Source organism: Populus euphratica, unplaced genomic scaffold (assembly GCF_000495115.2).
Source record: "Populus euphratica unplaced genomic scaffold, PopEup_1.0 scaffold102.1, whole genome shotgun sequence".
NCBI lineage: Eukaryota > Viridiplantae > Streptophyta > Magnoliopsida > Malpighiales > Salicaceae > Populus > Populus euphratica.
In genome coordinates, this window is record NW_011499957.1 from 265,614 (window position 1) to 329,955 (window position 64,342).

Genomic DNA, 64,342 nt, shown 5'->3' on the forward strand with positions numbered 1-64,342 from the left:
TATGGATATAAAATCCTATTTACACATGACTCCATTCAAGTAAATAAAAATAATTTTTTATAAAGTTGGATATGATTATCATCCTTAATTACTTTATTATATTGTACTAGTAAATTAGATTGCATTACACATACACACATTATTATATATATTAATAGAGAGTGGATGATGTGTTGTCCACTATCTAATATTAAAAAAAAAAAAGACCTAGCACGCAAGCCCAACCTCTTTTTATAGGTCATGTGTGGACTTACATGTCTGACTTATTTGATTTATTTTTTTTTTAATTTTTTTGATTCATGCATTTTCAATCCTTAAGTTTTATTTTAAATAAATTTTTTTCTTTGTTATTTGAATGCCTCTTTTTTGTTATTTCAGTCTCACATGTTTAATTTGTTTTTTAAAAATTACTATTCAATAAACAAATATGGCGACATGCTTGGTTGTTGTGTAATTGAATGAAAAACAATATGAATAAAAGTCATTAAATCTGGTGGGGTATATGACCTGAGCCACGAGTTTTCCAGATTCACCTATGTCCACTCCAATATAATTGAATGATTTTTATTCATCGACATTGAATTTATTAAGAATTAGGCTCAATAATTTGTATCGCACGTGACATCATGGTGAACTTATAAAAACAAAAGCTTTTTTGATAATAAGATAAAAATGAAAAAAGTAGTTGTTACCTCGTATTATAGTCACTAAAAAAATCTTATTGGTTTGTAGAGTTCTAAAGTAAAGAACTAGTTATGCTAAAAGAAAAGCAATATCACCTTAAATTATCTCATTTAAGGTAAGTTGCATTCCTACTTTTGTTTTATATTATTAATAATGTATTATGCCTATTCTACCGGTAGTCTTATCATTGGATGATAATGGATCTACAATTATAAATTTAATTGTGGATGGATATATGGGCTCAAGCTTAACCATTCTAAGAACTGGTTTATCTTTGTTACTCCTATTTATTATCTTTTGATAATACTTTATGAATTGACATGTCTATAACTGGTGACTCTTGATTATAACTTGTGATCAACAGTCTATCAAATCATGCTAATAAATAATCAATAAGTTCATGTTAGGCTTATTAAACCTTGCCCAAATATTAGGAATGGTCCATGAATAATATATTATTAAAGTTCATTTATAATATTTCATATTGACAAGTGAGCATGTAGGAACCAAGAACAAATCCGTGAGGTTGGTAAAGTTCAAAGCGGACAATATATAGCTGGTTGGTTCAAGTTGTTGCATCATCTATCCTATAATATCCAAGATTCACTCGTAATATTTATTAAATGAATAATGATTGTATGTCACAATCCTATCTAAGTAATGACCATCATGGTTTCATCTACTTGGAATAAAATCTAGTGATATGAAGGTCTTTTATGGACTAAGATTTGAAAAATGACCACTTCAAGATTTACATGTCTTTAAGGCGTGTTATTTAACAATCATCTTTTTCTAATTAAATCTCTTGTTGGTCGCCTTTTATTAGTGTTTATATATATTGATTATATGACTCGTGTACATTCACAATAAGTGAACAATCATGTATCCATCCACTCATGTAAACTAATCAAAGAAATAAATACTTTTAATTGTTTGGTGAATATTGAACTTAGACATTTTTAAGACTTATTTTTATTTTAAAATCAAAAGATCGTTACCCCTCTTGATATTTTAGGATACTGGTCCACATTGTGTCAATTTTAACCTAAATACTAACAATGAATAAAAAGGTATTTTTCATATAATTTGTGAGAAAAGAAGGATATGTTTTTAAAAGGTTTGGAATATCGATCTAATACACCTTTTAATGTAAGTCGAACCCTTAAAAAAATTTAAAAATAAGTTATAAAAGCCAATGCAAATGTATGGATGAGTTTTGATTTTTTATCATTTCAAATAAAAAAACCATGTGAATATATATTTTTAAATGTATCAAAGTTCTTACACAAATAAAAACATGTAGCAATACTAAGAATAATAATGAAATGGCAAAGAACATAAAAGAAAACAATAAGAAAAATTCAAGGATTCAACCAAATACATGTAAACACAAATGTCAATCTAATAAAAAAAATTCTCAATTCTAAAGTCTCATCCCAAAAACACATTAAAATAAATAATAGAACAAGATGCAAGATTAAAGACTTGGCTAACATCATTCAAACATAAATGTTAATTCAATAAACATTGTATAATCTTAAAACCTCATTACCAAATACATCAAAATCATCAATAAATAAAGATAATTATTTAAGAGGTATTTAGGATTCAAAATAGATCTTTTAGGGGTGGTTAAGGAGGGCAAAAAAACTTTAATAGTAGAGAATTACTATGGAATCAAGAGATGTAGTGTTGCATGTGACAACCACACTTTAAGAGTGGATTATCACGTTTGGTGCATCATTCTATGCACCAACAATATTTGATCGATGTTTGGAGGGACTTGTAATGTGTGCCACTATGTGTCACTTCTTGTGCAACGATGTAGATCACCGTTAACCAATAAGGGAGACTTGACACCTTGAATGTCTAGTGATTAAGGTTCCCTTATTGTTATCTCAATTTTCTCTATTTAAATGCTCACAAAAAAGTTATTGGGTTATAAAAACTTGTATAGTTGAGTAGTGCTCATCAAAGGGTGAAGAATGACGATGATCTTACCTTGTTTGGAGGTCAAAAGTGAGTAAAATCAAATAGAGAAGTTTCAGGGTTATTTTTCTCTTCTTTAATTAGTGTTGATGCATGGGTTGTTGTTTTAAGATGATTGAGGGTTTTATAAGAAGGATTCAAGATAAAGATAACGGTGATGTTCTCTTTGAAAATGGAGATTGGAAATGAGACAAGTTAAGGGAGAGTTTTGGCTTTAAAAAGAGAAAGATGAGGTTAGGGGTTTTCTTTTTGAAGAGTGCTTTTCTAGGGTTTGTTTCTCCATATTTAAGTTTATATTCTCTAAACAACTTTATGATGGCTAGGGTTTTGATAGAAAAGATAATGAATAGTGTTTTATGGTTAAAGGCTTAGTAGAAGAAATGATGAATAATGTTTTTTTTTTAATTTGGTAAGCCCTCTTTTCTCTACAACTCATTCATTTATTTATAGCTCATAAATTGTGTTATTTTTTTAGTTACTTGGTCCGTAAGTAACTAAATCTCACTTTGATCTCTCATTATTTTATGTTTTAACCAATATAGTTTTTGTCATTTTCTTTTATTAATTACTTAAGTTTCCAAGCAACTCATTTTATCTCGATCTCTCATTTTTCTTGTTTTGCACTTTAAAACTTTGTCCACTTTGCTTACTATTTTGATTTTTGATTTTTTGATTTTGGTTTTAGTTTTTCTCAAGAAACACTGTTAATGTCAATTTGATGGGAAAAATAATTAAGAAATACAAAATGGACACGAATGCATTAAAATTATATTTTTTTAATGTGATTTTTTTTAAAGACATCAACAAGAGAAAAGTAATTGAAAATTACAAAAAGGATGTGCGGATGGCCACAATGTGTTGAAAACACTTTTTTAGTTGTTTTGATTTTTTATTTTTAAAAAATATTTTGAAAAAAAAAGGATCAAAACTTGAGTTATGACGATTTGTTTTGGTTTATTTTTTATAAGACAATCACGGTCTTATGATATGGGTTGAGAGTTTAACTAGTTAGCTTGTGTTGACATTAGTCAATATAGTATGTTGTTATCTTAATATTTTTTTAAAAAATATATATATGTTACCATCTTAATTTTTTAAAAAGATATCATCTGCTATGTATTAGGTTTTTAATTCAAAATCAATGTTTTTCTCCTAAAAAACATGTTAACAATGCCCAAACTTTTGTTTTTAATATTAAAAAGTTTCTATGGATTTTGGTTTGTATTCAATATTATATCTACAAAACATGTTTCTACTTATAATATTTACATCATTTCTACAACTGTAAATGATAATTTTTTTCTTCTACTTTTGATCACATTCTGTAATATGCTTAGTTGGATAAGATAAAACTTGTAGTATCATGTGTGTAGTTTGTATTACAAAATACAATTGTACATATAATATAAGTATTGTTAATATTTTATTATAGAGATATAATATTTTCAAATACTTTTTGTATAAAATTCATTAAATATTTTTTTATATCTATAAACCCTAAAATTAATTTTTTTAACACAAAAAAACTCAAATGGGTTAAAGAAGAAAGGTTATGGGAGGTTTTTTATGTGAAAATTTTGTTCTGGGATTAGACATATACGAAATAATTTTGACATTAGACAAAAAAATTATATATAATGAGAGTGCTTTCGTGGTGGAGTTAGGTGGATAGGCATTCAACTAATAAAAAATGTAAATATTAATAAGAATTAATTAATTAATTAATTAATTAACTATAAACTACCATAGGAGAGTGTTTTATTGTACCTTTTTATATAGAGTATTATTTATAGGAATAATATTTTTTTTTTATAATTAATATTTTATAATTTTATTTTTTAATATTAGATTTTTTTCTATTTAGTTATCACACTCTCATGACACAAATCCTAAGCTTGATAAGATAACCTAATTTGACAGGTTAACCCAGTTGACTTATATTTTTTTTTAATTAGTTTTTTGTCTTCTAGTTTTATCATTTAATATTGATTTAATTAAAAATTAAACTTCATGATTTATTTTATTTACTTTTCATTAGATTATCTTGATCTCATGATATGAAAATAATCTATTTTTTTATGTCTTTTATTTATTTATTTTTAATTTTATCATTCAACAGTAGGTTGGTAGAATTGAGTTTTATAATCTATTTTGATTTACTTTTTATGAGAATATCTTAGTCTTAAAATCAAAGTCACAAGTTTTGACATTTTAACCCTGATTAAATCATGTTTGTTTTTTTGTTTTCTTTCTAAGAGGTTATATTGGTTTCATTACCTAGCTCACGAGTCCTTCAACATTCAACTTGCTTTTTATTAGGTTATCTTTGTCTTATAACCCTGGCTGCGGGTTAATCAAATTGAGTTATTTTTTTAAATTGATTTTTTCCTCAATTTCATCAAATAATATTGTGTTTAGCTGGGAATTAGGTTTCATAATTTATTTATTTTTGTTTTTCATTAGATTATCTTAGTCTAATGATTAGGTAATGGCGCTTAACAGTTAACTCGGGTTACCTTGACTTATTTTTTATGTCATTTTTTTAATTAAGATTTTTACAAATTTTATTATTCAACATTATGTCTGATAGGAACAATTGAGAATCAAACTTTATAATTTATTTTAACTTTGTCTCTATAGGGTTATCCTAGTCTCAAGACTAAAATCGTGAATTTGACAGGTTAACATGGGTTAAATCAAGTTTTTTTTTGTTTTTTTTATAAGATTATCTCAGTCAAAAGACTCAAGTTATGAGTTTGGTGGATTGACTCAGGTAATTTTTTTTTTAATCTTGTCCTTCAATATTGGGTTGATTAGGGATTGAAATTTATAATTTGTTTTGATTTGCTTTTCATTGGGTTATCTCAGTCTTATGATCAGGGGTGCAAGTTTGACATGTTAACCCGGGTTGTTATAGGTCCTTTTTTAATGATTTTGTTTTCAATTTCATCCTTCAATATTGGGTTAATTGAGAATTAGGTTTAATAATTTATTTTAATTTGTTTTCTATAGCATTATCATAGTCTCATAACCTAGGTCATAAAGGTTGTCCAAGATCAATATAATATGTTGTTATTTTAATATTAAGAAAAGATATCATCTTGAAATTTTGTTTAGTCAACATTTGCTTTCATGGGTTATATGAGTTGTTTTTTTATCAGTAAAGTCAACCGGGTTATATTGGATAAACCCTCATATGATTTAAATTTTTTTTCTGCTAGGAAAAAAATTAGCAATATTTGATTTTTTTTATATTTAAGAAAAAATTGACTTGATCTACAACGTAACGCGGGTCAATTATCTAGTTGTGAACTAACTCTAAAGGAGAAATTATTGTTTGTTTTTTTTATAAAGTACTATTAATTAGAACAATATTTTTTTAATTTTTTAATTTAACATTAGATTTATTGAAAACTGAACTTCATAATTTATTTTAATTTGTTTTCTATAAGGTTATCATAATCTTAGAATTCGAGTCACAAGTTTTTTGGGTTAACCTTGTTGACTCAAGTTTTTTCTAGTCCTTTTTTGTAACTGTTTTTTTTTCCAATATTATCCTTCACCATTTGAGTTGATTGGAAATTAAGCTTCATAAAGCTTACTTTTTATAAGATTATCCTAGTCTTATTGCCTAAGTTAAGAGTTTGTCAGGTTAAACCGAGTTGACTTAGTTTTATTTTTATTTTTTATCGATGTTTTTTTCAATTTAATCATTTAATATTGGATTGATTAGGAATTGAATTTCATAATTTATTTTAATTTATTTTCTATTAAGTTATCTTTTTCTCATGATCAAGGCTTGATAAGTTAAACTAAGTTGACTTAAGTTTTCTTATCCTTTTTGTAATTGATTTTTTTTTAATTTTATTCTTTAACATGGAATTAATTAAAAATTGAGCTTCAATATGTTGTTTAATTTACTTTCTATAAAATTATCACGGTCTCATGACACGAATCATATATTTTATATGTTAATTTGGGTTGACCTGAGTTGATCTAATATATTATTGTTTTAATATTTTTTTAAGAAAAATACAGTCTTGAAGTTGTTTTTAAATCAAATTATTTTTTTATTGCCTAGAATGCAATTAATTCCCTGAATTTAAAATATGGAATTTAATTAAATACAAATAAACTCAATCAAACAATTTAATTGCTTTGATATAAAGAATCTGGTTAATTAGGTGGATATAAATTAGGAACACCAAACGTTATTGGACTGACTTTTATCGCAAGCATCACTTGATGATTTATATTATTCTGCTTGCAGACGGCAACTGTAAGGTAGAAAATATTGGCAAAAATAAATAAAGAAAATAGAAAGAAGAATATATTTATTCTTTCTACTTTGCGTCAGTTTTTGGGTATTGGCTGTCCAAGGAATCTGTCTGCAACACAAGGCCTTGGACGGATGGATTCGTTTTTCTTAAAAAATCAAACGTAAAGGGGCCGACGTCATGCGTATCTTAATAATTTTTTTAAGATAATAATAACGTTGTTTTATTTTTTATCAGCCGACACATCAATTTGAGTTTTAAATCGGAATTATTTTTTAAAATTATCTTAAAATAACCCTAGATAATGATGATTCAAAGTGATGGGAAAGACCAATAACATATGTATATGATTGGGAAATAAATTAGCATTTTATTATATTATTTTTTAATTTAATTTATTTTTCAATTTAATTCTTTATTATTATTATTTTCATTAGTTTTTAGTTATAATAGATTTGGCCATTATTGGTTCAATTGCTATTTAACAAATTAGCTTAAGACTTTGGTTTTTTTCTTCTGTGCTTTTTTAATAAAATTTTTCTTTAATTTTATTTTTTAAAATTAAGTTACTAGACCTTAAGCTAATTTATTATTGTTTTTATTTTTTGTTCTATGAGCTATTCTAATTTCATATCACATAGATTAATTAAGTTAACTTAAATAAAGTTATTATCGCCTAAATTTTTTGTTTTTTATATTTGACTTGTTGCAGCAAAAAAAAATCTAATGATTTATTGGACATGATTACAACTCCCTATTTTAATTTCAATTAGGATATGTTATTTGAACTACATTGATTGTACTCAAAATTTATATATGGTATTATTTGATATGTATCATAATTATTAAAATAGCCTAACATAATGGATTAATATAGAAAATACTGATCCTGACCAATGATATTTTTCAAGATGAAATAAAAATGATATTTATACACTTTTTTAATATAATTTTTTATCTCAGATTTATATAATGTAACCTCTAATTAATTATTAATTTTTTTAATGTTTTAATTTTATCCCAGTTTTTGTTAATTAAATTTTTATAGTTTGATGCCTTTTGCAGATTAGTCTTTAACTGTGAATTTTATCGGTTTAACCTTTAATTAACCTCAAAACTTTAATTCTTTTATAATTTGACACATGATTTCAATTAATTAACTTGATAAAAATAAAATTTGATCTCTTAAAATTCTAAAATTCTCAATTAAGTCCAAATTAGGCCCCCAAACTTAATTTTTAGCAATTAAGTCCCAAATAAAATTAACTTGACTCTTTTAAAGTATAATTAAGTCCTTATACTTAATTAAATCCTTCAATTGGACCCAGATTAATTCTTAAACATAATTAAAATTTAATTTGGCCCATGATTAAATCAAAATGATCTATTAAAAATTTGATTATGTCCTTGAACTTGATTTTTATGTAAATTCATTTAATAATCATTCAATTTGACTTTGAATTTGCATTGTTTTCTATTTTTTAACATAATATGGTACAATTAAACCTTTAAATTTCCTCCAAAATTGTTGTTTAATTCCCCGACCTATTTTCCTCGCATTATGAGTCTTTATTTCATTTTTTATTTTTATTTTAAAAAATAAATTTTAAAGAATAACTTAGAATTAGATTATGACATTAACAATATCTAAACTTTTGTTTTTAATGGGAAAAAGTTTTTTGATGGATTTTGGTTTGTATTCAATATCATATCTACAAAAACATGTTTCTATTTATAATATTTACATAATTTCTACAATTATAAATGATTATTTTTTTCTTCAATAGAAAAAATTGTTTCAACAACTATTTTAAGAAAAATCCTTTTCATTCTTCTACTTTTGGTCACATTTTGTAATATGATTAGTTAGATAAGAAAAAACTTGTAGTATCATGTGTGTACTTTGTATTACAACATACAATTATACACATAATATAAGTATTGTTAATATTTTATTGTAGAGATATAATATTTTAAAATACCTTTTGTATAAAATTTATTAAATATTTTTTATATCAATAAACCCCAAAATATTATTTTTTTTTCACACAAAAAAAACTCAAATGGGTTAAAGAAGATAGGTGATGGGAGGTTTTTTATGTGAAGATTTTGTTTTGGGATTAGATAGATACAAAACAATTTTGACATTAGACAATATATATATATATATATATATAATGATGGCGTTCCGGTAATTATCCTTTAAACCTACGAATTTAAAGTTTAAATGGGCTGGTGGAGTTAGGCGGATAGCCATTCAACCAATGGAAATATTAATAAGAAATGTAAATATTCATAAGAATTAATTAATTAACTATAAACTAAAAGAGGAGGGGGTTATACTGTACCTTTCTACATATAGCATTATTTATTATAATAATATTTTGTTTTATTTTTTATTTAATTTTTTTGTTTAATTTTATTTTTTAATATTAGATTTTTTTCTATTTATTTATCACACTCTTATGACACGGATCTCAAACTTGACAAGTTAATCCGGTTTGGTAGGTTAACCCCATTAACTCAGATTTTTTTAATTAGTTTTTTTTTTCTAGTTTCATCCTTTAATATTGATTTGATTGAGAATTAAACTTCATGATTTGTTTTGTTTACTTTTCATTAGATTATTCTGACCTCGTAACATGATAATAATGCTGAATGAATTAACCTGGGTTAACTAGAGTTGTTTTTTATGTTTTTTATTTAATTATTTTATTTAATTTTATTATTCAACATTATGTCGGTTAGAATTAAGTTTTATAATCTATTTTAATTTACTTTTTATGAGAATATCTTAATCTTAAGATCAAGATCACGAGTTTCAAAATTTTAACCCTTGTTAAATTAGGTTGTTTTTTTTTTTCTTTCTAAGATGTTATATTAGTTTCATTACTTGGGTCATGAGTCCTTCAACATTGAACTTGCTTTTTATTAGATTGTCTCTGTCTCGTGACCCGGGTTGCGATTTAACCTAATTGATTCATTTTTTAATTGATTTTTTCCTTAATTTCCTCAATTAGTATCATGTTTATTCGGGAATTAGGCTTCATGATTTGTTTTTATTTTTTTATTAGATTATTATGATTTCATGACTTGGTAATAGTACTTAACGGTTAACTCAGGTCACCTTGAATTATTTTTTATGTCAATTTTTTAATTAAGATTTTTACAAATTTCATTGTTCAACATTAGATGTGATAGAGATGATTGAGAATCAAGCTTTATAATTTTTTTCTCACTCTTTCTCTATAGTGTTATCCTAAGCTCAAGACTAAAGTTGTGTATTTGACAGGTTAACCTAGGTTAAATCAAAATTATTTTTTTTATTTTTTCTATAAGGTTATCTCGGTCTGATGACCCGAGTCATGAATTTGGTGGATTAACTCAGATTGTTTTTTTATGTTTTTTTCATTGATTTTTTTAATCTTGTCCTTCATTATTGGGTTGGTTAGGGATTGACATTTATAATTTGTTTTGATTTGCTTTTCATGTGATTTTCTCGGTCTTATGATCAAGGTTGCAAGTTTGATATATTAGTCCAGGTTTTTTTTAGGATCCTTTTTTAATTTATTTTTTTTCAATTTCATCATTTAATATTGGATTAATTGGGAATTAGGCTTAATAATTTATTTTGATTTGCTTTCTATAACATTATTATAGTCTCATAACTCGGGTCATAAATTTGACATCTTAACCCGGATTGTTCATGATCAATCCAATATGTTATTATTTTAATATTAAAAAAAAGATATCGTTTTTAAATTTTATTTAGTCAAAATTTGCTTTCACGGGTTATATAAGTTGTTTTTTGACCAGTATATTCAACTGGGTCATATTAGGTAAACCCTTACATGGTTTTTTTTTTCTACTAAGAAAAAAAACATTAACAATATTTGAATTTTTTTTATGTTCAAGAAAAAATTGGCTTGATCCACAACGTAGCACAGGTTAATCATCTAATTATGAACTAATTATGAAAGAGAAATTATTGTTACTTGGGTTAATCATCTAATTATGAAAGAGAAATTATTGTTACTTTTTTCATAAAGTATGTTAATTAGAATATTTTCTTTTTAATTTTATCATTTAACATTAGATTTATTAGAAATTAAACTTCATAATTTATTTTAGTTTTTTTTCTATGAGGTTATCTTAATCTCATGACTCGAGTCATAAGTTTTGATATTAACATGGTTGACGTAATTTTTTTTCGATCCTTTTTTATAAATTTTTTTTCAATATTATCCTTCATTATTTGAATTAATTGAAAATTAAGCTTCATAATTTGTTTCAACTTACTTTTTATAAGATTATTTTGGTCTCATTACCTAAGTTAAGGGTTTGTTAGATAAAATCTAGTTAACTCAAGTTTTTTTATTAATTTTTTTAATTTTGTTATTAAATATTGGATTCATTAGAAATCAAACTACATAATTTATTTTGATTTGCTTTCCATTGAGTTATTTTTATCTTGTGATTAAGGCTTGACAAATTAACTCACGTTTTCTTATCATTTTTGTAAGTAATTAACATTGGGTTGATTAATAATTGAGTTTCAATATATTGTTTGATTTACTTTTAATGAAGTTATCACAGTTTAATGACACGAATTATATATTTTACATATTAACTTTAGCTTATCTTAGTGGATCTAATATATTATTATTTTAATTTATTTTTTAAAAAATGTTGTTTTGAAATTGTTTCTAGTCAAACTATTTTTTATTATTATCTAGGATACTTTTGAACATGCTATTTATTTGAGTTGTTCTTATTTATGGTAAATATATTTTTGTTGTATTTTGTAATTAATTGCCTGAATTTAAAATATTGAATTTAATCATATACAAATAAACTCAATCAAACAATTTAATTGCTTTGATCTAAATAATTTGGTTAATTAAGTGGATATAAATTAGGAATATCACACGTCATTGGAATATCAAACGTCATTGGACTGACTTTTATCGCAAGCATCACTCGATGATTTATATGATTCTTCTTCCATATAGTAATTGTCAGATAGAAAATATTGACAAAAATAAATAAAGAAAATAGAAAAGAAGAATCTATTTATTAACAATATTTTAAAAGATGTGGGGAAAGTATTATAGCTTTTTTAATTTTTATTTTTTTGTTTTGTTTTTTTACATGTTTTTTTTTTATTTTCTCATGATTGACTTTTTTTAAAAAAAATATTTATATATTTTTTTAAAATTATTTTTTTTGATTTTATTTATTAACAATATTTTAAAAGGTGTGGGAAAGTATTATAACTTTTTTAATTTTTATTTTTTTTTTACATGTTTTTTTGTTTTCTCATGATTGACTTTTTAAAAAAAAACATATTTGTATATTTTTTTAAAATTATTTTTTTTGATTTTTTTTAATATTGAATTGATTGAGAATTTAACTTTGTCATTAGAAAAAAAAATATAAATTACTACAATATTTTTTCTACAGAATTTTTTTATGATTTTTTTTTAAAATGGTCATTTTTGTTTTTTCATATTGAACTGGTTGAGAATTTAACTTTGTAGTTTTTTTATTGATTGAGAATTTAATTTTGTCATTAGAAAAAAAAAATTACTACAATATTTTTTCTATATAATTTTTTTATGATTTTTTTAAAATGATCATTTTTGTTTTTTTTTGTTTTTTCATATTGAACTGGTTGAGAATTTAACTTTGTAGTTTTTTTATAAAAAATACTACAAATTATTATAGTAGTTCTCTCATATGATTTTTGTTTTTGTACAATATTTCTCCATATTTTTTAAATTATCTTCGTTGAATTTATTTTTATAATATTGATTTGATTGAGAATTTAGCTTTAACTTTCACTACATGTTTTTTTATTTATTTTGCTTTTTTGTTTTTTCCTCAAAATTGTCTTTTTTTCCGTGTTTTTTTTAGATTATTTTTTCAATTTTAATTTTTTAATATGGAGCTGGTTGAGAATTTAGCTTTGTAAATAATATTGATTTAATTGAGAATTTAGCTTTAGCTTTCACTACATGTTTTTTTTTTATTTTGCTTTTTTGTTTTTTCCTCAAAATTGTCTTTTTTTCTGTGTTTTTTTTTTAGAATTATTTTTTTAATTTTAATTTTTTAATATAGAGCTGGTTGAGAATTTAGCTTTATAGTTTTTTCTTTAAATCACTGTTGAGTGCTATAGTGTTTTTCTATATGATTTTTTTTTCAGAATTATCTTGTCGAATTTATTTTTTTATACTAAGCTGATTGAAAATTTAACTTTATAATTTTTTCTTTATAACACTATTGATTGTCAAGGAGTTCCCCTACATAATTTTTTTTGTTATATTTTTTTTAAAATATTATCTTTACTATTAAACTGGTTAAAAATTATAATTATAATTTTTTTCATAAAACACTATAAATTTCTCCATAAAATATTCGAATTTATTGTTTTATACTAAATTGATTGAAAATTTAACTTTATAGTTTTTTCTTTATAACACTATTGATTGTCAAGGAGTTCCCCTACGTAATTTTTTTTTGTTATATTTTTTTTTAAATATTATCTTTACTATTAAACTGGTTAAAAATTATAACTATAATTTTTTTTATAAAACACTATAAATTTCTCCATAAAATATTTTTATATTTTTTTTATAAATCTATAATAACATACAATTATACTACAAGCTCACGACACCACGCAGCCATGTCACCTAGTTGTTTCTACATGGCGTCAGTTTTTGGGTAGAATTCACGGGTGGTATTGCTTGTCCAAGGAATCTGTCTACAACACATGACCTTAGATGGATTCGTTTTTCTTCAAGAATCAAAAGTAAAGGGGCCGACGTCATGGGTACATTCAGATGGCTGTCCAAAGCATTGTTATTGCACTTTATTCATGGGTTTATCCAGGATAATGTCTGGATTATAATTCTAGCTAATTTGTTGTTGTTTTAACCTTTTATTCTATAAGCTATTCTAATCTCATATCACATAGATTGGTTAAGTTAACTAAAATCAAGTTGTTATTGTCTGGATTTTTTTAATTTTTTTTTTTTACATTTGACTTGTTGCCAACAAAAAAAAAATCTAGTGTTCCACTGGACACAATTACAACTTCCTATTTCAATTTCAATGACGTATATTATTTGAACTACATTTACTGGACTCAGAATTTATATATAGTATTGTTTGATATGCATCATAAATATTAAAATAGCCTAACACAATGGGTTAATAAAAAAAAATAAAGATCTAAAACCTACTAAGAAAATTTTTCAAGTTGAAATAAAAAAGATATTGATTTGTTCCGACTAATCCGTAATCTAATTTACCTAACCAAACTTGAAAAAAAAAATTATAAAAATAATGTTTAATAAAAATGATTGACCCAATTGAACCAATCACCCACAAGTTAATCTAGACATTTTTATAAGTTAGTTCTCGAATCAAGTATGACAGCTATAATATATATATATATATATGGTATTTTAATATGTGTGTGTGTGTTTTGCATTTACACTCTTGGATGTCACGCATGGGTGAGGAGCCATTTTGAATAGCCAAACCACAAGGAAAAGTCGCCAACTTTAGATCCAGCTGTAATCGCACACTTGCATGTAGGTTAAGCTACACAGTGATTTTTAGGAAATTATTTATACTAGTATTGCTCTTGTTCAACCATATTTAACTTTTGAGTTTTCATGAAAACTGATGCATTATGCTAAATAAATGAGTGCAATATTATATTTTTGTTAATAAATGGCACCAGTCCTATCTAAAAAAGAAAATGAAGTTGGAGTCGAAACTGCATCATAGATTAATATTGCTTCTTAGCTAGTACAGGGCAATGTCTGTTTCGCACCAGCATCCTTTCCCACAAGGCAGAGAGCAGCGGTCATTTCACAGTTTTGGTGGTGATGTTCTTGTTCGTTTGGCATCGATACCTCCCCCAAAAACTACATATAGAAATTCCCATAAAGATACCCCAGAGATTTAAACATATCATGGGAATAAGAGCGAGGGATCGAATTCGCAACCAACAAAGCCATCTCCATTGCAAGATAATGGGAAACCTAATTAATTAATTTTGCTTCGAATTATTGTGAATAATTGATGTAATACTGTATGATAATTGCTGAACCATGACCATTAATTTGGTAGCTTACATGGTCAAATTCATGCTTAGTTGATGTAGTATAATGGGAAAAAAACTAGGGTTTCATAAATTTTAAAATTACAGCTAAACTATAGATAATTCTGATTTAATAAACTCTAAATATCATTAAATTTATTGAAAAACAAGCTATACAATCCTATTTATACATGTTTTAGAGCTAAATCATCATGCTTATAGATTAATGAATTCTAAATATCATTAAATTCATTCAAAAATGATCTCGAACTTGCCAACTTTATAAAGAATTTGAGCAAAACTTTAGCTGGAGTTGAAAATTTTAATTAGTTCTCATGAGGTCGAGAACTACTGTTTACTATATATTATAATAAATTTATGTTATAGAATATAGTGATCATGGCCCGCTAATATGCTACAGTCAATTTGATTTTAAGTTAGCGGAACTTAATTGGCATATATATTCTAGCAAATATAATGTGACCCTCGGAATAATTCTTAACCTTTACTCAAGTCAAAAGAGATAAAGATAATAATAATAAAAAAAACATTTCTTCCTAAAAAGATAAAACTTCATTAGTTCTAAAACTGTCTCATTTTTATTTTTATTTTTAAAACTAAATAATTTTTTTTTATATTTGTCTTTTTATGTCTGGTAACATTAACCAAATATAAATGAGATTTTTTTTTTATTTCAATATAAACATAGCATCCAAATAATTTTTAAATACTATATATTTAATCAAGTCTCAAATATATTATTCACATCATTAATTATTGTGAATTAATTGATTATTATCAACCCAGTCAGTTTATAATTCGGGCCTTGTGCTGAGTAGACTTTCGAATCAGGTGTGATAATATTTCGTGTATCCATCTTCTGCTATAAATATTATACCCACTCTACAACTTCTTCTGCATCATCAACCAGATATTTCTTTCTAGGATATAAACCAAAGATGGGTTCTTACAAACTATAGTTCATATTCATTTCTTGCATCCGTTTACATCAGTTACAGTTAGACATACCAATTTTTTCCACTAGTTCTGTTTGCCAAATTTGGGTTTAATTTGAAGAGTGTATCATGTGGAACAAGATACAGAAGTCCAATCGGAAATTACCCTGCCCTGAAGCAGACAGTCTCCATCATCAGAATATTCAACCTGAGACGGAGACAGTTCATGGTGAAAAACTGGCTCTGCAGTGGGTGGGCTGCGATGCTTGTGTAGATAATAACGGGTGCATGTGTGATCACAGCACCCAAGATTTAAAGAGTGTTGTAAATGAAGCAGATGTTGAGGATCATACCGAGGCTAATAGTTCCTTCGCGCATTCTGTCCTCAACATGATTGGAATGCTCATAGGTAAGACTTTCAAATTTCTTGATTCCATCTTCTTAATATATATGAAGGTGCAGGAAGTTAGGGTTTTTTTTTTTTTCCTTGTCACAGGGCTTGGGCAGTTATCTTCTCCATATGCTTTAGAAAGTGGAGGATGGGCTTCTGCATTCTTGCTGGTTGGAATAGGTGTAATATGTGCGTATACATCCCATCTGCTTGTAAAATGCCTTGAAAAGAGTCCCAGATCAAGGAGCTATGTTGATATTGGACAGCATGCATTTGGCTCCAGAGGAAGACTTTTGGCTTCGACCTTCATTGATGTGGAGATTTTCATGACCCTAGTTTCCTATACCATATCACTGCATGACAACCTTATAACAGTATTTGCAGGGACACAACTTAGGCTTCCAATATGGACCAAATTATCTACATCTCAGTTACTAACCATGATCGGGGTGCTGATAGCACTTCCTAGCCTGTGGCTGACAGATCTCTCTTCCATATCTTTCCTTTCATCCGGCGGCATTCTCATGTCCATTGTCATTTTCACTTCCGTGGCATACATTGCCATCTTCCAAGTTGTGAAAGCTAATCATAGTATACCTGTTCTCCACCTCCATAAGATTCCTGCCGTATCTGGCCTTTACATCTTCAGTTATGCTGGCCACATCGTGTTTCCCAACTTGTATAAATCCATGAAGGATCCATCTAAGTTTACCAAGGTATCATTGATCACTTCCAATTAATTGTTTTCTCCTCAGCTCAAACTACAGTACTTGATTTGCTCCTTTTCTTCTTCTTCCGAATAAAGCTTCATGAATATTACGTTTTCTATGATGTGATATGTTGGAGAATATTTTGCTCACCCATAATTTCCACTTCCAGGTGTCTATAGTGAGCTTCGCTTCGGTGATAGCACTTTACACATCATTAGCATTCACGGGAGCCAAATTATTCGGCCCTGAAGTAAGCTCTCAAATAACCCTAAGCATGCCTCGACATCTTATCATTACAAAGATTGCACTATGGGCAACCGCGATAACACCCATGACCAAATATGCCCTTCAGTTTGCGCCCTTCTCCGTCCAGATGGAACACAGCCTTCCTGGTTCTTTTAGCTCCAGGACCAAGAGGATCATACGAGGCGCTGTGGGCTCATTCCTTCTACTAATAATACTAACTATAGCACTTTCCGTTCCATATTTTGAGCATGTGCTCAGCCTTACAGGCTCCCTTGTGAGTTTCAGCATTTGCATAGTTTTCCCCTGTGCCTTCTATATCAAGATTTCATCGGCTCAATTATCTAAGTTTTCCCTGATCCTAAATGCGACCCTTATTGCATTTGGGCTACTTCTTGGGGTCGCTGGGACTATATCCTCTTCAAAGTCGATCTTTACAAGTCTAAAAAGAGATCACTCTGCCCGAAAAAAATAAGTTTATGATCCAGAGATCGATTATCCACAATCCTGAACTCTTTTCCACTCCAGCTATCTACCTGATTGATACGCAAAAATAACTGGGCTGCTGCTGCTGCATACAAGGCGATATATGTAGTTGAAGCGGGCTAGCTGATGCTCCCACAATAAATTTTCTTACATTGTAAGACATGGAAAGAGTTTTTGGGTTTATGCAATTGCAGTGACAACTTGCACAAATCGATTCTCTTGTTGTAAATTTACTTATAAATCATAAAACAAGGTTGCTTTATATTAGCCAGAAAAGGTATCACTATCACTGAAAAAAAAGTGTGGTTTAAAATAGTACTCTTCTGCTGCATGGGCTCTCCCAAGAGGAGAAGCCCGGCTCCACGAGGAGGAGCCCCTCTTCTTCTGCTTTCTTGTATGGTTATTTTTTATTTATTTATTTATTTATTTTTAATAAGTCTAGACAACTTAGCCAAACTTAATTCTTTCTTATAAGTTTTTTTAGGATAGTACTTTAATATTTTATATTAATTTAATACTTATTTTTTTAATAAAATACAATTCAAAATATCACACATATATAATTATAAATACTTCATAAATCCTTCAAAAACAAGGTTCATAATCTCTTCATGCTTAACATTTTTAATATATATATTTTTATAGTCTATCTTTCTAAAATATCATTACAATTTTTTTCTCTATAAAGTTATTAACTTTACCATCAAAGAGTTCTCATATCCATTAAAATGGACTTTTTATAGGTACCAATTACTAAACATCATCTACTACTACCATAGTTATCAATCACCTTAATTTAATAGACATCATCTACTACCAACCACCTAAACTTTTCATATCAAGCCACCATGTAAGCCCTATCTAAAATATTTTGAGATATTAAAAATTAAACCCGGAGATAAAAAGAGTTAGGCTAGTTTTAAGGAAACTTAGATTAAATTAAATAAAAAGGGTGAAATTAAAAGTGATAAAGGAGTGCATAACATAAATTTTTAGAAGAGAAAATAAATGGGGACAAAAACAAAACAATAGAACCATGAGGGGTCAATGTGTAACTATGAAAAGTTAGAGCTATAAATGCTCTATTTCTTCCTCCTCAAAATTGATAGCATATAGAGAAAATAGGGGGAAGGAAATTTTCAATTCATTTCACCTAATTTAGAGAAAAATCACAAAAATTAGCAAGGTTTATATGAGATTAAGGTTACCTAGCAGGGGAAACTTCATCCAAGGAAGAAATTAGCTAAATTAAGTAAAAGAGTTATGAAAGTTAAAGAGATAAAGGGGTTGGCCAAGAGGAATAATAAAGAGGAGTTGAAAATTTTAAATAGGTTAGGAATTAAAACACACTTTATCATTAGGTAGGAGGCCTTGGACTTTAATATGCAAGCCTAATTGAATTTGATCACTAATTGATGCTTTAATCATAAATATTATGTTAGGGTTTTTAAGTGGATTTTAGGGATATTGAGGAATTGATGTGAAATGATGGAATTGAGTTAGTGTAGAGTTAAAATAATCTAAAATCATGAATAATTAGGGAAAAATTTGAAGTGTTGGGTTATATAGGGTGTCACCACCTTATGCTTGGGAAAAGAGAGTTTGGTTAATTTAATGAGCTTGTTGATTTTAAAAAAATTGATATGTGTTAATGTATAAATAAAAGCTTATAATAGATTTTATCTAAATTATTCCATTGTTAGTGTGAATTGGGTTGGTTGGTTTTATAAGGTTTTATTTAGTGATGTTATATGATGCAAAACATGGCAATGGTTGTTTTAAGTTGTGAGAAGTTAAATAGATATATTTGGTTGTTTATTTAACCATTAGATAAAAACTAGATAGTTTTGTTTCTTTAATTACAGAGAAAATTAAAACATGAAAATGTATGATTTATAATGGGTTCCTTCATAAAAAATATAGCTAGTGATGTTAGCTTTCTAATAAGATTGACATCGCTTTATTTAGAATGCTAAAACTCTAGATATGGACAAACAATTTGAGGTGAGGTTAAATTAGGATTGTATTAGACAACTTTAGTGAGTTATAAAATTGGTAGTCTAGGTGCGTAAAAAGAAAAATTGGATTTTCTTTTTTTTAGTAAAAATATAGTGTTGCATCTTAGATTTTTTATGCAAATAAACCACATTTGAAAATGAACTTTATGACATCAATTATGATTTAAATAAAGAATAATATTCTTGAATGATTAAATTAAGTTGGTTAGAAATTGATTAATTAATTTCTACTCTATTTATATATTGTTCTTAATATAAGACCAAATCGGTGGAGGTTGTCCAGATGAAGTGCATGTATGCATGAATGTGTGGGGATTATAAAAGTTTCTTTTTAATTTTTAAGTAAACTAATAAAAAGGGATTAAGTGAGAAATTGAAATGAAAATGTCTTAAGCTTGTAACGACATCTCATTCATGCTAGGAGTGATCCTTATTCTATCTTATATTTTATTATCTAGACTAGAAATATTATGTGTTTACTTTGAAATTATTTTGAATCATGAATAACTTGTAATGTAATGATTAAACTTTAATTTTATTTTGGAGATGTATGAATTTAATATACACATACATAAGTTTTCTTTTAATGCAAATTAATGTTTTGCATTATCGTATGGAAAGTTGTGATATAGAGATCTATGATGATGTCATAATTTATTTTTGGGTTATTTCCAAAATTCATCTTATTTCTTTTCAAAATAAAAATAAATAAATATTAAAAAATATAATAAAAATAATAACAAGAAGGTTGGTGTTTTAGCAAAAGCAAAAAAAATCAAGCTATAATTTTAGACAAAATCAGAAACTTGATTGTACTGTATTTTATCCAAAAAGAAAGAGACAATACAGATTAAAGGTCAAATAAAATGATTATTGCAAGAATCTACTTAAAAATTAATCCTAAGAACATAATTAGATTTTTAATTAATAGGCCAATTTGATTTAATCATGGGTCAATTTAAATTTAAATTTTGTTTAGGAATTAATTTAGGTCCAATTGAAGGATTTAATTAGATTAAGGACTTAATTATACTTTAAATAAGTCAAATTAATTTTATTAGGGCTTAATTGATAAACAAAATTAAGTTTAGAAGCCTAAATTTAGGATTAATTGAGAAGATTGGAATTTTAGGAGATCAAAATTAATTTTTACCAAGTTAATTGATTGAAATCAAGGGCAAAATCATAAGAAAATCAAAGTTTTTAGATCAATTAAAAATTAAATTGAAGAAATTTATAACCAATGAATATTTTGCAAAAGGCATCGATCTCTATGAACCCAATTGGTTGCATTTAAGGATGAAATTAAAGAAATAAATTATTAAAAAATCATACCTAAAAACATATATAAGTTATTAAGTCAATTGATATTTCATAGCAAAACATGAAGAATCATAACGTGAAGAATCAAACTAGTTTATAGTAGTTTTCTTGAGATAATTTAAATATACAAAGTTAACTCTTAAAAAATCATTAAAAAAAATTTAGTTGATATATAAAATAATTCAAAATATCCATAAATATTGAAAAACTCTTACAATTAAAGCTATTAAAGCTATAAATTGATTTAAAAACATACCTAAAAAAGTATTTATGTTATTAAGTCATAAAGTCAACCTTAATCAATTATTTTTATTTTTAAATTTTTAATATTAATCCAGTTTAAATTAGATATAATTAAGTCAATAAAATTTTATTAATTCAATATATTATAGTGTTCAACTAAAATCCTAGCTAAAATTCAAGTTCTAAATATGTAAATGAATGGGACGACATCTTTCATTCTTGTTCTTGATTTTGTTATTTTACTATTTTTTTAAAAATAAAATAATGTAAAAGCCTTTATAACCTGTTAGTTTTCTAAGGGTAGTAATGCCATTTAACTGTTCAAAAAAGGTAATAGACTATTTTAACCCCGCGCAATTGTATAATGAGAAATAGATTCCGTTAAAAGGACTATTTTCCCCTTGAATATAGGCTTTTTGTTTTTCGGAATACAGAGCAAAGATATTTTTCCATTGATTTTAGATAAAGCTTAAAGCGTTAAGAGCAGGGGTGAGTAAAAAAAATGCTTTCTATTCTAATCCCAGCGGCCGTCTCCTTCTCCCTCTCCTTGCTTCTCTCTGTATCCTGTGAAATCTTGTTGCGACACCGGTCCTCTCCATCCGAAGGCTTGTTGTAAGTAACACTGCTTTCCCTATCCACATTTCTCAACGAATCTCTACTGCCATGTCGCAGATCCCTGCTATTTCGAGACATTCTTTCACCATCAGAGTCATTATCAACCATGTCATGGTGTCTTTTTCTTGTCGAAAGAGCCTTGTATTCTGTAAGGCTATGAGAACGCGATCGCTCCCTAACTAGTAGATCTCGCGACATTGATCTACTCCTAGCGTGAATCGGTTGCTTTGATTGTTGTTGGAGAGAAAAATTGTGGCAGGTTCGGTTTTTTTTAAAAAAAAAATTATCAAATAACCGAACCGAATATAGGAGGTTTGAACCGGTTTTAATTTTTAATTTTAGGTTTTATTTAAAAAAAAATCAATTTAATTATGTTTTAAAATAGAAGTGAATCGAAATGAAAATAATCATCCTCGACTGAGAGCAAGGTGAGGGTTTTTAGCTTCCAAGCTTGGGAGCGCGTGGACATGGCTATACGACGAACATGCAACGGTAAGAACATTTATACGAAATAAAACAACCATTACATTTTATTCACTTATGCACCAATTCATCCATTTTATTCACTTTCATTTTATTTCATGTCGTTCTCCCGTCACTAAAATTCCTTTTGAAGAAAGAGATATAATTGAGTTTTATTTCAATTTATACAAATCAAAGACATTCATTTTATGTATTATATTCATAGTTATTAGATACAGTTTAAGGCTCGGGTTTTGATCGGTTAGATTTCCTCAACATCAGCGTTTTAACCTGAATTTATCATAAAATAACATGACTTCTATTTTTTAACATGTTTTAGATAAAAAAAAAAATAGTTATATAAAAAAACTAGAACAGTATTTTGATATAAAAATTAAAAAAAATATTAAAATTTAGCACAGTTAAATCTCATCTAAATTTGATCAAATTTACTGTTAAATCTCATCTAAATTTTACAAATTAACTCATGAAGTTTTTTTAATTTAACCAAATTTACTTCATAAATAAGTGGAAAACAAATCTTCAAAGCTAAACTCTAGATCAATCCAACTACTTTGGTTGAGTTTAAAAATTATAATCATATTCGGCATCTAAGTGTCCGACAAGTCTTATCAAATGCTACATATTTTATTAACAAAAAAAAAACTAAAAAAGAATAGGTTTTTATTAATCCACGTATAATTAACAGTATTGTTTTTTTTTTTAATTTAAATTTTATCTTTCAACATTAAATTTATTGATAATTTTTTCATTAAATTTGTTGATAATTTTTTCATATGATTGTTTTCTCCTTCCTCTATTTCTCATTTACATAATTTTTTTCAATATAATTTTTATAAAATTATTTCAAATTTATAATTTAAATTACAGATTTAATAAGTTAATTTGGCTAACTGAAATTTTTATCTTTTTCTTTTAATTGATTTTTTTTAATTTCATCATTTAATATTGGGTTGATTGAAAATTAGACTTTGTGATTTGTTTTGATTTATTTTCTAAAAAATAATATTCATCTCATGACTCGAATAACGAGTTTAGTAAGTTAACCCATGTTAACTTGATTTTTTTTTGTCAATTTCATCTTTCATTGGGTTGAACTAAAATTGAGTTCATAATTTATTTTAATTTACTTTCCATTAAGTTATTATGATCTCATAACATAGATTTCAAGTTTGATAGATTAACTCGGGTTGACTTGAGTAATTTTTTAATTTTTTTAATAAATATTTTTTTATTTTATTTTTGAACATCAAGTTTATTGAAATTTAAATTTTGTAAACAAAAAATTACTTGCTTTCTATAGGGATTATCATGATCTCATTATTGTTGGCCTTTGAGTCACATGTTAATATTTATATATTTTGATAACAATAATTAAATGAAAATGGACTAATGATATGTTTGGTTGAAATTATGTTCTAACATATTTATATAAAGATCATCAACAAACATGAAGGATTAAATGAAGAAATAAAACAACAAGTCCAAGATATAAAGTAAGTGGATTCATTTTAGTGCTAATTTTGTAAATTTTTATATCTTACTTGATAGCATAAATTAAAATAAATTCACATACTTTACATTGCATACATTATAGGATTGATATTTATTTATTTGGTTCAAGATTCACTAGTTTTAAAACTGTTAAATTTAGATTATGAGTTGAATCAATCAATCACTTGACCATATCAAGTGAATCAATTGACTGCTTCTTCATCAGGAACAAACACCTAGAAATTTACCGAAACTGATCAACAAATTGTCCTAAACAATATGAATTGGTTGACCATTTCATCTATTAGAGGAACGATAATGGCTATAAGATAACTAATTTTTGCTATATGTATAATTGAAGAATTAAGTACAAAAATTAAATATATATCATATACAAGCTATTTTTTAAAAAAAAAACACAATTTTAAATCATCAATTATAAATTATATTTATATTTGTGCATTAAAACCATCATATTTTTTCACAAGAGTATAAATTCTCCATTGACTACACTTAAACATATTCATATGTTTTAAGTGTTATTTAATGAGCTATAGATATATAAGTTTCAATTATATTATTTACACTTTAAGGTAATATTCCTACATTTCAAATAATTATAATCATTCAAGAGTTTAGGTGAAAAACTCTTGATCATTATCAGGTATATCATCAAGGTGAAAATTTTTGAAGATAATATTTCTTCAAGTGGTGAAAAAGGTATTGGTGAGGATTCATTTTTGAGGAGTGGATATGAACTTGTCGGACCACATTAAAAATCGAGTTTGCAATTTCTATAATATATTTTTTACTTTAAATGCTTTAATTTTATTGTTGGTTAATTATGTTTAATTGAGTTAAATGTAATGTTTTTTATTATTAGTGGAAGACTTAATCTACCTCTCTTAGATGTTATTGTTGTCTTAACCTTAAAAACAATAATAACTTGGTATGTTAATTAGCAAATTAACTTGGATTAATCTGAATCGATATGATATGTTATTGTTTTAATTTTTATTAAAAAAATTATTTTAAATCTTTATATTAATTCAAACTATATTTTTATTGATTATCCAAATTAATTTTGAACATATTAAAAAAATAAGTCATTTCAAATCAATTATTATTATATTTTTTAAAAAAAAGTCTATAACAACTACTTAGATATTGAATCTTACCCGCGACAATGAAATAATCTAATTATTATAGAACAACTGTAGTTAGAGTTTGTTTGACTGTGTGGTTCTGATTACTTTTCAAATAATTTTTCGTGTTAAAATATATGTTAGTAATTTTTTATTTTTTAAAAATTATTTTTTATACTAGTATATTAAAATAATTTAAAATATTAAAAATATATTTTTAAAAATTTAAAAATATTTTTAAAAATATTTTTAAAAATATTAAATAAACATTCCCTTTGCTAGCCATGAATCCAAAGAATAAAAAGAAAGTAAAGAAAAGGTCACATCAACATTCTCCTTTTTACCCCAGTGAGCTAGGTAGGGTTAGCCAGGCAGGGATCCAGAATTTGAGACTTTTTTTTTTTTTGTACGTGATTCTGCACACATGGCTTGTCTGGATTTTACTCCCAAACGTGGTAGAATAGGGGCATGTGATTGGGATTTGAGAGGAAAAAAGGAGGAGGCTTATCAGCTCCAAGAAAAGATATATTTTTGGGCAGGCGGGCTTTGAAAATGGTTCTGACGACGGCCATGTGAAGGAAGTTGTTTGATAGGGAAATTAAAGCATAAATGGTCAAGTCCCCACTCAACTGTCAGTGCTTGCTTTTCAATATTTGCCTTCTTTTTCATTCGTGAAGATTGCATGTGACTCTCTCTCTCTTTCGATAATGCTTCTCCTCGCATCACAGCCACAGGAGACCTTCTAGTTGCTTTAAATCCTAGCTAATCCCTCTTTTTAACTCGCATTGCTGGTCTACATATACTAATCAACAAGCTCTATCGCCCAGTCTGTTATCCTCACTAAACGGACGTCCCCCATGAAGATGCAGAAGCAACAAGCTTTCACCTTCCTTCTCCTTACAGTATCTCTCACATTTCCCTCTCTGATCCACTGTACGTGATCTTCTCTCGTTTTCTCTCTTTCACACGCACATTTGCACATAATGCTGATGTTTATTAGAAGCAAATCATTGTTAAATGAGGAGAAATTGACTTCGAGATTTGCAGGTTCGGGGGCCAACTGTGCAACCAATGCTCCAAGTGTCCAGCAGACTCAAGTGGGGAATGGTAATCCTCCAAGATTTATGGTTGAAGTGCAAAACAACTGCCCTATGTGCCCAGTTATCAACATCCACTTGAAATGTGGAAGCTTTCCTCAAGCTCTCGTCAACCCTAGGTTGCTCAAAGTGGTAGCCCCAGATGACTGTGTCGTAAATGGAGGCTTGCCACTCTCACCCCTGCAAGGATTTTCCTTCAATTACTCTCATCAGAAGTATCTCATGCACCCATCTTCTTGGTCCTTCCAGTGCGAGTAAACATATCTACGTGCCTCCCATGTATCCTCCTTAGCCTCTAATGCACTAGCTAGTGGACCGTGTGTTTCAATAATTTAACCCATGTTCTTCCCTTTGCATTTTCATTTTGTATTCTCTTCTTAGCACTGTATCTCCTTCTTGTATCAAATCTCTAATCTGCAGATAATGCTTTCGTATTATGAGTCACTTAGATGCCTTAAGTAGGATTTGGAAGTATGTTTGTGAAACTCTAATCTTAATTATAATCAAATAAATACATCACCCACAAGCGTATAGTAAAAAGCTCCAATAAATTCTACATATGATGTGTTTTTTTAGTTAATAATTCAGTTTTCAGGTTTTTTCATCTAAATAAGACCATGTCTTATTATATTAGTTTCTTGTTTAAACACAAAACATTTAATTTGTCTGCAAAGAACTTTTTTTTTTAATTAAATGAGATGGTTATATTTTTAGTAATTTAATTCAAATTAATATCCTCGAAATTGATTTAACCACTGGAATAGGGAGGAAAGACTAACTGTTGCAGGGAGCATCAGGAGTTGGAAAGGATCATTGGACAGGGATTCCAAGTGCATTATGTTTGGACCTCGCCGTATTTTTAATCATTCTCATCAAGTCCCAGCTCCTCTTGTTCTTCACAAAGCTTGGCTAGAATTTACAATCTGATGCTTCAAAAATTAATTTTGAATAATTCTCTATTAGGGCTGATAAATAAAAATTGTAATGATAGCTTTGATTATGATAGAGATGTCTTTTTATTATTTATATGTTATGATAGCTTTGATTCACCAAGGAAACAACACGCAGTAAAGATTGATGCAAGTTACATTTTAATTGTTTTCTAATTTTAAGATTAATAAAAATAATTAATTTGCATCTATTAATTGACGTCCATTTTGGTTTTTTATGTTATATAATTAATTAGTTAGAATTAAAAAATAAAAACAAATCCATCACCAAACTATTGGGGTAATATCAATTCTACACCTACACTGTTTTCATATCTATTTTGATTTCTCAAATTATTACTTCTTATATTAAAACAATACAATTATCATAAAAAAAGAAATAGAAACGCAAAAAAAAAAAAAAACTAAAATTCTTCTTTTTTATTTATATAAAGTACATATTTTAATCTTAATACACATAGAGTTTATATATATAGGTTAAGTTAAAAATATTATTTTACAAGTACAATTAGAATGAGAAAATAAATAGGATGCTTAAAAAAACATTATTATTTAAAAAGAAATTCTTAAAAAAAAAATCAACAATTGAGATGAATTCGGATTTTTTATTAGGTTAAGTCCTTTTATTTTTATTTTTATTTTTATTTTTATTTTTAAATAAACCCCCCCTAACGGAGCCGGTTGCAAGTCAATGTCAGTCCATGTTTCATAACAGTGGATTTTTTGTCCTAACAAAAGGCAGAAGCCAGCTCCAATAAACGAAGAACAGGATAGCACAAATAATAATGAACATTTTCCATGCATGCTTTAATGATCTACGTGTATATATAAACACCATTGCTCAATTGTCAAACGAAGGAAAAGGAGAGAAGATAAGTACTATCCAAGGACGATGTTGGCTAAAAGAAACAAGAAAAGAGAGCAACGCCAAGGGACCCCTCTTCCAAGAATCATGCCACTTGAGCACAAGCTCACACAACTACAACACAGTCATTCAGAGACCAGCCATTTCCGGACAAACAGGAGTAAAGTTGTATCCTACACACACACACACACACACAGAGTACATTCCATAGATTATCAATCAACTATGCTGATCTCTGACTTGGTAAACCTAATCCACCTTTCCTGCTGCTATTCCTAAGTGAGGCGAGCATTTTATGAGGGTGGCATCCTCCTCGAACAGTGATGATGCTTAGGATCTTCAAACTCCGTAGTCGATATTTCTGGATAAGGTTGAACACACATCAGAGAGGCCATTGGACATTTGGATACCACCACATTTGTAATGTGAATGCAAGGAAGAGGGCTGAAAGGAAAAACATAAGAAAAGCTTACCTCCTCCTTGTGGGATTCTTCCCCTTCTTTAAGTACTATTTTCCAAGCCATGTTGGGTAAATGCATGCAGATTTCTATGCTTCATTTCCGATCCCTTGTCTCCACTCTGTTACCCGCATTTACATGTTCTCAATTTTCACAGGTCAAAATGGACGAGTGTCTTCGAAATCCCATCAGATTCAATCAGGCTTCTGTGTAGGCTTATGAGGTGGTGCTTTAAGCTAGACAACGACAAAGGAACCTCAAACCAGTAGGTGCATATTGTCAGACTTGTGTAATATAAGGGGACAAATTAAATATAATCTTATAATTGCATTTACTAGAAGACCTAAGCCATGTAAAATATCTCTGGGACTAGCTGTAAGCTTTGTGGGTTTCCCCTGTTCACAATGGGAATAAAATATTACGCCAAGTGAATGTCCAGTGAAAAAAAAAATTATATTCCACCATTCATCAATAAATCTAATGATTTCTTTTTTAATATCTGATTTTCTATATCTTCATTTTGACCATTGCTATTCTGTATTGGTTGTGGCATTTCAGCAAACTGAACTGAGCACTAGTGTACTTAGCAACAAAAACAATATAGCCCGTCCACATGCAAACAACAAGCATAACTAACAGAGTGATAGCCTACTAAATGTACAGTTCAAGTTCGTTCATCCTGCACTTTGATGCTTGAAAAGCCTGAAATCAACAACAATTTCAGCGTAAATGGATCAGGATGCAACTAAATTCTAACTGCATTTATGATTTTTACCCAGCAATCTTCAGCGATAAGTCAAAACAATGGTAGCATTAATTCTCAGAACTTTCAAAAACTTCAGACCAAAACATGACATGCAAGATCTTCAGCTTTTGGCTTGAGCTCAGCCAGTTCCAAGTGTTGAGGATTAACATGTAAATATCAAGCAAATTATAAACAATGATTCTTTCCATTCAAGCGATTTGATTAGTATTGATTGGTTCCTTCCTGAAACACTGATTTTTCAGTTTATATAGCATTAACATTAAACAAGGACCTTGTCATTCAGGCTCAACTAAATTGGTCAAATCAAACATGTAAAGAATGTGATTCTCACCTTAACACGTCTGTAATTTAGAACAACTAGAAGCAGCAACATTACAGCTATAATTTAGCATGCCTAAACGAAGGAAATTAACAAAACAAAGAGCCAGAGAAGGGGATCAAACTAGGATATAGGAATAATTAGCATTCGGTTGAAATTCTAAATCCAAACTGATTGATACAACGCAGTTATTTCAACATGAAGTTTTAAAGGTGCAGATCCTTTTTTATTAAAATCTATAGTAATGTATTCCAGTTTATGCTAAAATTACATATCACTTCATGTCAAGTTAGTATGCCAGTCCCATCAATCTAATCTTAGCATTTCTTGAAAACTTATTGTATATCTAGGGCGGGTACAACAGGAACTTGATCCCCACAATAAAAGCAGAGACCGTAAGTTTTTCTTGATGATAATATGGGCATGTCTAAATAACACAAAGATAGACCACAAGTCATCGAATCATATTCTAATATAAACAACCACTTGCATAAGAAAGAAATGTAAAACAGCAGTTGTGGCCTATCTTTGTGTTATTTGAAAGTATAAATGGTTGTTTATTTGAAAGTGCCTATCTTTGTGTTATTCTAATATAAACAACCATGATCTGATTCTCAAGATCATACAAGACTAGCTTATTTGAAAGTAATAAATATGCACAAGAAAATATAGTAAGAGAAAGGAATTCGAAGAATTTTACAAATGATCTAGTTTCTACTGATGGATAATCTCAGCAGTTGTCCCCTTGCACTGAATATTGATCTGTCCTCGCTGTCAAATATGATTCTAAAAACTTCATATAAATATCACTTAAGACAACTATGATTGATAATACTCAGTCCATCCAAAGGCCTCATTTTCAAGATCATACAAGACTTAACTTCTTTAAAAATACTAAATTAGACATAAAAATAAAGTAGAGCAAGGATTAGGAGAACTTCGGAAATTATTAAAGTTTTAGCTGGTGAATGATTACAGTCGCAGTCCCTTTCTACTGAATAGTGATCCCTCACACTGCCAAATATGATTTCTATTTCATGATAGTTTACAATCATAAGTGATACAAAACATCCACTTTACATGGTCAACAAGCCTCCGCATCCCTCTTCCTGATAGAGGAGAGTCAAGAATCTCTGTATGGTGCTCGTGCCAAATATGATTTCTATTTCATGGTAGTTTACAATCATAAGAAAGTGATACCAAACATCCACTTTACATGGTCAACAAGCCTCCGCATCCCTCTTCCTGATAGAGGAGTCAAGAATCTATGTATGGTGCCCGTGAGGCTTAAGCATTTCTTATTTTAAGGATTGAAGCAGTCAAAGAAAAAGTACGTATTTTGTTTATACCTTCCAAAATTGTCACGTTCCTTCTATCCCTCGATTGCAGGCCACTGTTCTGCCATCCAGTGCACCACATACCTTCCTGTAAAAGTCCAAACATGTAAATGATCATTTATGCATGTGAAGATTTTGGTAACAAACACAAATCAGAAATTCACCAAGGAATAAATAAAGCATTGTGCCCTACAAGATATGCATCTGAGAAGAAAGGCAAGGCATCAATGAAGGATTGGCCATCAAAGAATTGACTTTCTAGACATATTACAATGCTTGATATTATGGACCAATGTATACACGGGTTGTATTATAATTATACTTATACAAGGCCCTATACCTATACTCCTTTAGTGTGTATTAGGGTATTGTACACGTGACTATGGTATTGTAAACATGATCTAGCAACCCTAAACACACCCACACACGTGCACACACACATATAATTGTTTAACTGAAGCCACATATCATTATCCGCTAACAATCTTCTTCCCTGTGCTTGTTTGCTTAATTTTAACTATGAGCAACCTCTACAAGACAAAGGGCTTCACCAAAGAAGTTGTCTAACCAAAGATCTAACAAATTAGGCCTTGGATTAAGCCAAACAATTGACATGGGTTCTCGCTATAATCATAAGAAGTTGGAAAACAGCAATGAATGATCCAGAGAAGCATTGATGTACCCATTCACACACATACAAGAAAAATCCAACCAGCCAGTATTTTGCACATTCCAGTCACCTAAAATCACCATTTTCACCTACAAAATCATGTCCACAACATGCAAATATTACTTTTCAACTTGATTTAATTTTAAATCAAGTCCATTACATATAACACTGGATGATTCAGATTTGAGGCCTGCAGTCTGCTAAGGTACCATGTGGAGATGAGAAGCTATTCTAAAAGAAAAGGAATAAAAGATGTGCTAGAGAACTGCACAACCAAAGCAGTATGAATTTTTGCAGTGAAATACTTACAAAGGAGAACAGATACTCGTGTGGATAAACTTTCAAGATAACTGATTTTTCAAAATGGAAAGTGACATTAGGAAATCAATCATCCACGCTGCAAATGAAAACAAGACATGTATAAGCAACCGAATTCTGTGCTTCAATATTGTCCGAACAAAGTATAAAGCTACCATAAAACAATAGTCAATTTCCCAGAATCGTTATTAAAGAAATTAACAAGCTGAGAAACAAACTCCAGTCCCTTGCTAGACATATTATGACTGACAGAATCTGAAACAGAGTGGCGTGTTCAATCTAAAGATCATTAAAGGAAGCTCAAACTGAATGGAATGAAAAGGAATGAATCAAATCTGTGCACTTTTACCAGCACACTCTTATACAGTAAGCGTTGCTTTTCTCAAATTTACTGCCGCAAGCCACGCAGAAGTAGTCATTGGATTAGCTTTCCTGTCTTTCTTCAACATTAATCTTCAAGATGATACAAAACGAGCCCCAAAGGTTCATCAGAGTAGTGACACCTTACAAGACACTCAACACAGAAACAAAGCTAAAAAGTAGAGAGTTAAGAACATAAACACAATTGCTATACCCTCTTTCCAATATAAAAGGAAAGCATGTATATGCATGAGATATCTATTACCATTTTTTAATATGATATTTATTAATGAATTAGCCCCATACTGATGTTTGATGCACATGAAACAAATCAGATGCAGAAGATTTAAAATATATTATCTGACATCAATACAATTTAAAAATACAATTTAAAAGATAACCATAGATTTTTCAAATTTATATCTGAAGTTAATGTTTGACTACTCTTTGTATATCCAACCTAGGTGTATTTTTCTAGTGATGAGATGCCAAACTTATGCAGAGTTTAGACAATGTGTTTTTCTAGGGTATAAAAAAGGGTGAAAGGTTTCAAACTATAGGATCTGTAGGCAAATAAAGTGGTGATCAATAAAAATGTGGTTTTATGAAAAAGTCATGCTATAGCATACTAACAAAAAAAGATTCAAGTACCAGATAATTGCAACAATAATAACCATGAGGTGTAAGTGAATCTAAATACTCATATTAAGAAAGAAAGAAATCATTGAGAATTCAAAGAATGCTAGTTCAAAAGATCAGTAACATGACAATATAGCTTTGGGCATGCCTAAACGCACTATCAAGCCACCCATTAGGTATGGATTTGAAGATTTGGTCTCTCATGTACTTGTTACTCCTAGTTTTCAAGAGACATTACACGATCAAGATAAAAATATATGGATGAGTGCTATGAAAGAAGAAATAGAGTCTCTATATTCTAGAGAGAAAGAGGACAATAAAATGCAAATGAGTTTATAAAAAAAAAAGGCAATATATGAAAAAAAAGGGTGAGAAGTTCGAGGCTTATCTAGGACCAAAGCATTCCTCGCATAAAAAAAGGGTTGACTATAATGAGATATTTTCCCATATAATTACTTCATTAGAGCAGTGTTAAGCTTGATGGCATATTTTGATATGCAGTTAGAGCATATGGATGTTAAGACAGCTTTTTCCATGGTGATTTGGAGGAGCAAATTTACATTGTACAATCAAAAAGGTATAGTCAACCTGAAGAGGAACTCTTGGTCTGTAAATCAAGGAAATCACTTTATAGATTGAAACAATCTCCAAAGCAATGGTACAAGTGATTTGACTCTAACCTAATCAGGATTGTCTATAAAAAATATGAATATAACTATTGTGTTTGCATAAAGAGCCTTAATGGTGATTCTTTCATATTTTTTATGAGTGAGGTCAACAAGTTAAAGATTTTGTTGAGTAGAGAATTTAACATGAAAGATTTGGGTGCGGTGCTACTAAGAATAATTTTGGAAAAGAGATTCACAGAGATAAAACTACTAGGCGATAGCGGTTATCTCAATGTAGTTATGTTAAGAACGTGTTGACAAGATTCAACATGTATAATGCAAAACTAGCGAGTACACATTAGCAAATCATTTCAAATTATCTATTGCACATTGCCTCAAGATAGATGATGAAGAGAAAGACATGTCAAAGGTCTCTTATGCTAGTGCAGTAGGGTATTTAATGTATGTTATGGTTTGTATAAGACTAGATTTAGCACACTCAATCAGTGTGGTGAGCAAGTTTCTATCAAATTCAAAATGACATAATTGGACAAATGGATCTTCAAATGCTTAAAAGGTATTACAAACTATGGTATTATGTTTAGTAGACAATAGGGTAATCCTTCAATTATGGGAAATGTAGATGCAGACTATGCATGGGACTTTGATCATAGAAGGTTTACCACAAGTTATGTATTTACTCTTGTAAAGTGGCCTATTTGTTGAAAGTCTATGGTTCAGTCTCTAATTGCACTATCTATCACTAAGTTAGAATATTGGCAATGGCTAGTGGTTAAGATTGCCAAGAAAGTCTTGTAGCTTACAGGTTTGGTTAAAGAGTTGAGTATTCAACAGAATTAAATTTAATTACATTATGATAGAGTGTCATTTACTTAATAAATAATCCAGCACATGGATGTGAGGTTTTATAGGATCAGGGATTTGGTTTCTTCTAATGAACTATTGCTTAAAAAAATTCACTTTTGAGAATACACATTGATAAAACTTGTTACCATAAATAAATTCAGGCATTACTTTAAATTAATTAATGCCTCCGTCTGCTAAATGGAAGACGTCCCAACTTATTGTTCCAGGTGGAGTTTTCCTTAATTTTCTCTTAAAGGTTGAATACCCACCAATATGAAGATTGTTGTAGTTTATGGCTTATAGGCAAATATCAGAGTGAAGCAGAGTGGAACAACAACATTTGTCTCTCTAGGATTTATGTCTTGTTTAGTTGTAAGAGACAATTAATAGGTTGGAGGGTTACGGTAAAGGGGTATTAGAAAAAATTATTGGGCAGGTAGGTTTTTTTGGAAGGTTTAGGATCTACTATAAATCCATATCATGTAACCCTATTTTGATTTTGTGAAAAAATAAAAGCTCCCGGCTCCAATGAATGTATTCATATTGTCAAACCACATTAAATCTTATGTTTTTTATAGTTTTTCTACTATTGCAATATTCATCAATAATTGCTGCAAGTTTTTCATAAAAAAACTGTTAATTAATGAATAAATAAAACCTTCACTGAAAAAGACTGCACGAGCAGTTAAAGCAACGATCTGGAAAGCAAACCATATAAAATATAATGAAGTGAGCATTTCATGCTTATATTAATCAATTAATTTAATTTAATTCAAAAACAAAACAAAAAAAATTAAAGGATAAATTTAACAAAAAAAAAGGACTAAAAGATCCGAGATAACCCCAATCATTTTCAAAATCTGTGATAGATCTTATAAAAAACAAATAAAAAATAACGGAACCCAATCTCCAATTGAATAAATGTTGAAAGATGAGATTGAAAAACATGAGCTTAGAAAAAGGGGGGGGAAGCAAACTTGGGTGAACCTCTTATACCCGAGTTAATCTTTCAAACTTGCACTCGTGAAATTATAGACTTTGGTTCAATCAAAATATTCAATTCTCAACCAATTTAATATTAAAGGATGAAATAAAAAAATTAAAATAATAAAGATTAAATCTGATAGAAAAAAAAGTTGAATGAGAATAAAATCGTAAAAAACTCAATTTTTGAATTATTTCAAATTAAAAAAACAAGGACCACATGTACTAGTATTATAAAACTCATTTTGTTTATATCTATAAGAATGCAAGAGCACATGAACTAGTATGATCTAATCCGGCCAACAAAACCTAACAATCTAAATGCAGACACAATGTTTACCTCTTTTTTGGTGATGATGACCGAATTTAGACCAATTAAACCATATGTAATTTGGTTTGATCACAAATCACACTCCTAGATGAAATCACCAAAAAAATTTCTTTTTTTTTAGATTAACGTGGGTGTCCAGGCCAGCTTGCGCGCACTTTAACTAATCTCACAGACCCTGAAATTAAAAACAATGTAAGCCTCTAATGGCCCTAAAATCTGAGAACTCGAACTGGTGAATTTTAGAGAGCAAACTAAGAACATGACCAGTTGAGTTCCACCCCTCAAAATTAATCACCAAATTTTCTTGCTTATGATGGTTATGGGAATTAACTTCTCTCCTAGAAACCACACTACATTGAAGTCTTTCTCACATGCTCCCAATGAAACAAAACCATAACTATATACAAGTTATTCCTATAAAAGGACTAGCAGTTAGCATATTTTAACCAAAAAGCTTATCCACCAATTCCTTTATTCTCTATCTAAAAAAAATGTAAGACAATCCAAAAAAATTATGACTTTCACAAGCAACCTATTGTTTTAAACAATGACATGGTGACATGAGTCTAGACCAAATCATAAAAAAATCCAACTAAGATCCAAGACACACCTAGTAGTGGGAAATTTAACAATGTCTTTCCTTCAAGACTAATTGCATTGTCTTTAGATTTAGATCATCAAAAACATTCTTAAACAACATTGGGGAAAGAAAATCATTGCAAATTACTTGTAGTAATTGAATCAACTACTTCAAATATCTAGTTAAAGCTCAAAAGATTCGAACAAATATTGCATAAAATTGTAGAACAAAACTTGAAGCGATTTTCACTCATTATAATCTTTCAAGCCAATTTGGAATGATTCCCAACCAATAACACTGATACTAGGAAAATATTTTCTAATGGAACCTCATTCACTTTTGACAAAGCTATCTCAAAAACAATCCAATGTCAGGAGACTGCCTTCATAATTTTTATGATCTCACCTTCAAATTATTTTCCTTGTATGCCCTAGGAGACAGCCTTAACATCTTACATGCTTAGGCTCATTTAAATATCCAAAGACCTTAAAACCTTTCAAGCCTTTTCAACTCTCATCCTTCGATGAATCAACAACACAATATTCTTTCTTTGGAATTTGATCCACAAGCAAAATTTTTGGCTTTCCATTATGTGCCAAGTTAAAACTCAATCCTTCTCTTCTATTCTTTTGAGCTGCACCTTTTTCATTCTCACTTAGTTTCAATTTCTTTATGCTTTGATTGCCACAAAAAAATATAATAGCCTTGGCATACAATACATTTAGTGATGACTTCAGTAATTGCAATCCAATTTACTTTTTCATTTAATAAATCAGTAATCTTTTCCTTATCAATAGTATCCACTCCTCCAAAACTATTAATGATTGGAAAAACAAATGCTCTCGTATGCACCATTTTGGTTAATTATGAAAAAAAGATTATTAATCCAATGCTCCTATTAATCATTTTGGTTGAAACCACGAGGATGGAATATAAGAAATGCCGAGGAGATTGGCTAATTTGAAGTTAAGATACCATTTTATAACCCATTTATTCAATGAATGAGTAGCTATATCAACTCAATCCTCATTAAAAATAGCCTACCAATATATGGATTTAATGCTAACAAGCTGCTATTCTCTTTTATGCATATGTAATTCACATAGAAAACTAAATAATCCAAAGCTCTCTTTGACTAATTTATCACCAAAACATGAATCCCTAAGGTCTAGTTTTTCACCTTTATGGGTATATAAAACAAATTCAATGGTTTACCTCCAGATCCATCACTTCCATCCTCCTCATCTTTGGCATGTAAGTCTACTATTTTATTTGCTCTTTTGTGAGCAAAGGGGTGAGTACCAACAAATGAATTAAAATCGTGACAAATATCAGCCTTTAGCCCATCAAAGTAGCAAAATGTTCTTTGTTGGTCTAATTCCTCAATATGGATTCAAAGAGATAAGCTAGAAGAACAAGTAAAGATGGAAGTTAAGGAGATCAATAGGATATTCTCATGATATGATACGATTAAACGCTTGAAACTTGATGGCAAAATTAGTCTACCATATGTGAGCACAATCACAAAGTTTAGTGACTATTAGATCATTGGCCCGCACCACCCGATGTGATCGGGTTAACTAAAATATAAAACAAATATGCAACCTAAATCATGAGACAATGATAATTTCATATAAAAAAATCAAAATAAATTATAAAATTCAATTTCCAATTAATCCAATATTAAATAATAGATTTGAAAAAAAAATATAATTAAAAAAAAAACTTAAGTCTACCCGAGTTAACCTATTAAATTCATGAACCGTCAAGTTGAACTATAAAGGATGAAATTAAAAAAAATACTAATTAAAAAAAACTTTCAGCCAGCCAAATTAACACGCCATATCCATAATGAAGGTCATAAGCCTAGAATAATCATATAAAAAACAAACTATAATAAATCATGAATCTTAATTTTTAATAGACCAATTATTAAATGATGAATTTTTTTTTTCAAAAAAAACAGATTTAAAAAAATATATAAATACCAAAAACAAATAATCACTATGAATAGTGTTTAGTGAAGTGTTAAGCCAAAACATGTTGATAGGAACTTTGGATCTAAGACATGATTTACACACGCGTATAATCATTGATAGTTGAGGGTAGTCCAACTCCTTGTTTTTTGGTTGAGAAATTAAGCTCATCCAAGCTCGTACTATTAGATTTTATTTATCTTTATTATTGGAGTCCAGTTTATGTTATTTTATTAAATTTTTATTAGTTTGTGGGTTTTAAGCTCAAATTTGATTTTGATTAGGATTTTATTATTTATATGTAAATTTTTGACATTAGATCAATTTATCATAAATTGAATAAACTTTGCAAAGTTGTAGATTTTATTATTTATTTATTTTAGTTTGTTTTCTTTTAATTAGTTGTAAATTTCCTTAAAAAAAAGTTAAAAGTGATAGTAAAAGAAAGAGAAAAGAGAGGGAAAAAAGGAGAAGTGAAAGCAGCAAAAGGATATTATTTGAGACATCACGAGAGCAACTCCATGAAATCTACGACATCAAAAGTTAAAAGTGATCCTAGTAGTCTATTGTCAACATTAAACAATTTGTTCAGTAAATTACTTAACACTTTAATTAGTTGAATTTATTTCTTTCATAATACACTTGTTATTCAACTTATCATTAATAATAATTTTTTGTGTCTAAAAAAATATTATCATCTTATGACATATTCCTATATTTTGCTCACTTTAGATTTTGTCATTCAAATTTTATCATTAGTCTTTTTTATTAATTATGAGCTTATCAAAACTAATTATAAATTATAACCTTTATTTAATTAATTATTTACACTTATGGGTATAACGTTGCATGCTCAAAAAATTTCTAGTGTTTATCTCCACATTAAAAAATAAAAAATAAAATGAAATTAGCTTTATTTTATATTGTGATTGACTTATAAAAATTGTATATGATCTCAATTCTATTTCTAAATTAATGTTGCATGCATTTATATTATAATCTAGTGTCCAAATTTAATTTTACACTTGCCATAGGACTGACTCTTATTCTCTTAAGGCCATTTAAAAGGAACTGCAAACCTAGATGACCAACATATTTAAAAGAACTTAACCCTAAAAGGGTTCTTGAACAAGACACCCAAAAATCAATAAATATCACAAGAATAACTATTATAAACAAGTTCACCATGAGCACTACCAATATGACTCATTTGAGTTATTCTAAATATGATCTTGGTAAGTATGTCATAAGCTCTAACAAAATAAAAGCCTTTATTTTTTATGGTTATCATGATCCTTGAATCTTTGATATGTGAATTCGTAATATTGATCAATTATTTAAGTGACACAACTTGTCCGGTAATAGGAGATTTAGATTTGTTAAGATAACGCTCATTAGTGAAGTTAAACTTTATTAAGGAGATGTTGAGGATCATCTAGAGAAAAGAGGTAAACCTCTCATAATTTATTAAACTAAAATGAATCAAAAAAAATACAAGAGAAGTACCTACCTTAGTCTTACAGGAATAAACTTTTAAACCTATGGAACAATATAAAATTAGAGAACAAGTTTGTCAATAAATATAGAACACAGTGATTACATGATGAGATGTGCTAGGAGAAAAAATAAAGTAATGACTTTGTGTAGATTTTATAAAGGTTTGAATGGTGATTTTAGAAAAGTGATCGGGCTCCTTGATGATTTTACTATTGACCAAGCCTATAATTACTTGATCAACTATCTGTAGTGTAAGACTATGAGTTGCTTATTTAGAAGTAATGAATAAAGCATCAATATCCTCATAATACCTCTTTTAGATCTAAAAATAAGAATGATAGTTCTTTGTTAGGTACTTCATCATAAAAACTTAATCCTAATTGTCCTCAAATTTAAAATAATATAAGAAAAAAGGTGGTGTTAATGAAATGTCTAGGTCAAGGTTAGATGTCTATTGTGCTAAAAGTCAAGATTTTGATCATATCTTTTTCAACTACACCTTTAAACCCCTAATCATTGAAGAAAATGAAGATACGGTTGAAAAGGAAAACTATAGTGTGCAAGTGTATGAACTCAACTCTGAGACTTTAGTGGCTTGGATGAAAACGTTGTGCAAGAAGCAAGACTTAACACTATAAATACAAATAAGTTAAAATGAGATTCATAAAGAATATAATAACTCTGCTTTAGTGATAGGAAACTTTATATGGAATCGTTTGAAGAGGCAAGTATAGTATTAGAAGAGTTGTAATATTAATCATCTTAAACTACCTAATTCTCCACCCACCATGTTTGACATCCAGCACGTCAAAGGATTAGAACAACGTGCTTTTCACCCTCTCATGCTTCACGTCTAACATGTCATAGGTTTAGATTATAAAACAAATTCAAGTAAGTAAAGAACAACATAAATTTTACGTTGATTTATATAAGTATCATGATGAACTTTATGTTGAAAATTATTTCATGATATAAATTAAACCTAAATAATGTTCTTTGAAAACCAATCATAAATTTCAAATAAATAATGCTAGATCATTCAAGGTGTTGCAAATAATTGAATCAAATAGTTATATCATTAAATTTTGATATTAACTTTACTTTTGATATGAAGAACCCTGTTATATATAAATTACAACATATCTTTTATGTTTTTTTTGAGATTCGTACCTCGTTATCCTTATCATTATCACACAAAAAGACATAATGTTATTTTGGATGCACAAGTTGTTTTTATCAGGAATTATATATAAGTTAAGCGACCAGATTCAAACTATATATAAATAACCAGAGGAGACATCACATTAACTTGATCATGATCTTTAAGAGCATTTTCAGAACCGCCTTCAACAATATTTGACGAGATACTTAATCCAAGAACATGATTTAAGCCCAAGATAGATTTAGATTATCACATGCATTTGATCATCGACAATAAAAGATAACCCAACCTAGATTTTTTTTTTTTTTTGGAGATTAGACTCATTTAAACCCGAGATATTATATGTTATTTATCTTTATTATTAAACTTCAGTTTATATTATTTTATTAAACTTTTATTAATTTGTAGGTTTTAAACCCAAAATTAATTATGATTAGAGTTTTATTATCTACATATAATTTTCTTAACATCACTATCCTTTTTTAATTAATTGAATAATTTTACAAAATTATAGATTTTTTCCAACCCCTGCTCTCTCTTCTTCACTTTTTGTTTTTTTTTTTCTCCTGGCTTCTTCTTAGCTGCTTCTTTTCTTTTTTTCTTTAGCTTTAAATCTCCTTTTATAACATGCTCTATTTGACTTTCCCACTCATTAAAGTATTCCAGGTCTTATTCTTCCTTAAATCGGGAACAACAATCTTCATGCATCAGTCCCCAACACGTTCCAGCAAAGTAAGCACTTGGGAATCTTCATAGATAGTGCGGCAAATTCTGGCAGCAGCTGGGGATGAAATAAGATGATCTCGCCAGCTTCATCTTTTCTTCTAATTAGAGACTAAACAAAAATCCAGAATAGAGAGAACCCAATACCAATCAGCTTGGTATGTTCATGATGCATCAAATTTCCAGCCGAACCATAGATACCACTAGCAATCACAACATGCAAGAAACAACTCGCATTAGTTAGTCCTGACTCGTAAGCGCTCATATAGTACTTCAGTGACACCTCCAGTCGACTGAAAATCACAGAGAGATTGTATCCTCCTGGAGTTCACCTAGATAATTAGAAGCAACGACTGTCCATGTCGCCACCAATAGCACTTCTAAACTGACATGCACTACAACTCCCAAGTATCTTAGAATCCATTTTGTGACTTATGAAAGCGGTTTTCATGATTCCCAAGATCAACTCCGTAGCACAAACACGAGGTAAAAATCACTCTATATCAATTACCAGTGCTAACTACCACAGTAGCACTACCACAGTGAAAGGAGCAACCTGCTCAGAGTTTGCAGGATCAGTAAAACAAAAGAGAATAAAATGGACACCAAGTTTGAAGCAAAAGAAATCCGGACTTGGGACTATCCATTCCAAATTAAGAATGCACGAGGATTCCCTAAGAAGCCAATTGAAAATAAAATTTGTTTGAGAAAATATTCACTAAAATTTGTTTGAGAAAATATTCACTTGCTTCAAGAGAAATTACTAAGGCTTTCCTTATTTGCTGAAATGTAATGAAAAATAAATTAGAAAATACTTTCTGGTATTTGGTTATGTCACGGAAAATAAGCTGAAAAATAACTTATTAATATTTTATTTTTCTCTAATTTATTAAAATGATAAAGAATAAATCTTATAAATTATATAATTATAAATTAAATAGTTGGATGAAAATAAAATTGAAAAAAAAATATAATTTCATAAATTATCTCAAATAAAATAAATAATAATCAAAATAATAAAGATTAAATCTAAAAAATTAAAAAAATAAAAGATGAAGAAATTAAAATAATAATAATCGACATTTCATAAATTATTTCAAATAAAATAAATAAAAAATGAAAATCAAATTTAATAGATAAAAAATTTCAATAAAAAAATAACAAGAAAAAAAAAAACAAATTGCAATTATAAAAATAAAAAGCAAAGTTAATATAAAAATTAAATTTTAAGAGATGAAATTGAAAAATAAATATTTAAAACAAAATATATATAGCAATCAAAAGTGTAAAGATCAAATTTGATATAATCAGCAAATAATGACATTTCTAAATTTTTAGAAAGTATTTTCCGTCTAAATTTTCAAAACCAAGCCAAATTTTTCTTTGACTGAAAAGTGTTTTCCGTTGACCAACTTTCTTAATGACAAACAAGCACAAGAAAGTTTGGAATGTGATTTTTCAGAAACCACTTTTAAGAAAACAAACACAACCAAAAAGAAAAACACTTTCTCGAAAACCAAGTCAAATTTTTCTTTGACTGAAAAGTGTTTTTCGTTGACCGAAAAGCATTTCGTTTACTAGAAAGTTTTTTTCATTAACCAACTTTTCTAATGGCAAACAAACACAAAAAAGTTTAGAAAATGATTTCCTGAAAACTACTTTTCAGAAAACAAACATAACCTAAAAGAATTTGGAGGTTAAGCCTAGAAAGATTCGGGAAAATGGACTCGGGCATTGGCCTAATTTTGATAGCATTCCCTGTGGCCAAATATTAATAAATGTAATCTATAGCTAATACAGATAACGCAATCATCTATGAAAATCCAATTTCAACATAAATGGCAATAAATATTTAGTTGGGATAGTTTTCAAATGATAAATTGCAAACTTGAAAACGAAAAGCCTTAAACAAAATTATAAAAAGAAATGCAAAGAGAAATCAAAAGTTCGGACAGATCATTGAAATAGATGAATAAAGGGTGAGATTTATTTATATCTAATTGCATAAATATTAGTGTACCTGAGTAAAGTTACAGTGTGAGGCAAAGTGCCCCGCTGTGAGCTGAACAAAGATATTTTATGGACGAGTGAGATCTCAATTTGTGAGTCAAGGTTCAAAAGTGGGGAAAGAACCAGAGAGGAAAAGAAGCTGAATCATTTAATATTTCTTTAAGGCTGTAAGATGAGAGAACAGTACAAGATTATAGGACCATGGAAACAAAAGAGCATGACCCTTTAGCATTGATAGAATGGTATGCTAGATGAGCAAATTGTGAAGAGGAAACAATCAGTCTTCAAAAGGATTTCACACGGGCGTATCCGGTAATTGAGAAATCTCTGCACAAAGGAATTGGAAAGGATTATCAGTACAGGGTGCCAAAGGAAAACTCTGCTCAAGCAGCATTTTGCCAAAAGAGTGATGTGATCTCAAAAAAAAAAAAAAAAAGGATTTGCAAGAGGAAAATTAGAAAGCAAGACAAATAAGATCGAACTAGACAAACATGAGATACAATGGAAGATTTGACAGCATGCATTGAATGGAGAAAGATAAAAGGCCAATATAACAAAGAAGTCTTTAAGACACAAGTGTGGTAGTGCAAATGCATGCCCATTTGTGGATGGGATCAATTTTCATGGAATGAGATGATGAGACCATGAGACATTCGATGGCTATATTCCTTGTCTTCAGCAATTATATCTACCACCAGGTTATCCCAAAGTTCCCAATAGTGTTTGCTTCATGGCTTGCATTTATTCAAATATTATAAGAACTCGAGGAGTAACAATAATATTTTCTTTGTTACAACCTTTAAAATCTCTATTGACCCAAAGTGAATTATAGTTGATTCAATTAAACCTCATTTGTTTAGTTGAGAAACCAAAAACAATTATTGCTAAAGGAAGTGTTGATTGCCTTATTCCCATAATGACTTGAACTCCATGGTTATATATTTCTAGAACACTTCATTAAAATGTACATCTCAACTCAACTAAGCATGGACCATAAATTAACCGGAATACACTACATTAATATCCTTCCTCTTTTTCACCAATTCTGAATTCATATTCATTGGATTTAATAAAATTATATTTTCTACTATCAACCTACACATCTTCTTACTGAATTGGGACATGGCATGGAGAGACATATGATACTAAGGAGAAAAATGTATGAACTTCAATGAATTGGATGAGGTTAAAATAGAAAATAAGAAATGTGGTGTTGACTTTGGTGCATTTTGATAGGGCTTCATGACTTCTCAGGATTGAATATAATTGATGAAAGTGATTTGGGATAGAATAGTATGATATTCCTTTTGAAAGGCTTCATAAGAAGTTTCTTTAGCTAATGCTTAGAAATGTTTCAGTTATTGTTTTTGTTTGCTTTACTTGTAGGAGGATACCCCATTCTCTTTTACAGTTATATTTTTCCTTTGATAAATAAATTAATTTTTTTGCAGTTTTGCTTAATGGACAAACATGGGACAAAGGGAGTATATTGCTAAAGACCATTTCATTTTTAATACAAAAGAACGTGATTTGCTTCCAAGAAATAGAAGAAAATAATTGAAGTACTTGTAACGTATGTGATCTTAAACTTCAGATTTTCATAGTAGAAGAGCATGTTTCTTTGGAACTCACAAGCACAATCACAACAGATAAGCATATCCGTATCAGTGTACCTGTTGTGATTCAATTTGTGAATTACAAGTTAATTGAAAGAATTTAGTTTTGTTCGCTACCTTGGGAGAAATCCATCATCCAAGCCATTTAGCATTCTCACCATAATGGCAGAAGATAGCATAAGTGATAGTTTAACAATAGCAAAAGTAACTACAAAAAGCAAAGTGTACAATTCTTCTCGGGTGGTCATTCAGCACCCAGGAGAACAAAAATTACCAACGAGTAGCAGCACATCATTGGTAGGTTTCATAAATCCAAGTATCCTATGCTTCGGGAAATTCATACGCTTGGAAACCAGGTTTATTAGAAGCATATACAGGACTGCCATATAGGTAGCATTAAAACATTTGAGAAAATTTTAGAGGTAGTGTTGTTATATCTGATTCTTTTCCTAAATCAGTTTAGATGTACCCCATACCTCATGGATTCAATGCTTTCATTGAAATGAAAAAAATATCTCTTCAACATTTTGGTTTCTGATCCTTTTCCCACCAGACTAAAGCTACCATGGACACTTCTTCCTAGACTAAAAGAACTTTGAGTAATGGAATTACCTAGTATTTTAGTTGAGTTTGAGGGTAGAGGCCATGTGTTCTCTGCTAGAAAGAAAGAGGCAGAGGCAGAGGCAGACCAGTCTCATAATTCTGAATAAACTTTCATTCAACTCGGACTCTCTTAATTCAAACACAGCAGAAGACACCTAAATAGACTTGCTAGGATAACAAAGTTACGGAAACATGCTGCAGAACTTCCTGAATAACTAACCACTAACAAAGACACTATAAGTATATTGCTAAAGAATCCCAACCACTTAGACATATGCTGGCTCGCACTACAAGAAAATAGAACTACTTGAGCTAAAAAGCTAGAACTTAAGACCAAGTCAGCTACGTTGAAATGCTTCTAACATGTTCTTCCATCCTCATCTTTTTTCCTAGCACCCCTTCCTTCTTCCTGCTACTCTATTCTTTATTGCTACAGTAACCTCGGATTACCATTTACAGCTACAATAACAATTCCAATTTTTTTATAAAAGACATCATTAATCAATACCAATTCCACACACATCAAACTCTACCCCTGATTCTCACCTAAAATCCCAAATTCTCCACTGCCCACCACAAATCCCTTTGGGGTACAAAAACCAAACTTGTCCTGCATCAAGCTCCATTGTTATTTAGCTTTCTCATCCAAGTTACATAACTTACACAATGTCTCATGCCACTATGTCCTGGTGGTGCATATATCACTACCTGGGTTCTTCATGTGATTCTACATGCCCTTCTTTCGTGTATTTTCAACCTTGTATTTTGTGCATTAATAAGCCACACTGGATTCAACAAACATGAAAGAGATGCAAACAGACTAAGTAGACCTTTAATTCTGCTCACCTCTTTTAGTCTCCTTTCCAGTCTGTCAATTCACTGCGCGGAGCATAGAGCTTTGCCACTTGCTCCTCAGCTTCTGTGTCATTAACCACACCACGGCATCGAGGGAAGCCACAATAGCATGCTAGTTTTTCTTCAATTGAGAAAAATCTGAAAGAAATGAAGTCAGCATCCCAGGGGAATGAAAAGGAACTTTTGTCACATAGGAGTCGAGGGAAACCTGTAATCATATGTGAGCTCTTCCCATCTTTTAATATCTCTCTTTGCAAATATAATTATATGCTCATCACCATTAACGCTTATAACTCTCGAATAGCAATTGGGCTGCAAAAAAAGCAAAAGGAGATATAGCATTTGGTAAAGCAAATGTAGAGATAAATAGCAATATCAGAAGCATATTATCCATGTGAACTTTCACCTTCAAGCAAGTTTGAAAAGTTAAAGCGAGAAAAATGCTATAAAGTTGGATAAATTTATCAGTCAAAACTTAATCATAAAGCTTTTCTATAAATCATAGATGGCATAGACCTTTTCATACATATTTTCATATCCAATAGAAAGGCTATTAAACAGGATGGACAGATGATACACACCTCACACGAGTGATTAATCAGATGAGCAATACTTCCAGCCCTTGTGGCATCAATGACTCGTTTATCATCAATTCTAAACATGTAAGTCCCAGCACCCTACATTAACAAGGAAAAGAAAAGGTGAACTTCAATCTCAACAGCTTTCTAGAGGACTTCAACACAGTAAGCCAACCTTTCAGAAATAATCACATTAGTTTTCGGATGATAGTTTGTAGTTGTGCTAGATGACAAATACATGCATACAAAGAGGAAGGACAATGGCAACATTCTCAATAGAAACATACCACCAATGAATTGTATATAAAGTGCTCTCTCCTATCAGCTATTGGAGGTCTGACAAGTTCACCAGTATATTCAATCACCTAAAAAATCATGTATTTGTAAAGAATCAATTCCAAATACAAGTCGAAAAGAGAAATATCATATCACATCAGCAAATTAATTTACCATGTCCCCGGCCCTATGTGGATGTTTTGCAAAGATGCCAAATCCATGGATTCCAGATTTGCCTATGGCATTGTATATTTTAACGATCAGCAAAAGAAGAAGAAAAAAACGACAGCCATGTAGAGTCCCAAATAATCCTTCAAATAAACTGGAAAATTCAAATAGAAATTTGGAATACCAGCTTACCAAATGCTAATCTCTTGCGGAAGGTCTGCCGCATGTGTTGATACTTTTCAGCCATAGAGAGAATGTTACTAGGAGCACTAAGCCGAGAGGCTTTTAGCCTTTGAAGACTAGAAGAGAAGACGGACTTTATGAGTCCATTGGAAGCAATTGTACATCCTGATGATTCATGTTGAGAGTAACCGCCAACCAAGTACGGCTGATTCTCTACAAACAATCGCTTCAAGGATGCAGCAGCAAGGACTTCAGGTTCTTTCCGTCCCCTTCTCCCAAAATAATTGTAAGGCTCTGCAAGCATAAAAAGAAAGATATAAACAAAAATACTATTCATACATTTTGAACTGATAGATTCTATAAAGCAGCTACACATATAATAAGGAAAAGTTTGCCAGAAAAGATGCAATTACTATATGCTACCAAAGTTATTAACAGTTCATATAAAACTCTGCTGCCAACTCAAAGACCGGAAACAAAGCCTGAACGCATGCATGCTTGAGAGAGAGTGGAGATGGGTAAAAGGTTCACAAACACGTCATTGCACACGCACAAGTCAGAGAGTATAAGTCAGAGAGTAGGAAATAAATATTTTACAAAGTAATTGGCCTTGTAGTACTGCAAATAGAACCACACAAGAATACAGAAAAGCATACCAGTACGAGCACAGCCAGATGGATTACATGGTGGGATGTAATCAGAACACCGACGAGGAATTCGACCAACCCGTTCATCTGTGACCATACGGTCATTAGAAGGCTGCCTATGCTTCTTGCAAAAGGAAAGTAAACGAATGCACTGATCTGCATCATCCTCATCTAGAGAAAGGAGATAGAGTCTGTCCTCATCCTCAAGCTATGCAATCATCAAAGAAGGATAAAATATATAAATGCAGACATGCAGGCAAGGACATGTTAAAATGAGAATGCACGTGCGCACTTGCAAACACAGCACAAGTCTCTGAATGCTTGATAAATAATACCTCGACGCAAAGGCCAGCAGCACGTGCACAAAGTGGATGATATGCTACCCGACAAGTATTATTTGAACACTGTATGCAACAAGCATTTCAAATGGGTTACAACTAAGTACTAAACAAAAAAATATGAGAAAGAAAGAAAGATAAGAAAAGGGCAAGGGATGCTAAGATACAAGTGAATCATTCGATAAAATGGTATAAAAAGTTAGCTATTTTACCCTTCTCTTGCTAGGCAAGAAGGTCTCAGATATTAGCCTTCTTTCATTGTTTTCATAAATAATGAACTACAAAGAGCTGATGATGGCAAAAAATTGTGCACCCAGTAGAAAAGGTTAGCCATTTGTGAGAAAGCAAATTTCAAACAGAAACTAAAATGACTAATCAGTCCCTCAGTTGCAGAAGGCATCTGCAGAAAAAGAAGTTGCAGCTGCATACTTCAACTTGTACTGAATGATTATCTCCAGATATTTAAGTTTGGGAAATTCATAAGAATATAGACTTCTTAAATAGCTATACAAGACCCTATCACCTAATATGTGCCAGTTGTCACGATAGTGGAAAGATGCATACTCATCTATTCTGAAATTACCCAATATAGCTAGAGATATGTGGGACGGACAGGCTTTTGATATTTCTAGAGAATCTCCAGAGATCCTGAATAAAACAGAGGAAATTGCATGGAAACACTTCATGAGCTCTAGAAGAAAAGGGCTTCTGAAGATGTACAATTTTTGCAATTATTTGCAGTATGTGGTTGAAGCAGAGGTCTTTGAGGACCAATCTCCTTCACAGCAATTATTAAGGAACATGATAGTTTTACGACCTTTACAAAATTCTGATTCAAGAACTTCCAATACCTCTGAAATTAATGTTCAATAAGACTAGAAATTGCCATATGTTTTATTCTTACTTTTTACTCTAGGAGGATGCCCCATTCTCCTTGTAAGCCTTCATTCTCCAGCATAGTAATTCGTTCTTATTTCATCCATAGTTGATATTTTATAAGAGTATTCATCTTAGAATATGTAAAATGTTGAATCCAAGGAAAAATTTTATACCAACTGTTTTAAAGATCTAGAATCTCTCATGTACTTCCTTGGAATGGAGATTGCTTGGTCAAAAAAAGGGATTGTTGTCTCCTAAAGAAAGTATGTTCTTGATATTGAGGAGACTAGGATGAGTGGTTATAGGCCAACAAGTATCCCAATAGATCCTAATCAGAAACTTGGTGATGACAAAGAAGGCGATCCAGTTGATACAACACAGTATCAAAAGTTGTTGGAAAAGGTAATCTACTTATCACATACAAGGCTTGATATCATGTTTGTTGTGAGTTTAGCAAGCCAATCCATGCACTCACCCTATGCAAAACATCTTGAAGCAGTTTATCGAATCCTCAAATACTTGAAAAGTACACCAGGCAAGGGTTTACTCTTTCATAAGACAACTTGGCAGACAATAGAAGCATACATTGATGTAGATTGGGCAGGTTCAGTCATTGATAGAAGATCCACATCAAGATAATGTACTTATATTTGGGGAAATATGGTTACATGGCGAAGTTAGAAACAAAATGTGGTTGCAAGAAGTTGTGTTGAGACAAAATATAGGGCTATGGCTAATGGAGTTTGTGAAATGTTATGGCAAAAGAGAATTCTTAAAGAGCTACAAGTGTCTATGAATATGTCAATGAAGTTGTAATGTGACAACAAAGCTGTTATAAGTATTGCACAAAATCCAGTACAACATGATCGTACCAAACATGTAGAGATTGATGGACACTTCATAAAAAAATAAAAAAGATTGATAGTGGAGTTCTATGCATGCCTTTTGTTCCTACTACTCAACAAACAGCTGACATCTTCACCAAAGGACTCTTTAGACCTGTTTTGAGTTCTTTACAAGCAAGCTGGGAGTGATAGATATCTATGCACCAACTTGAGGGGGGCGTCGGATTATTAGAAAATAAAATAGAAAGTGATATTGCAAATAAAATCTGGAATTATTGTTTCAGATTTTTATGAGTTTTTGTTTCCTATTTTCATCTGCTCTTTAATTTGACTTCTTGATGTTGTGTCCTTCCTAATTTGGTGGCCTTTTCTACTATAAATCTTGTAATCAGAACAATTGAATAAATAAGAAAGAAAGTTCTTCAAAAACTACAATAAGTAATATAAATACCGCCACAATTCTTGATAGTTTAATTTTAATGTTAGGATCCCATTCAGTTTCTTACAACTCAAAGCTCACATCTAGAATTTTCCTTTTGTATGTCAAAGCTTGCCCTTTCTTTAAATAACTAAATAAAATTTCTAATGCATTTTTCATGACTGAAGTTCAGTGGTGAAGATCCAAGGGTATTAGTTTGCTACATTTTATATGAAAAAAGTAAACCAAAGATCCATAAAGATGATAGCATCACCTGAAAACCCTTCAAATAAGTGTATTTCATTTACAACATTAATTAGAGAACTGAATATCATCCTTCTCAAATAAGGGACATTAAGTAGCCAGTAGTTGAGAGAGAATTCAAAGTCTCACTAAAAAGTTGGGCTAAGGCTTCTTATATTTCCGATCATGTTAACAGTGCAACTTTTGGAAGAGTTGATGGGGCAGGCAGCACATCAGCTGTGACAATTACAATACAAATCTCACTAGCATAAAAGATGGTCCAGTAGGAAGACAGAGTTACCATTCACAAGATTTCAATTCAGGAATGTTGAGTCCCTAGCTTTATCTGCTGGTCATTTGGAGCTTTTTAAAGATGTGCTGAATTTTTTGGGAGCTCCAGAAAATGATAAAACTATTGCAAATGTGCCAAAATAAATTAAATAAGGATGTTTAAACAAGAATAGCTACATATGAATAGGGAACACCAAAAAGGAACCAGGAAAGGTACTCATAAGCACCTGTCCAGAAAGTCACAATGCATTTTAACAAGTATATTATCTTTGAGTTAATTTTGAGCTTACTTGGATACAAGCTCCATAAGCTACGCCACAGATACTACACAGGAGCTTCCAACGATCCTAGTCAATCACAGAAGCCAGATTAGAAGGAAAACACATGCACATTGCTTGAACCCAAAATATCATATTGTAGTGATTCTGAAGTCAAGAAGCACTTGCCATACTGGATTACTACAGTAGACCAACAAGTACTCAGAATTACTAGGTTACAGAGTGTAAAATATAAAGAATAAACCCACACCCACCATAAAGGGACATTCTATAGGACAAGAAAATGCAAAACTGAAATAACAAGCCAATGTACCTTATTGATTCTATTTTGCCCATCAATGGGCTCCATTCTCTTGACATCAGAAAGGCAAGTTTCTGCAGCACGTAAGTGCATCAATATAAGCCATTACAAGGAAAGATGAAACAAGGTGTAAATTAGATTCTAACCAGGAATCCATATGGCACAAGCCAAATGAGCCCAGCGCCCATCAGTTGTAGGCTTCATAGCACCGCCTGAAGGAAAGTCAGTTCACAGATTCAGTAACATCACTCGTTGCCTATAAGAAAGGTGTTCTAAGACAATCACACACCAATAACAGGACAAAGGCAGCACGGTGGTGGGGAGTTAGGAGCCCCTGGTCGGCATAAATTGCATAACCACAGCACACCATCAACAGGTTCTAATTCCCCATAGCATCTGGCATGGACCTGAGCAGACATCAAATTCTGATTAACTTAATGACGCGACTAGATGGATTATAGTTATGAAATAAAAGGTAATGTCACTCCAATAAGGAAGAGGAAAAGGTGTTGTAAACAAAGTTTAAGTATGCTGCTTATTTAACTAACAGTAGATGATGAGAAAACACTGTCAATTTTAAAAAACTGCAGTCATAATACAACCCATCATGCAAAATCCATGAAACTCATTGTAGAAAAACAAGTATAGAAACCCTTACCATCATTCTGCATTTATCACACTGCAGGAACAAATTGTTTTCATATTCCTGAAAACAAAGGGCAGCTATTAGAAATTTCTAACCGTGGAAGCATCAAAGTCAGAGAAAAAGAAGAGGAAGAATTTCAATAGTGGGGGAAATTGAAGACAAAGATGCCCAGAAAGCAAGACAAGTCAGAAAGATATGGTGTCAATTGAAGAATTTAGGAGTTTTTCATTCATGGTTCTTTCATTCCCGGTGACAGGGCAAGGAGTGGTTAAGTAGCAAGTAAGAATGCTGCCCAACCAAACTAGTTCTATCCATGCATTATGGGAAGAAGTTTGGCTTTTACCTCATCCATGTGGCAGACATTGCACTTATCAAGGTCTTTCCAGTCAACACGAACAGGTCTGTAACCAGCAGGTATGCCTTGATATCTTTCGGATGTTAACTTGCCCGTATACAGTTTGGAAGAATGTATGGATTTAGATAATCCCTGTTAGAACCATTGGAAATTAGAGTGAAGTTACAATCAAAATAAAAGGAATGTGAACACTAGACGCTTGCAAGTATGCAATAACACCATAAGCTCAAAACACCTTTGAACTTCCACAAGCAAGAAAATAAACAGAACAACACTTTAAAGACATCAAATGAGCATAAAGAAAGGTTGATGAGGCCAAAACTTTTGAAATGGTGGGATATTGCATAATACCCAAAACATCTCAATACTGCAAAGGAAAATTCAAGGAACTTGATCCAATTTAAGAATATGAAGATAAAAGTTAAATTCACCAATCCCTTTAAAAACAACTTCACAACATAGCAGAACAAGAATTTATCCTAGATGTGTGTAGCATAGTTTTAGCAAAGTTTTAATCTATCAATAGCGGGTGTCATGCCAACTCAGAGAATGATGGAATATTTGTGATTCTAAGGAATTCTGATTGATGGTAAAAATTTGGATTTCAGGGTTTTCTTTGCTCTGGGGATAGGGAAAGGAGAAAGCAATTTGTTGAATTACAGGAGTTATTGTAATTGTAAGCTAATTACATCACAGGAAAGTCTGGGTCTAGATAATTCTGTAAATTACTGTGACATATTTGTTAAGTCCTGCACATCATAAGTTAGAAGCTCATGTGCACATATTCGGCTGCCTTGTTACAGGGAAAAAAAAAAGGTTCACTAAGATCTTCTCTTTGTGAAAATTTATTTAATGGTCAAAGCAAACCCCAAACTCCACACACGCACTCGGCCACAGATCCAAATTTTGTGCCCTTCTGCAAAAACCACATTTCAAGAAGCAAACCCATCATTTACAGCTGAACAACAGCTCATCATAGCATTTCTATCCAGAATCGATTTGAAAAGTTGAAGGGATTTATTTTAGAAGACCTACTCCACACATTAATCATGCCAAAATAATATAGATTCCTTCTTCCTAGCTTAAAGCAAACAAAAGAGAAGTGCTCCCATCCTCTTCTCAAGTTCCACACACCAACCATAAGCATTAATAGCTTCCTGAAGTTCCGCCCATTATGATTCACATCCCACTCAGCTTCAACAACCAATATATTTTAATTATTTGATTCCAACATGACCTTCCCAAGTGGATTCCAGAGAAGACCCTTATTGAACATGCAAGCAATTTGATTACCGAGTAATACAATAAGTAAATTTTATGTGGGCATTCGGTAGAGAAGCACTCCAAGATTCCTTGGAGCTGCAACATGTTTGTGGTGACAATGTGGGTGAGAGATATTCCAGAATTATTACGAACAAATTTATCTTCGAAGAACCATTAGGAGACAGGATGGTTATTTTAGCTTCCCAGAGTTTTTAACATTAGGAGATCCGGAGGTGTAATGTTACCGTAGATGAGATGATACTTCGAGGCAAGCAAAAAGTATATTCTATTTTAGAGGATGTTCCTTTCTCCTTACTGTAATTTCACAAATTTTCTTCTTTAGATGAACAAAAAAAAGTGATAGAACATTACACAAATTTTCTTCTTTAGAGGATGTTCCTTTCTCCATTAATTTTTTTAGATAACCGAATATTGTGTTAATAGCAAAAGGAATTACAAAAGCTTAAGGAAGAATAAATCATCCTCCCAGATAATTAAGCCAAACAAATTGCATAAAAGAGCTGCCCAATCCCACTGAATAAGCAAAAGAAACTCCCCTAAAAACACCTGCAGCATGACACCACAAAGAAGAAAGGAAAATTACCTATCCCATAACAATTGTCTTGAAGTTAACTGGTTTTTAAAAATCCTAGCATTCCTCTCCAACCTTTAATTGAAGCACTACGAAGTTTCAGAATCCAATTGAGATTTATATTTATGATTTGAAATCAAATTGCAAGGATGCAAAATGGCAAAGGTAGATTTCTATCTTGACAGAAACTATCAACAACATTTCACTCCAGACCATTCATTATCCATATGGCTAGCAAATGAGTAATTCTGAAAAGGTTCCAACACAATGGCAGCAGAGAAAAATTGACATCAACCAACCATTGAAAATTTTAAGGTTATTGAATACCAAGAGGCAAACCTTTAGTAGTTTTATAACTTCAGGATTAGAGAAACCAAACATGTCAGAACCAGATTTGAGTTTTCTTTCTCCTCCACTTTCTGCACGAAAACCATTAGAATTACAATCTTGCATCTTCCTGATTTTTCTGTATATTTTATCCCAGCAAGCATCTGGAGTGGATCCATTAATCTGCAACAATAAAAAAATAATATCTTCAGCTGCTACTCTTTCAGCAAGTTTGACACTATGTAGCCAAGCAAGCAACAGCACTGACGATGGAATGCCAATCATAATTCAGGCTTGATGGGTAGGAAGAAATTTATTGATAACAACATGCTAATACCAAGCAAGTCAAAAAATCACTGATAAGATCTATTCTATCCAATTCCCATCACGTTATCTCTCAAGGATGAGGGACCATTATATCATGTTTTATAATGCCACTGAGAAAGATGCCATACAAAGTTAGTGTTTCCTCAATCATCTTTTATCTGTGCATGAGAATTGCATGGTAGCAACCGGCAAAAGGTGGTTATGACCTATGATGTATAGTACAAAGAATCATTTAACAAGATGAGACAAGGAATAGTTAAATAGGAGAATGACTTTGTAATGTATTTGTGGTTTTAAGATTAGTTGATCAGAACTGACCTCCTCTCCATTATCCAATGTCACTCTAAATAAAGGCCGACTCTTTGACTCGGCATCTCTCAACACTTCCATTTTATATATCATACGAACATTTGGATCTGAACCCCACAAAGTCGAAACCAAAAAAGAGAACAAGTCAAGGAACTAATACAATCAAGATGATTCAGAGAATGGAAAACAAAAGTCTCAGAGGAATGAGATTATGGTGGAAAAGATGTGATACACAAAAGTCCCACTATGTATTTATAAAATAACCACCTTTTATTGAAGTAAACTTCCTCAAGGCAGTATACCCTTCAGGCCAGATGAATCTGTTATCCTGGAAATGTTCAGAATCCTTGACAATCTTTCCTGTGAGGACAATTTACAAGTCTGTAAGTGTAAATGATTGGTTGCCACAACGTCAATTAACTGCATATTGCAAAACACCCAGTCTCCCCAATCAAGTAGCAGAAAGATATTGCAGGCACTGTGTTGCCACCAAGAACAAAAAGGTGATGAAATGAAGTGCACACAACATTTTCAATCATGTCTTCAGCTAAAAAAAAAACACAAGAAGAACAAGAAAATTCCAGATGCTGAAACTTACCAAGGCTTATTATTTGCAAATCGCCAATTACATATGGAGAAGTACCCAGCCTAGCCAATATCCTTTGAATTCCTCCATCTTGCATGCAATCTTCTCCTGAATCTGTACTCCCTTCATCGCTACTCCCACTCTCACAGCTATCAGCTTTCATGCCATTTTGCAGTTGTAGCATTCTTCTTGAAAGCTTTTGTTCACTGAGATACCTGGTAAAAACAAAATGCCCACTGCATCAGGATCCTAACATTGCATGTAAATTTTGAAGTATTCACATAACTGCACATTATAGCTGTTCCAAGTGAGTGTATACAGTGATATTCCAGGTAAAATTACGATAACAAGGTCAAGTGATAGTAGAAGTGAAGGCCAAAAAAATATAATGTGCAGAGATCCAATATTGATAACAAACTCTAGGGCCCGAGCAAAATCAAGCCTTCAGGATAAAATTCCAAAGATATTAAAAATAGAAAACAATTCAATTGCGAAGCCATTAAAAGGCTGCATCAAGAGCATTATTGGCGCGTGCAACCCTGTTTCCCAGGTTTCACCACAGTAATACATGCTATCTTACAAGGATACAGGCACAAGATAATATGTTCCCTGATATAATAACCTCCACCAACTCAACTAGTGACAAAAGGCATGTCATATTGATAAATTGATAACAGAATTCAGCAATGATAGCTATACAGCTAGAAGGATTCACATTCACAGGGACATGATGACAATTCTGGTTAAATAAAAGGTACTCAAGTGTGAAACACCATATTATCATGCCACTTCAATGAAATGAACCCTTTAAATCAACCTTACATTTTTGCTTCTTCCAAGCTTCGAGTGAAACGAGGCTGCTTGCACTTTAGGTGGAAAGAAGAAAGAAGTCCTTTGAGAAACGAGATCGCCTGCTTTGGTTTAATTCTGGTAGTAGAAAGATAAAATATAAAGTCAACCTCAAAGAGAAATAGATGTCCTACACACTGGGCAGTGATTGCCAAAAACAAAATCTCCTCCAAACTTAGAAGAACAACAAACCTTGCAAAATCATGGGTACCAAAAAATTGCACAGATACTGATCTTCCTCCAATATTTTTGCTTAAGCCTTTATGATTGCCAATAAGTGCTTCATCTACAACAATTGCTGGCCACATAGCATGACCTGCACTAGAACAATTAAAAGATATAGTTGGTGTCAAACCAAGAGGGTCAATTTATCTATCTATAGTGTAATTACAAAGTTTTGACAAATTAATTGATGATAGAACCTGCACGTACATAACAGCAGAAAACTGCCCAAACATGAGAGGAGGAATCAAATAAATGCAAATGATCCTTTCCACTGACATCCTGGCTCACTAATGCATGGGCAAACAAGACCATCCAAACTCAAATGCATTAAAACAAGTTCTTAACAAAATCATAGATCTTGTTTCCTTTTCATTTTCTTTTTATTGCCTGGTAAACCTTTTCTGTAATTCCCTTGATCCCTATGCCAGTAAAATGACCATAAATTCAATCAATTGTCTTTCTAACCCAGCACATTGGTTTTCATTGACCCTGAAACTATAAAGCATGATCTAATCAAGATGAGCATGTTGGAAGCAGTAAAAATATGTTTGCAAAGGCATACACAAGAAAAAGTTTGATCACATGGTGTCAAACACTAATCTAAAGAAAAAGGATGAGATTTTAGCTCGCAATTCATATGAGTTACAGGGCCTGGATATTTCCAAGCATCTCTGAGATGTATTTGGTTTTTAATGGCTAATGTATGCAAAGAGTGAAAACAGATTAAAAAAACCCAAAGACAAAATCTGAGAAATTTGGTGCAGACCAGTAAGTTTGGCCCATATGATATCCCCAGGCTCAAGATCTTGGCAGTCATCCAAACTGGCAGCTAACACAACCATCTCATTATAATAATTTCTATCACCGTCTGTACTTTTTACACAGACACTCAGGTTCAGCCGCTCCATCTCCTCGCCAGAAATAAAGAACTTTACTTTCTCGTTTGAAAGCATCAAATCCTCTTTATCTCCATCTTCATATTCAATCTGCATTGTAGTTCATTTCTCATCGACAATAGTATCCCAACATATTCTTTATAATTCTAAAGCAGTTCAAATTTTAAATGAGAAAACAAATCGGGCATCAAGCCATACATTATATCGGTTGTTATCTGAAATGTGCCCAACAACACGTCCAGAATACCAATCAGCATCCAGTGGCCAGTAGACCTGTAAAAATTAGTTTTATCATGCACATAACGGAAAGGATAATCTCATAAATCAACAAAGAAAGGTAAAGCATAAGCTTGCCTTGCATGGCAACCCAACGATCAATTTTGGATCAACACCGTCAAAATGCAACCTATTGAAGACATAATTTACACACATTAAACAAAAATCCCATGAACAATCAGGAACAATTTGGAGGCCAATGCAAAGAATTTTTAAAATTTATGCTACATTGTCTCAAAACCTAAAATGCAGATTATAAACATAAGACTTTTATCAAAAAAATTCCAAAATGCACCACTCTAATAACTAAAAACATCTACATTGGTGCCGAATCTTGTCAGTAATTTTCACTAAAATTCATCACAACTATTACATTAAGAAAGAAACCCACCTGACCCATCTTTTACTAGTATCTGGAAGGGCTGAAAATTTATCAGAATTCGTAACCAGAGAGTCACGCTTCTTTCTCTTAAAATTTCCAATCTTACTATTACTATTGTTAGTATTATTACGGCAATCCCTCAAACGAGGCCTATCAAACCCTAGCAGAATATTAGAATCGACACCCAGTCTCAGCAACTCATTACTCCCAATCCGTCTCCTCTTCTTCTCCTTGTTCAACTCAATCGTCGGTTCCTCCTCAAATTCACAAATCTCACTCTTCACCACCATCTCAGGCTCAGCGGCGCGTGAAACCAACGAATCATGAAACGAAGGGCGGGCTGGTCGTTTCGGACGGCGAGAATAAACGTAGAGTAACGAAGGAGGATTGTTGACACGTGGATGGTGGCTGGGAAGAAACTTCCGGGCTTTTACTTTCTTTGACATGACGTTGGATGATCCACAGAGAGACGCGGCTGAGTAGACGCGGTCCAACGACACGTAGCGTATAGAAGTGCCCCCGGCTTCTTCTTCTTCGAAATCGAGAGGTGATTTGTAGATTTTGTCTTCTGTTTGCGGTTTGTTTAGAAGTGCCATGAGTGAGGAAGATAACCTGACCTGTCTGTAATTTGGAGAAAGGAAAGAAGAAGCGTTATGGCTAAGGTTAGGGTTTGGAGGGAAGGATGTTCCCAGATTATCAGTTTCCCGCCCGCCGTGTGCACTCCAAGAGAGAGGGCGAGACGTCTGTAAGCCAGTGAGCTTGTTAATCAAATGCCCCGTTGATTTTTTTTAATTTATTAATTAATTTTCTTTATTTTATTTTTTGGGGGACTGGTGGGAGGCTTTTCATAACACGATATCTGGCAAGGTGCTTTTGCACGTGCCAGATACCGTGTTATGAAAAATTGTTAGCACAATGACAAAATAGTCCTGAAATGTTTTGGGAATTTCAATTTAGGTATGGTGTTCCTGCGCGATCAGTTCATTGGTTGCATTGACCACCGTGCTGGCGGACTCGGGCTTCACAGTTTTTCCGGTGCGTTCGCCGGTCCTGCTTCGTCGGGACCCAAAACCCTAGGCCGTGTTATAGCAAATTACTAATTTACTAGAACTAGTTATTAACAAAAAGCTAAAGCTGTTGTTGATTTTACGAGACTAGTTTATTATTTATTTTAATAATGTAATTATTATCTTGTTCCTTGATCATTTCCCTTTTATCCTTATTTTAGGATAGGGTGATTTTTTTCACAGAACGTAAATGTCTTTTGAAAATTGAATGAGTTATTTTAATAATTATATTTATAAATACATATTAAAATAATAAATTTAACCCTATAATAAAATGATTAAATGCTTTCTTATTATATTTTTATATAGTGATATTATATTTTCATGTGTTCATCAATAAATTGTAATATTATTCATGTCATTTTAATTGTTAGCGTGCATTTAAGGGTTTTGCAGTACTTTTTGCATGGTTTGTTTGGTATTGTTAATTAGTTTTAAGATAATTTTTTATTTTATACAATTAAAAAATTTAAAAGTTATTAGCGCATGCAGCTAATTTCGGTGATTATAATAGCGCTTTTACCATATCAGTGGATTCATCTCCGTATTCTCTTTCTTCATGAATGATATATATACAGTGATTCAACATAATTTAGCTGGAAATGCCTTCTTGTTTTTTTCCTTTTTCTTGCATGCATGCAAGCCATGAAGAAAATCAAACCAACCCTTTAATTGTTTTTTTTTTTTGGCAATTTGGTTCTTCTTTTATTTGTATTTTTTTATTTGCATTAATTGTTTCTAATTTAATTTAATTTTTTATTTAATCCCTTATTATTTAATTTTTCAAATTTGTTTTCAAATTTGTTACTCATTCTTTGAATTACTATTTATTTTATTTTTAATTATCTTCTTGATTGATATATCTTTTTACAATTTCACCTCAATCATTTTTTTTATTTAATTTTTATGTCAAGTCTGATTATGTCACCTTTAGTTGCTAATTTTAAATTATTTTATTGATGGATTGTTATTTTTACAATTTTATTCATAAATATTTAATTTTCATTTGATTTTTATTTTGAATTTAGTCTTAATCTTTTTAATTGCTATTTTTTCTTTGCGTTATTTTTTTATTGATTTTTTTTCTTGATTTCATCATATGATATGATGTCAAATTTAATCGTAATCATTTTCTTAATTTTTTTGGGATAATTTTTTTTTCAAATTTTATTTTTATTTGGTTTTTTCTTGTTAGATTTTAAGCCTTTTTTTTTTTGCTGTTACTTTTATTTTGCAAGTCTTTTTATTAATAGTTTTTTCAATCATTTTATTATTCAAAATTAAATTGAATGACACTTAAACTTTTTAATTAAATTCTAGTTCATGATCTAACAATTTGTAGGATTTTTAGATTAGATGAAGTCTAGGATATTCATCTGAGTTTGGGTTTTTTTTTATTTTTTTAAAATTTAATTTTTTAAAAAAAAATAAGTTTAACTCTTTTTGTTCATGTTTTTCTAAAAAAGTTTAACTCTTTTTGTTCATGTTTTTCTTTAGTTATGTTAACATTGGATTATTTGATAATCCATATAGACTCGGTATGGTTTTTTCTATCATTTTTTCATTATGTTTTGGTGAACTTATTTATTATTATTATATTTTTTTCATGTTATTTAAATTGTACTTTAACCAATAACTTTGGAATTGAATTGTTTTTTTATACTTGTCATTTTTTTATATCAAAAAAATATTGTTCTACCCGTAACAAAGTGCAGGCAGCATATCTAGTTAATTATTAATTATTGTTACTTTTATAATTAATATTTTTATATTAACAATTAATTAATAAAAAATCTAAAAAAATATATCTTTTAACTTTTTCATTATTATACATTAGTTCAGAATGAACAGGTACTTTGTAGTTTTTTATTATGTTGTTTTATTATTTATATAATAATAAAGCATCTTAATATATTTTTTTAATTGTTTTACAATAAATCTAAATCACAACTCAACTGGTTAACATGAGTGTCAACCAAAAGATTATAAGTTTGAGTACTGGTAGGTGTGTTTAATTTCTTAATTGTTATAAATAACATGTTATCAATTACTTTTTAAAAAAAATGTGTTGCTCACCCCTTTAATAAAATAAAATAAAATGGGATCTAATATGCGAGTATGACCTCGACCTTTTGGGCACCTAGCCTTCTAAAGGCACATAGATAAGATGTTGAGCCTGGCGGTTTGATAACTTTTTCTTTTTATTTTTTTTATGGTTTTTTATACTTCAAATAAAATTTACTAGATTCATTCACTCTTAAGTTTTGATATAATTTTTAAATATTTTTATAAATTTTTATTTTACTTTTAACAAAACATATTATTATATATTTGATCTGAAAATAGTAATACTAGTAATACACTTTTTATTAAAATTGATTATTTATTATTAAAATATTTAAATAGATTTAAAACATAATTTCACCACGTCTATGATTTTTTAAGCTTTCGATCACATAAATATAGACATAATATTTTGATATTTTTTAAAAAGATACCTGTTTCAACAATCATAACTTAAAAAAAAAAAACAATTCTTTAGTAAAAAACATTGCATTGGCTAAGATGAACAAGAGATATATTAATGAGAAAAATTATATTTATAAAAAACAAAATCAAAACATCTGTATTTTTTAGTTTAATAACAATACCAAAAAAAATTAAAACCTATAAATTTTTAATACATTCCAAAGAAATTAGGTCTCTTTACAACATCATATTAGAATACAAACTAGCATTATAGTAATTGTTGAAGATGATGAAATTTTTATATGGAAAAGGCATATGAAACGCAATTATATATCAAATTCTAATATTTGTTCTTTTGAGAGTTGTATATTTTGACATAAAAAATAAGATTTTTTTAATTGATGTGGAGTTTAATAACTAATTTTGTTTTGGTTATGTGTTTTGAATAATTTATTCTTCAAGTATGAATTAGCTTAGTAATAAACCTATTTTAGAATAATTTATTTAGCTTATTTTATAATTGACTTAATTATTAAATGATGATATGCTAATTTTAGAATATTGTTTTGATATTTTCATCATTAGTTTTACTTTATTAGATTGAAATGAGCTTCATTAAAAATTGATTCTTGTTTTTTTTTTAAGTTTGGTTTTTATTTTACCTTTGCTTTCTACATATTTATTCAATGATTGTTTTAATTATTGTGGTTGATTCGCTTTCTTATGATATAGATTTTCTCTTTTGATGTTACAAATGGGTTTCTCTTATAAATGTTTGTTAATACTATATTCTATTATTTTATTTAATGTTTTTTTAAATATTAATTTGCTTACTTTTATATTTTTATGGTTACTTTTGTCCATGCAAGGGGTTAAAATCTGATTTTTGTTGTCATAAATTCTATTTTCTCATGCATTTATGAATCAACCTTTTTTTCTTATACTTTCCTTTAGCTTCTTTAAAAAATTATATTTCATCTTGAGATATAGTTGATTCAATTAATTTTTTTATTAATATTTTTTTATTTTTTGTTTTAATTTTCTTTCCTCAATCGTTAGCAAGGGAAAAAAAGGAAGATGTAACTATAAAAGCTTTATGGTTGATGTAATGTGTTTATTATTTGACAAGATTTTAATATAATACTGTAATCTTTATAGCTAAGCAAAATTTCAAGCTTTTTTTTTTCTTAATTAGTTGCATGGAATTCTTAATTGAATGGCAATGTGAGTAAAATGCAATTATTACATATCATTTATCTCTTTTAATAAGAAATAAGTTAGGATTATAAGGCATCTAATTAAGAGAGTTGATTAGGTTCTTGTTTTTTTCTTTTTTTTTTGTTTTGTTTTTGATATTTGTTTTAACTATTATAATGCTTGTCGAAAGCTCATTTTATTTTCTAATAGTCCATATGATTTTTTATATATATTTGAATTATGAAATTCTAAGTAAATGGTGGAGAAATTATAGGCAAGTGGTCCTACAAATACCAATTAAAAGGTGAAAGATATATATATATATATATATATACTTGGTTGTTTAAGTTTTAATTTAGAAATCAAA

The 64,342-nt window shown here is 30.2% G+C and overlaps 3 protein-coding genes across 8 annotated transcripts; 2 read left to right on the forward strand and 1 right to left on the reverse strand.

Annotated features, from left to right (window-relative positions):
* Window positions 1-15,958: 15,958 nt before the first annotated feature.
* LOC105138408 (vacuolar amino acid transporter 1-like) lies at window positions 15,959-18,128 on the forward strand. Its single transcript, XM_011044463.1, has 3 exons — window positions 15,959-16,431; window positions 16,519-17,129; window positions 17,293-18,128. The coding sequence occupies exons 1-3, from the start codon at window positions 16,152-16,154 to the stop codon at window positions 17,839-17,841; spliced, it is 1,440 nt and encodes a 479-aa protein (XP_011042765.1). The 5' UTR covers window positions 15,959-16,151; the 3' UTR covers window positions 17,842-18,128.
* A 7,690-nt stretch (window positions 18,129-25,818) lies between these two features.
* On the forward strand, window positions 25,819-26,741 carry LOC105138409 (PHD finger protein). Its single transcript, XM_011044464.1, has 2 exons — window positions 25,819-26,106; window positions 26,221-26,741. The coding sequence occupies exons 1-2, from the start codon at window positions 26,031-26,033 to the stop codon at window positions 26,526-26,528; spliced, it is 384 nt and encodes a 127-aa protein (XP_011042766.1). The 5' UTR covers window positions 25,819-26,030; the 3' UTR covers window positions 26,529-26,741.
* Window positions 26,742-41,524: 14,783 nt separating this feature from the next.
* LOC105138410 (histone-lysine N-methyltransferase ATX2) lies at window positions 41,525-60,043 on the reverse strand. 6 transcript variants are annotated; one of them, XM_011044466.1, is made up of 26 exons: window positions 59,252-60,043; window positions 58,939-58,990; window positions 58,783-58,857; window positions 58,455-58,674; window positions 57,656-57,779; window positions 57,437-57,541; window positions 56,627-56,829; window positions 56,296-56,388; window positions 56,038-56,135; window positions 55,405-55,575; window positions 53,199-53,342; window positions 52,868-52,915; window positions 52,499-52,616; window positions 52,356-52,421; window positions 52,222-52,283; window positions 51,921-51,977; window positions 48,952-49,020; window positions 48,626-48,824; window positions 47,979-48,263; window positions 47,793-47,854; window positions 47,630-47,707; window positions 47,346-47,441; window positions 46,973-47,076; window positions 46,756-46,902; window positions 45,424-45,464; window positions 43,648-44,017 (listed from the first exon to the last, which is right to left on the reverse strand). In XM_011044466.1, the coding sequence occupies exons 1-24, from the start codon at window positions 59,836-59,838 to the stop codon at window positions 46,761-46,763; spliced, it is 3,258 nt and encodes a 1,085-aa protein (XP_011042768.1). In that variant the 5' UTR covers window positions 59,839-60,043; the 3' UTR covers window positions 43,648-44,017; window positions 45,424-45,464; window positions 46,756-46,760. The 6 variants fall into 6 exon arrangements, with proteins under 6 accessions (XP_011042769.1, XP_011042770.1, XP_011042768.1 ...); XM_011044467.1 differs by lacking the exons at window positions 43,648-44,017; window positions 45,424-45,464 and adding an exon at window positions 41,525-42,012; XM_011044468.1 differs by lacking the exons at window positions 43,648-44,017; window positions 45,424-45,464 and adding an exon at window positions 41,525-42,012 and having other exon boundaries at window positions 46,740-46,902.
* Between the last annotated feature and the right edge of the window lie 4,299 nt (window positions 60,044-64,342).

Bases quoted from the DNA above. Each gene is read 5' to 3' on its own strand.
- LOC105138408 (XM_011044463.1), top strand. From the start codon at position 16,152: ATGTGGAACAAGATACAGAAGTCCAATCGGAAATTACCCTGCCCTGAA. The intron at 16,432-16,518 runs GTAAGACTTTCA...TCCTTGTCACAG, and splicing joins CATGATTGGAATGCTCATAG to GGCTTGGGCAGTTATCTTCT. The intron at 17,130-17,292 runs GTATCATTGATC...TTCCACTTCCAG, and splicing joins ATCCATCTAAGTTTACCAAG to GTGTCTATAGTGAGCTTCGC.
- LOC105138409 (XM_011044464.1), top strand. From the start codon at position 26,031: ATGAAGATGCAGAAGCAACAAGCTTTCACCTTCCTTCTCCTTACAGTA. The intron at 26,107-26,220 runs GTACGTGATCTT...CGAGATTTGCAG, and splicing joins ATTTCCCTCTCTGATCCACT to GTTCGGGGGCCAACTGTGCA.
- LOC105138410 (XM_011044467.1), bottom strand. From the start codon at position 59,838: ATGGCACTTCTAAACAAACCGCAAACAGAAGACAAAATCTACAAATCA. The intron at 58,675-58,782 runs GTATGGCTTGAT...ACTACAATGCAG, and splicing joins CAGATAACAACCGATATAAT to ATTGAATATGAAGATGGAGA. The intron at 56,136-56,295 runs GTGGTTATTTTA...TGTGGGGTTCAG, and splicing joins GAAGTTTACTTCAATAAAAG to ATCCAAATGTTCGTATGATA.